General features: G+C 39.8%; 5 protein-coding genes across 12 annotated transcripts; 1 reads left to right on the forward strand and 4 right to left on the reverse strand.

The window, feature by feature from the left end:
* Window positions 1-4,570: 4,570 nt before the first annotated feature.
* Window positions 4,571-13,657, reverse strand: LOC131345652 (flavin-containing monooxygenase 5-like). 5 transcript variants are annotated; one of them, XM_058378642.1, is made up of 9 exons: window positions 13,499-13,643; window positions 12,272-12,432; window positions 8,015-8,203; window positions 7,766-7,931; window positions 7,518-7,660; window positions 6,581-6,780; window positions 6,151-6,503; window positions 5,698-5,770; window positions 4,574-5,595 (listed from the first exon to the last, which is right to left on the reverse strand). In XM_058378642.1, the coding sequence occupies exons 2-9, from the start codon at window positions 12,401-12,403 to the stop codon at window positions 5,220-5,222; spliced, it is 1,632 nt and encodes a 543-aa protein (XP_058234625.1). In that variant the 5' UTR covers window positions 12,404-12,432; window positions 13,499-13,643; the 3' UTR covers window positions 4,574-5,219. The 5 variants fall into 5 exon arrangements, with proteins under 5 accessions (XP_058234621.1, XP_058234625.1, XP_058234623.1 ...); XM_058378640.1 differs by having other exon boundaries at window positions 4,575-5,595; window positions 12,272-12,412; window positions 13,506-13,642; XM_058378639.1 differs by having other exon boundaries at window positions 4,576-5,595; window positions 12,272-12,412; window positions 13,499-13,657.
* A 3,256-nt stretch (window positions 13,658-16,913) lies between these two features.
* Window positions 16,914-24,186, reverse strand: LOC131345931 (flavin-containing monooxygenase 5-like). Of its 2 annotated transcripts, XM_058379134.1 has the most exons (10): window positions 23,887-24,150; window positions 23,723-23,755; window positions 21,877-22,017; window positions 20,346-20,534; window positions 20,095-20,260; window positions 19,847-19,989; window positions 19,387-19,586; window positions 18,954-19,309; window positions 18,449-18,521; window positions 16,914-18,337 (listed from the first exon to the last, which is right to left on the reverse strand). In XM_058379134.1, the coding sequence occupies exons 3-10, from the start codon at window positions 22,006-22,008 to the stop codon at window positions 17,959-17,961; spliced, it is 1,638 nt and encodes a 545-aa protein (XP_058235117.1). In that variant the 5' UTR covers window positions 22,009-22,017; window positions 23,723-23,755; window positions 23,887-24,150; the 3' UTR covers window positions 16,914-17,958. The 2 variants fall into 2 exon arrangements, 1 of the variants encoding a protein (XP_058235117.1); XR_009203550.1 differs by lacking the exon at window positions 16,914-18,337 and having other exon boundaries at window positions 18,954-19,052; window positions 19,141-19,309; window positions 23,723-24,186.
* A 1,707-nt stretch (window positions 24,187-25,893) lies between these two features.
* LOC131345932 (flavin-containing monooxygenase 5-like) lies at window positions 25,894-40,300 on the reverse strand. Of its 3 annotated transcripts, none has more exons than XM_058379135.1 (9): window positions 40,060-40,300; window positions 38,085-38,225; window positions 33,841-34,029; window positions 33,590-33,755; window positions 33,357-33,499; window positions 31,366-31,565; window positions 30,685-31,040; window positions 30,178-30,250; window positions 25,894-30,064 (listed from the first exon to the last, which is right to left on the reverse strand). In XM_058379135.1, the coding sequence occupies exons 2-9, from the start codon at window positions 38,214-38,216 to the stop codon at window positions 29,692-29,694; spliced, it is 1,632 nt and encodes a 543-aa protein (XP_058235118.1). In that variant the 5' UTR covers window positions 38,217-38,225; window positions 40,060-40,300; the 3' UTR covers window positions 25,894-29,691. The 3 variants fall into 3 exon arrangements, 2 of the variants coding, with proteins under 2 accessions (XP_058235118.1, XP_058235119.1); XM_058379136.1 differs by lacking the exon at window positions 40,060-40,300 and adding an exon at window positions 39,356-39,500; XR_009203551.1 differs by lacking the exon at window positions 25,894-30,064 and having other exon boundaries at window positions 30,685-30,783; window positions 30,872-31,040; window positions 40,060-40,299.
* A 1,026-nt stretch (window positions 40,301-41,326) lies between these two features.
* plpp6 (phospholipid phosphatase 6) lies at window positions 41,327-48,422 on the reverse strand. Its single transcript, XM_058378917.1, has 2 exons — window positions 47,386-48,422; window positions 41,327-44,437 (listed from the first exon to the last, which is right to left on the reverse strand). Exons 1-2 carry the CDS (start codon window positions 47,906-47,908, stop codon window positions 44,070-44,072), a joined length of 891 nt encoding a protein of 296 aa, XP_058234900.1. The 5' UTR covers window positions 47,909-48,422; the 3' UTR covers window positions 41,327-44,069.
* An 877-nt stretch (window positions 48,423-49,299) lies between these two features.
* On the forward strand, window positions 49,300-56,667 carry prdx6 (peroxiredoxin 6). The gene is made up of 5 exons (XM_058378918.1): window positions 49,300-49,470; window positions 53,150-53,306; window positions 54,563-54,709; window positions 56,074-56,220; window positions 56,317-56,667. The coding sequence occupies exons 1-5, from the start codon at window positions 49,379-49,381 to the stop codon at window positions 56,443-56,445; spliced, it is 672 nt and encodes a 223-aa protein (XP_058234901.1). The 5' UTR covers window positions 49,300-49,378; the 3' UTR covers window positions 56,446-56,667.
* Window positions 56,668-63,083: the final 6,416 nt, after the last annotated feature.

The following is a 63,083-nucleotide window of genomic DNA, read 5'->3' on the forward strand; positions in this document are numbered from 1 at the left end:
TGGATTTTCTGACGGACCTCCCAGTGTCACAAGGTTTTACCACAATCCTGGTAATCATCGACCGGTTTTCTAAGACCTGTAAGTTGATTCCCCTCAAACTCCTGCCCAAGCTATCTTTAATCACGTTTTCCGTAATTATGGCCTTCCTGAAGACGTCTCAGATCGTAGTACTCAGTTTACTTCCCGAGTGTGGTCTGCTTTTTGTACACAACTAGGGATCAATGTCAGCCTTAGTTCAGGTTACTATCCCCAGTCAAACGGACAAGCTGAACGGCTTAATCAAGAGCTGGGGAGATTTTTGAGGACATATTGTCACCGAGAACAGCACTGATGGAGCGAGTTTCCTTCCCTGGGCCGAATATGCCCAGAACTCGTTGTGCCATTCCTCCACCGGCTTAACACCGTTCCAATGTGTCCTGAGTTATCAACCCCTGCTGTTTCCCTGGTCAGGAGAACCCTCAGAGGTACCCGCCGTCGACGACTGGTCGGGGCATAGCCAAGCTGTATGGGAACGGGCTCATGTGCGTCTCCAGAGAGCTATTCGACGTCAAGAACTACAAGCTAACCGTCACAGACGTCCCCATCCAGCCTACCAAGTGGGACAAAAGTTAGTCCTAACTCTCGTAACCTGAGACTAAAACTTCCCTGCCAAAAGCTCAGCCCCAAGTACATCGGCCCGTTTCAGATTATTCGTCAGGTAAACCCAGTGTCCTTCCGTCTCGAACTACCCGTGTCATATCGCATCTCCCCCATTTTCCATGTATCTCTGCTCAAACCCTTCCACGAACCACAATCATCTAGCTCTGCTGCCAGCACGCCACCCCCTCTGCTAGACATAGATGGCTCCCTCGCCTATCGGGTGCAATCCATCCTCAACTCCCGTCGGCGAGGTGGCCACCTCCAGTACCTGGTGGATTGGGAAGGATATGGCCCTGAGAAGCACTGTTGGGTCAATGCCCAGGAAATTCTTGATCCCTCGCTCACGAAGGAGTTTCACCTCAGATTCCCAAACCGGCCAGCTCCTCGCCCAAGGGGACGCCCACGGCGTAGAACACCTGGAGGTGTTCCTAGAGGGGGGGGTTATGTAGCAGCGTATGCGGAACCCGTACGCCAGAGGGAGCCCTCGCCTGAGTTTTAACATTGTGTGCTTATTTCCGGTGTTTCTAGGCTATTTAAACAGCATGCTGCCTTTGTTCTACGTGAAGTATTGTTTCCTCTTTAGAGTGTGTACCAAGCCTTTATTCTCTGTATTAATGATCCTTGCCTTTCCTAGTTGACTACGAGTTCTGGTTTTCGGTTTTGGTTTTCCCAGTGTGTTTGATTTTCTGGTTCTGATCTATTGCCTGCCTATTTCGTTATGTCTTTTGCCTGCCGTTTTCTAATAAAGATCTGCATTATGGATTCTGATCCTGCTGCCTCGAGTGCATCCTTTCACTTATACACACAAATGATTAATTGATTTGTGCAACATAAATACTGAAACAAGTTTCATGTCTGGAGTATGTCTATTTCCATTCATGCCCGTGGGAAAAAAACACACTTCAATGCTCCAGCGCACATAGGGTGAAAGGCAGGGGTACACCCTGGACAGGTCGCCAGTCCATCGCAGGGCCACATATAGACGAACAACCACACACACACGCACACACACACACACTCATTCCTATGGGCAATTTAGAATTTAGCACATAAATCATATAACTTAATGTGCTTTAACAGTAAACTGTTTTCTGTTAAAGCTGAAACATACATAATTTAATCAGCAGTGTGAGAGCCCAAAACTCAGTGCAAGTTATGATGTCATTAAATCAGTTTATAACACCCACTCACATGTAAACACATGTTTATATTAGTCATTTTCATAGAAATGGTTAAAAAACTATAAATTAAGTGACGTTTCTTATCTTTTACCTGATAATACTTGTGTGTTGTGTTCTGTTAGAGTGAGAGAGAGAGAGAGAGAGAGAGAGAGAGAGAGAGAGAGAGAGAGAATACTATTTGCCTGGCTGATCAGAATTGTTGAATTTCTTTAGCGAATAATATACAAATAACCTTGTAAATTAAAACAATGTTTATACATCAGCATCTTTTTCTTTTCTTTTTTTTATCTAAAATGGAAGAGTAACTGAAAAACTGCTCACATCAAAGCTGCATGGATTGTACAATTTGTATCATCAGTAGTAAAAATATAACTCAAATGCAGTCACTTATCAAGTGAAAGTTAGATTCGAAAAATTAATATGTAACAAATGTTTGTTTATCCAATCTAACCTTTACTCACCCATATTAACAAAGATTTATTTTTAATACCTGTCAATGTATAATGGCATTTTAATACACACAAAATTTGAGATACTGTAATGCAAAATCTCTTAGCTCTTATGTTTAATGCATTTCTACAAGACACACTCTCCTACCCAAAGGCTTATCCATACAAGCCCAAAGCACTTTATCTTAATTTCTCTTTATTATTATTAGCATATCATAACCAAATTTAAAGCTCTGATATGATCATGAGCCCCAGGGTCTCACACACACACACACAGTTTAAGAGACTTAAAGAATAAATAGGTTGCTCTAATGATGGAAACATCATGTATAATCTCAGTATTTTGCTGAATTTGGCCAGAAGTCTATTTAAAAGCTGATTAGGAACAGTGATGCCCATAGTGAAGGCTTCAAATGTATCAGACCATGAACATTTCAAACAGGAAAGAGTTGTTTGCCTTCTCTTCCTGTTATTTGTTTTATATGATACATAGCTACATGACAAGCAAAGCAGACAGTTGTGTAGGACTGCAATCACTAAGAAAGCCTGCAAAAGATTAGACCGGTTACTTGGAAATGTCAAATGTTAAAATACAGAAACATTCAGAAGTGTTAAACGTGGATATTCATTTTAGGAGGTCAAAAATTTTGGTGCTTTCTTGAACCTAAAATGTGGACTGTTATCCCATTTTTGCAAGAAGATATGAAATCTAAACTGATCAGGTATAATATTATGAGCAGGGACAGGTTAAGTGAATAACACCGATTATCTCCTCATCATGGCACCTGTTAGTAGGTGGGATATATTAGGCATCAAGTGAACATTTCCTCAAAGTTGATGTGTTAGGAGCAGCGAGTTTGACAAGGGCCAAATTTTGATGGCTAGTCGACTGGATCATAGCATCTCCAAAACAGCGGCTCTTGTGGGGTGTTCCCGGTCTGCAGTGGTCAGTATCTATCAAACGTGGTCCAAGGAAGGAACAGAGGTGAACCAATGACAGGGTCATGGGCAGCCAAAGCTCATTGATGCATTTGAAGAGCAAAAGTTGGCCCATGTGGTCTGATCTAACAGACGAGCTACTGTTGTTCAAATTGCCGAAGAAGTTAATGCTGGTTCTGATAAAAAGCTGTCAGAGTACACAGTGCATCACAGTTTGTAGCATATGAGGCTGTATAGCCACAGACCAGGCAGAGTGAACCATGCTGACCCCTGTACACCACCGAAAGTGCCAACAGTGGGCATGTGAGTATCAGAACTGGACCATGGAGCAGAGGAAGAAGGTGGCCTCATCTGATGAATCACGTTTTCTTTTACGTAGCACCTGGAGAAATGTTTAATTTCACTATGTACTGCATCAGCTATATGTGGTTGAAGCTTCTTGAATCTTGAAGACCGGGTGCGTTTGGGGAACACATGGCACCAGGATGCACTGTGGGAAAAATGCAAGCTGGTGGAGGCAGTGTCATGTTTTGGGCAATGTTCTGCTGGGAAACCTTGGGTCCTGACATCCATGTGGATGTTACTTTGACACGTACCACCTACCTAAGCATTGTTGCAGACCATGTACACCCTTTCATGAAAACAGTATTCCCTGATGGCTGTGGCCTCATTCCGCAGGATACTCCACCGTGCCACAAAGCAAAAATGGTTCAGGAATGGTTTGATGATCACAACAAGAAGTTTGATTTGTTGACTTGGCCTCCAAATTCCCCAGATCTCAGTCCAGTCGAGCATCTGTGGGATGTGCTGGACAAACAAGTCTGATCCATGGAGGCCCCACCTCGCAACTTACAGGACTTAAAGGATCTGCTGCTCACATCTTGAAACATGAAATTGTTATGGGAGATATATTTCCCTCTACAGAACAGCGAACTATACAGTCAACTACTTTCTGCAGCCATTTTGATTTGATGTCACTTGTTAAATTGTGATTAAGCTTGCACTAGAATCCTAAGTTAGAGTATGCTGAAGAGTCTATGAAGACTAAGAGTCTATGTACACAATGTTTAAATTTAACAGCTGAACTGATGACACTGAATTTTAAACAATCATTTTGTCTTTGGAAGAACAGAAAAAGGCTGACCCAAGACTGTTTTCTGAGTCCCTATACGTACTGCATGTATAACAACAAACTCTGCTCAGGAGACATGGTTATTAATTATAAAACATACCTTGATCTTTCAGTTACCTTTAATATGGTCTGTTTTTAACCCAAGCCCTTATTGCATATTCCTTTCTTCTTTTACTTTTATGTAATTCTTGCTTGTATACTGCCAGAGCGCCCTTTCATTTAGATTTTCTCTGAATCAATGCTTGTCAGATGTCTGATTTTTATAACATGTGCATCTGATAAGTCTGCTGTGATAATGTGCACTTTGTGTAAGAGGGCACTGGTGTACTGTATAGTGACAAGGCCAAAGTGTAAGCTGACCATTTTTCCATTTTACTAGCTTTTCATCAAAAACAACATTAAAATATTTTTTAAATCACTAAAACAGTTCAAATAAAATGTATGGCTCACAATTTTTGGAAACACAACAGTGGATATTTTGTTGTAGTTATGCAGTTGACAGATAATACCTGCCACTTTTGTAGATACATCTACCTTGTTTTTACACTTACTGGTCTTTTTATATAAGATCTGTTAATACAGTAGACCACTTTGTACATATAATATTACTGTAGTCTGTTATGCAGATTTTATCAGTCCAGTCCTTATTTTGGTGATAAACCAATTAACTGTGTTGATATTGGTATAAGACCAGCAATTGGGATGTTTTAAAATGATGAGTCCAAGTCCAGTCCTCAATTCAACATGTGGTCTCGCTACAGCTTACTAAATCATTCACAGGATTTTTATTTGTGGAGAATTACCATTTTCAAGTGACAATTACTGAGTAGAACTCATTGTAGTTAATGCAAATGTCTAGAGCACACTATGCTATGAAGGTCAAACTATATAATGAAAAAAAGATTTATTTCTCTTCTGCAAGTCGATGAGAGCAAAAATCAGCATCACCCCTCCTGCCAGACCCAGCCAGTAGAGTACTGTAGAAATTTTGTTCTCTGGAATGGGGCGTGTCTTGAATGGCTGGGTTACACGGTCCCACTGGGTGAGGATGGCCTGACGAGCTCCATCCCAGCGACCCGGCCCAATCAGCCGAAACTGGTACGGTGTGCAGGGACCGAACAAAACTCTAAACCACAAACCAGGATCAGTCAAGAACAACCACAAGAGATTGGGACGCACACCGATTTCCTGTGCGATGGAATCCAAGTAAGGGATATAGTCCACCTCGAGAGCAGCTTTCTGTGGACAAGAGTATCTATGAAATATTAAAAGGCAGGGAAAAAAGAAAATGAGAAATAGATGAGACAACAAACATCTTAAAATATAGAGATACATGTAGATAAAAACACCAATTCACCTTTTCATATTTGCCTTCCAGTCTTTCTCTGTGATCTTGTGCATTACTGATACAGGAGGAAGTTGGTTTAAACCTTGAGGGAAAAAATTAACATGTTTTAAGATCTTTTGTCTTTTTCCAGACATTCAGGAGTCACAAACATTATGAATATATTACTAATAACTGACTAACAATGTATTAATTAATAAATTAATTTTCTCACTCAAGCTATCAGTCTATCTGCTAAGTACTTATAAACAATTTGGCACTATTACTAGCCAGTGACCTCCATAAGTCATTGTTCTTGTTTCCAAACAGTAAGAAGCAGCTACATGACCACTGCCCCACTATATTCACAGGTAATTATGCTAAAGGCTGAGATGATAAAGCATCTGCATTAATTGAAGTTGATTTTTAAGAATACTGCCATCTTTTGGCAGTGTTTTATTACATTTTCTTCCTGCTCTGTAATACCTGCAAAGACTCGAGTGGCCCATCGTGCCTGCATTTCCATTATAGGCATTATGGGTCCCTGTGCGTAGATTAATCCTATAAAGGCAAGTGTGGGGCGTTCTAGGGACAGAGGGAAGACTCTCTTGTAGAGGCTCACTTTCCCCACAGGGTCGCTGTTCTGTGAGGGGAGTAAGAATGGGAAGCTTGCCTTGTATCCTGTACAGAAAACAACTGCATCTATCCCTTCAACTGCCTCATTATCAAATATAACGGTCGAGCCTCTGAACTCTCGCACATTTGGTTTCACTTGCAGAGCCCCCTGAAGGATGCGTCCTGGTAGGTCATCATTAATGGTGGGATGTTGGCTGAGTATCCTACAAGAGAATAGATGAGCAAGATGCCATTAAAGGAATGCTTTACTTAATTTTTATTTAGTTTTGTTCCACTGCACCTGTGTCTGGGCTGCAGTCCATACAGCCTGTGGTTATATTTCTGATTGTAAGATCTCTCCACTGCCCAGTTGAGCAGAGCTTGAGGAAACACTTTCAGCAGAAGGGCGTTCAGACGTGTAATTAAGTTCATGTCCAAAGGCAGACCACCAGTAGACATACGGCCCACAACCCATGTTCCTTCACGCATGCTCAGAAAAGTCTTTGAGGTAAAAAATATACAGGAAACAAAATGTTAAATTAAATCTGGAATGGTTGCATTTGTAGGTACAATATAAGAAAAGTCCTAACATACTTCTAGAAGTAAACAGATAGGCCAAAACATTAAGAGAAACATGCTGTTGATCACCCACATGATGTCCAGATGAGTGCTTGGACCCAGGGTTTCTCTGATCATATGGGCTCTGCCAGCTTCTTTTCATCTCATAGTGCATCCTGGTGCCATCACTTCCCCAGGTAAATGGGGATGTTTAGATTATGTGAAAGGAAATGGGACTCAGATGAGACCACATTCTTCTATTGCTCCTTCCATTGCTTCTAACTTTCATACACATTCTATCTGCTTTTGACTGAGGACAGAGGGTAGCATGAGCATTCTGTCTGGTCTCTGTGACTAGGCAGCCCCATACGCATGTGACACTAACGCATTAAAACATTGTTGCCCTTTTAACGCTGGCTCCCTGGGCCGTTTGTAGATTGTCCCTCCTTAGATCGCTGTCAGTAGGTACTCACTACTGCTGACCAGAAACATTCTATAAGCCTTGGAATTTAAGAGATGCTCCAGCCCAGCTGTCTGTCCATAATGGTTTGCATTATTATGAGAATGTTCAATGTAACAATCTTTTTTCATCTTAATGTTTTGGCTAATCAAAAAAAAATTTTGTCTGTGGATAGTTTTAACCAGTTTCTTGTAGTGTGTGTTGATCAGAGTGTGCTTACTTTTTCTGCCACTCTGCTGATCTCCACAGCAATGTCTCCACCAGAGTTACCAGTGCCAATAACCACCACCTTCTTCCTATGGAATAAATGTGGATTCTTATATTCCCAGCTGTGAAAGCACTTCCCAGGAAATGTGTCTATTCCTAAAGCAGAAAGAAAGGATAAAGAAGAACAGAAATGGCTCAAAATGAGACTGACTTTGATGTCTATGTGCTTTACAGGTTTGAAGAATGGTAGCATGATTATACCAGGAAATGCTGAGAGGGGTGTAACAGGGTGCGTGAAACTCCCTGAACACACAAGCACCGCATCAAACACCTGTGTTCCTCTGTGTCCATCTCTGTTCTCAGTTACCACCTCCCACTGACCTGCGTCAGAGAAGTCATGCCTCTGTCTCACACTGAGCACTGTTGTCTGAAACATACAAACATTAGGTTCTGCATATGCGTATTAACCTCAAACATATAAAAAAGAAAATGAAGAAATAACTTGATAACCTGGAAACGAATGTACTTGAGCAGGTCAAAGTGCTCGGCATACAGCCGTAAATATTTCAGCATCATGGAGTGGTGCATGTAGTTCGGATAGTGTGCTGGCATGGGGAAATCACTAAAGCACATCATCTCTTTTGAGGTATTTACAACCAGTGACCGGTATATGCTGGAGCGTTCAGCCTCTGGGGTCTCCTGCAAATGCAAAGAAGCACAGCAACTCTAAAATACAAATACAAAAGAATACTTTTTTTTTTTTTTACAGAGGTTATAAGTGTGCCACTTGATGTGTACAACATAAAGGCTGCCGATATTTTCACTTCTAAAGTATGACCACTTCTTAGCATAGATTATATTAGTTAATTCCACTAATCACAATATTTACAGACCCCCAGGACTATATTCTGAAATTAAATGGGCAAAGTCACAAAGAATCTCAAACCTCTGTCATGGTGCCTACAGCCCCGAACCGCCAGAGGGAGCCCTCGCCCGAGTATTGACTGTGTGCAAGCGGTTTCCGGTTTTAGAGCTTTTAACACAGTGTGCTTCAGTCAGTCCAATGCGAAGCATCGTTTCCTAGTGTCTCAGGCCAAGTCTTGATTATATTGCCTGCATGGTTCTTCTGTATATGATCTGTGCCTGTTTACCTGGTTTAGCGTTTTTGGATTTTGTCTTTGTTCTGGTTCTCTCTCTATCGTGTTTGCTTTCCGGTTTTGACCCTTTTTGCCTTCCACTGTGTTTACGATTTTCTGCCTGCCGGATATAATAAACTGCCACATATGGATTCTAATCCTTCCACATCCGGCGAGTCCTTACAACCTCCTTGTGTTTTAGACAAAGCATTAATTACTGTAGACTTTCACTTAGATAATCTGTGAGACCCTCTGAGAACTGTGTGTGCATTCTAGAATCATTAGTCTTACAAACCATCAAATCAAATCTCCACCCCATTCTTGTCATTTTCTGTTTCCCTGAAGTTTCATGCTTAAGCTTCCCTTTTTCAGTTTCATTCTTGATTCATGTACATGTTTAAACCCTTTTGTGTGGTGTGTTGTCCTCATTGCATAGTATATGATCCGTTTAGCAAGCCTGTGAGAGATATTCCAGCATTTGTCCTTTTCCTGTATTCCTGACTTTGACCTAGCCTAGTCTCCGTAACTCTGCACCTTGTACGGACCATAGGCTTTTACCTTTTTTTTTTGCCTGTGCCCTTTTGCCTGCTTCTGTCCCTGTTATTGTCTGACAATAACTCTGGAGTGCAGAGTAACACACTGAACACTTGACTCCAGGAATTCCTGCTTCACTTCTGGAGTGATGAGGACCTGCTCCTTAGGTTCATGCTTCAGGCCCAGTTATATTCCAGAACCACAGGAGACCCCAAGCCCAACAGTCTCCAAGTGGGCTGTTGTCCCACTTAAGGGGATGAGCCGTATAATGGGCAGAGCTCCTCGCTGCCATGGGAAGCCCCTTCTTGCTGAAGGTGAAGTTTGCTTGATATATGACTAGCAAGGTCCAGCCTGATGCAACATGGTGGCCTTTGACTCAGCCAGAGGTCAAACTAGCAGCCCCCCCTCCTGAGTTGTCTGTGAAGGCCAGTAGGGTGGATTCTGGTGCTGATGGGGCACCATGGCCTGTTCCATGACGAGGCCTATGGGGTGACCTCCATCGCTAATCTCCAAGCCCTGTTCCATGATTAGTCCAACAGGGTAGCCTTCAGTGCAGAGCTCTGCCAGGAGGATGACGGGGCAGCCTCCTCCAGCACTGCCCTCTCAGAGGGGCTGACAGGGAGGCCTTTGGTACTGAGCGCCAAGCTCTGTTCCATAATGAGGCCAACAAGCTGGCCTCCAGTGTAGAGCTCTGCACAGAGGCCAATGAAGTGGCCTCCAGCCCACAGCTCCAAGACCCTTCCACAACAAGGCAGATGGGGTGGTTTTCTCCAGTGCTGAGCTCTTAGTGCCACCTCATTGGCCCCTGGTGCTGAACTAAGCCATGCTCCCTGTCAAAGCAGATGTCACAGTCTCCAGTGCCCTGGAGGTCACGCAAGGTCAACGCTGAGGCCAACTCTGGAAAGCAGGCCCCCAAAGACTATGCTTGCTTTGCAGCCATGTATTTGCGGTTTATCAATAGTTTCCTAGAACAACTATACAGTGAAACCTTGACTTACGAGTGACTCAACTTACAAGTTTTCCGAGATACGAGCTGTCGCTCAGTCGATTTTTTGCTTTAAGATACGAGCCGAGATCTGAGTCACGAGCGAGCGAGCTTACGCCACCCGCCACTAGGTCGCCAAGCGAGCGGTCAGTTCACGTGGTTCTCTCTCCAGGTTGTGCGTTGGCACTGTGTAACGACACTTGCCTCACTTATTTTCCAAACATTTTGAAAGGGAGGAAGAAAAACCTCCCTGGACAGGTTTTTATTGAAATGCCCTGCAAGTAAAAGCGAGGAAAGTGTGGCGAAAAAGGCTAAAGTCAGTGAAGATGATTAAGTGAAGTGAAAAAAAAAGAAAAAAAAAGTAGCGATAAAGTGTAGCATAGTGTGTAAGTTAAATTTAGCAATTAATTGTAGTATTAAGTGTGTAGCGAGTAAGTTAAGTGATAGAGCACGAAATGAAAAACTCTGCTACCCTCCTCCACCAATCTCCTCCCACCTCCGCTAGCATCTTCGTCTGATCTTCAACAAATACACTTAAAACCAGTTTATTTCTTTACATTCTCTTTTATTATGTATTATTGTTATACATTGTTATTCATAAAGTACATTTTTCTTATTTAAAAAACATGCAACAAAAAAAATTGGTGTGGTTTTTGGGGGGCTGGAACAGATTAATAGCATTTCAATTCATTTTAATGGAGAAATTTGATTTGATATGAGCAAATTGAGTTATGAGCTCGGTCACAGAACGAATTAAACTCGTAAGTCAAGGTATTACTGTAATTGGATCACCGTCCGACCTCACTGAACTTGATCAGATGACTGAATACTTGAAATCAATGTTCGGCTACAGACTAAATAATGTAAACAAAAAGAATTTAAGAAAAAAAGCTAGTATCCTGACAAAAAGCTTGCACATGTACCTAAACCTAAACCTAAATTTGGTGTTTAAGGCAGTTTCTGGTGCCATCTGGCTACAGCATCTGCTGTGTCAGGAAACAGTCTATGTGGACTCCAGTCCCTGTTACCAAAGATAATACTATATAACTTGAAAATGTAGATCATATACTAGGTTTGCACAAGATGCTCTTCATTAATCATTACTACAGCACTAGCCTTTGCACTATATGATATATTACCACTTTCTTTAAATGTGCCATTTTGACCATCTTATATTTCCATGTTTTAAGGAATTACAGAATGCACATGACAAATTTATTCACCGCTTTATTCCAGTGCAACACAAGAAAAAAAATCTAATTCCCCACCTTAAACCTCCAGAGTCCTCCAATATCATCGCTGCTCTCAAAGCACACTGGCTCCAGACCTTCATCTAAACAGCACTTTATGCTGGTCAATCCAGAGGTTCCTCCTCCAATCACAATCATTTGCCAGAATCCTGAGAAAAATCTTGCCTTCGACATTGAGGAGTGAGATGGTACAGAATTGCTTGATCTCTGTTGAATTTTCTTCTTTAGGAATAAAATATCCCTCAGCAACCAGCCAACTATTAACGAGGAAGTCCTTCTTCCATGCCACTCTCACTAGCTTCCATAGTAATGTCCTTAGCCTTTCATAATATTTATATACCTTGTGTATAAATTTGGTTACTTATCTATGAAGGGGATAGCTGGTTCTGTTGGTTTTATGTGTTGGCTGTTGGCTTCATCTGTTGGCTCCATCTCCTCCAGACTGTCCTCCCTTCTGAAATCGCTGTGGACCTGACGAAGGTGCTCCTCCACCTCCTCCTTTGTTGCTTTCAGCTGCCCTGTTCTTACATTGCCCAGAGGTTTCGAGAGATATTTGAAGGGATTCTTGGTGAAATCTGTCCGCTCCTTCATTCGTTGCTTCCTATCCCTGAGGCGACATTTAGCTCTTCGCAAGGTCTTAATGTGCTCCCTCAGGTTGTTACAAATTTCTGTGAGTACTGGTTCATTAATCATTATTACAGCACTAGCCCTTGCACTATATATGATATATTACCACTTTCTTTAAATGTGCCATTTTGACCATCTTATATTTCCACGTTTTTATGAATTACAGAATGCACATGACATTTATTCACCACTTTATTCCAGTGCAACACAAACAAGAAAAAATCTAATTCCCCACCTTAAACCTCCAGAGTCCTCCAATGTCATCGCTGCTCTCAAAGCAAACTGGCTCAAGACCTTCATCCAAACAGCACTTTATGCTGGTCAATCCAGAGGTTCCTCCTCCAATCACAGCAACACGCCGAGCCATACTGTGGATCTGAAAATCAGGAATATCATCTATACACAGTTAACTGATCTGTGTTACATACAGATAACACAATCACTCATTCCCACAGAAAAACAACTGGCCAATATTCCCGGTCCAACACTGGACATAGTTCAGAAGATACAGGACCAAAGCTGAGTGGCAGGAGGAGGTAAAGAAACTGCACAGGTGTTTTGCAAGGACTTTTCTCTCAATGTGCATCTTATGCACATTATTGCATATGTTTAACAGTTAAACAGTGTACACTATATATCTTATTATAAGACACTTTAGCTCTTTTGTATTAAATACACTCTATAAAAAATTTGACCTGACTTAGACTATTTTAAAATGTTAGGGGGTGTTATGGGATGTTACTTTGTGTGCCTGCCAAGTCTAAAAACATCTACATCTAGTAATAGTATTAGTAAAGTAATAGTATTATTAGTAAAATACATAATTAATAAATAAATTACATAAATACAGTGATGAGACTAAGTTGTTAAGTTTGATTGGCAGGTGACGGCCATACTGTTCATAAATCTCAACATGGAAGGACAAAACTTTTTATTTAACAGTCAACGAGTCATTCAACAACTCTATCGTGAAGATGGGACAATAATCCTAGGACTAGCTCACAAAAAAGGTGTTATATTTTATGATAGAAATAAGCACAAAATAGCACATTGTATTTTCCATTCATTCCCATGGAAAAATGGGAATCGGACCAAAATACTGTATACAAGCACACCTTTCCCGAAAAGACTGAACAATTTGGCATTGCTACAGTTCTCTCTCAGAAACTGCAGGACTAAAAAGTGGAGAAGTTCTGGGAGAAAATAACCACTTGGAGTTAGATAAATTAGCACTCAAGCACTTCGCACATAAAACATGTAACTTAATGTGCTTTAATAGCAAACTGTTTTCTGTTCAAGCTGAAACATACATAATTTAATCAGCAGTGCGAGACCCCAAACTCAGCATGAGGTATGATGTCGTTAAATGAGTTTATAAAACACCATCACACGTAAACACCTGTTTATAAAGTTACCTTTGTAGAAAGGTTTAAAAAACTACAAATTAAGTGACATCTCTTACCTTTTACCTGATAAATCTTTATATCTTCTCTGGTTGATCAGAACTGTTGAATTTTTACACATCAGTATCTTTTTATTGTACAATACACTATGCACTTCTTAAATGGGCAAGCACCTGAAAAACTGCTCACCTCAAGACTGCATACACATATTGCCTAGGTTGTACAAGGTGTATCTTCAGTAGTAAAAGTGTAACTCAAACCTAATCTATCCTATCTAACCTTTCCTCACCCATATTAACAATGATTTATTTTTAATCCCTGTAAATAAATAATAGCATGTATAATGTATAGCTATTAGCTCTTATGTTTTCTGTATTTCAAAAAGACACTCCTATACAAAGGCACAAAAATTAATTGCAGTCATTTCTGTATTTTAGAAATTATGATATAAATTATAAATTTACATTTATGTATAACCAACACGCTATCACGTTTCACTTTTTTTTGCTGCATATTTTTTTGACACCAACAAAAGTATTTTACATTGTACACCCATCAACACTACATATGAGTAGATATTTATAATTCATATCATTTTTGTGAATAGCTGGTGAAGTCAACTGAGATGAAGGCATACCATGAAACATCACAGGACTGGAAGACAGACCTGAGATCACAGACTGAACTGGTCACAGCTACAGTTTGTTTTTGCTCCTACTGGAACATCCAGACAGTAAGGCATTGCAATAATCCAATCTAGAGTTAAACTAGTTTTTCTGCAACATGTTGTGATATAATATTAGCAATATCTCTAAGATGAAAGAAGGCTACCCTAGTGATATTATCTACATGAGCTTCAAATGAAAGAACAGAATTAATAATCACACCAAGATCTTTTACTGCTGCACAAGATGGAACAGAGAGACCATCCAGAGTTACTCTGTAATCAGAAAGTTTACTTCTGGCTGCATGTGGTCCTAGTACAAGCACCTCTGTCTTGTCAGAGTTAAGCAGGAGGAAGTTAGTAAGCATCCACTGTCTAATGTCCTTTACACATTCTTCAACCTTAAGCTGGTGTCTCTCATCTGATGTAGATAGGCCTATAGCTGTGTGTCATCAGGATAATGGTGGAAGCTAAACCAATGTTTACCAAAAATTGCACCAAGGGGTAGCATACAGTACATAAGGAGAAAAGCAGTGGGCCTAAAACAGAACACAACCTCACCTTAGTAGCAGAGTTTGGCTGTTCCTCACCTAGATTTAAGCCCCTACACATCTGTTTTTGTTTCAGTTAATGATTGTGTTTCAACCTACATTTGAAACTGATAACCATTAGCACCTACTTGGTATAATTGGTTGATCATACACCTGACTGATCCTACAAAATCCTTGACTTTTGCAAGTGTACAAAGTGTGACACACACACACACCTTGGCTTTCCATGCCTTTTTGCTCCTCCCTTTGTGTGTTCAATACTTTTTCCCCTGTGTCATTTCACATTACATTTTACATTCTAACTTAATTTATGCACATCTGTGTTCTGGGTATCAGGTCCTACATGCCTACATTTTTTATCTGTCTTTTTAGATTCCACATATATGTATTTATATGTATATAAATGTATACATATATTTTCATTTCTAAAAGGTGCTATTGACATGAAGTTGTAAAGTTGGTTTAGCTTGATGCCTCAGGATACTTGCATGGTTGGCCTCTTCTCACTGAATGTCTGAAATCTTCACGAAATGGAACATGACTGGAACTTGGGTTCAGTCCCAAGTGATGGCCTATAAAAAGGTGTCTTATTACCAAGGTGTCACACAAGAAACATCTCATGATGGGTAAAAGCAAAGAGCTCTCTCAAGACCTTCACAAGCTGATTGTTGCAAAACATACTGATGGCATTGGTTACAGAAGGATTCTAAAACTTCTGAATGTTCCAGTGAGCACTGTTGCGGCCATAATCTGGAATTGGAAAGAACATCATTTCACAGTAAGCCGACCATGACCAGGTACTCTTTGCAAGATTTCTGACAGGAGTGAAAAGAATTACCAGAAGAGTTGTTCAAGAGCCAAGGACCACTTGTGGTGAGCTTCAGAAACACCTGGAATTTAAAGTTTGCTGCAAAACATTTGGACAAGCCTGTGAAATACTGGAAGAATATAGTCTGGTCAGATGAGACCAAAATTGAACTCTTTGGATGCTACAGTGCACACTATTTTTGGAGGACAAATGGCACTGCACATCACCCCAAAAGCACCATACCAACAGTGAAGATTGGAGGTGGGATCATTATGTTGTGGGGCTGTTTTTCAGCATACGGTACTGGCAAACTCCATATAATTGAAGGAAGAATGAATGGAAAAATGTACCAAGACATTCTTGCTAAAAATCTGCTGTCGTCATCTACCAGGATGATGAAAATGAAATGAGGGAGGACATTTCAGCAAGACAATGATCCCATACACACAGCCAAAGAAACTCCCAACTGGTTTCAGAGAAAGAAAATAAAGCTGCTAGAATGGCCCAGCCAATTACCTGACATCCAACTAAAAATCTTTGGAAAGAACTAAAGATCAGAGATCATAGAAGATGCCTGCAAAACCTACAAATACAACCATACAAAATACATTTGCTTTTGATCCGTTAACATACAGACATGAAATTGTTATGAGAGATGTGTATTTCCCTCTACAGAAAAGCGAACTGTATAGTGTCACAGAATGCCAGAAAGGAACACACAAGGAGGTTTAAACCCTAGGAGGGGTATGTTTATTGAGCTAGACCGAGAACAGGTGGAGATAGGAAAGAGGATAATACTCAGCTTCAGAACACTGCAACCACCAGAGCAGGAAGGATGTACCAGGAGATGATAATGCTGAGATTGGAGGTCAGTAGAGCTGGAGGCGTGAGCTGGCGTGAAGGGAAAAAAGGGGGAAGATGACGGCAGTAGGAAAGGAGGTGCAGAAAGAATAGCATTATGGCCAATGCTAACTTTAGCCAAATGGATAGCAAGTCAACATCTACTTGAGACCAGCCAGAGATGGCGTGAAACGGGTAAGCTTAAATAGGGGAGTGGAGGTGATTGCGAAACGAGGTGCAGGTGAACTGAATTGGAATTTGGGTGAGTGAGTGCGCTGGCGTGAGGTCGAGTCCGGCGTGCCTGTGACATATAGACAGTGTTTTAGATTTAAGTGATTTAAGTGAAGTGAATACATCTGCCTCTTGAATGATCTAAATTAAACAATTGTATATACAGTACCGTGTAAATCATTTACACTGTACTGTATGCACAACTACTTTCTGCAGCCAGTCTCTTGTTGATTAAATCTGCACAGGAATCCTACGTACGAGTATGCTGAGTCTATGTGCACAGTGTTTAAATTTAACAGCTGAACTGATGACACTGAATTTAAAACAATCATTTTGTCTTTGGAAGAACAGAAAAAGGCTGAAAATATGTTTTGAAATTTAGGTTTATTGTACATGGCAGTGAATATTCGGAAATAAACGCTTGAGGTAAAAACATCAATTTCAATAGAATTTCATGATCAGGATTGAACAGGGGTCCAGGTTATTGAAGTCCCTATAAATACTGCATGTATAACAAACCAAACCCTGCTCAGGAGATATGGTTCTTAATTATAAAACATGCCTTGATCTTTCAGTTACCTTTGTTCTTTAAGTTACCTTTAATATTTTTAATATGGTCTGTTTTTAACCCAAGCCCTCACTGAATTCATATTCCTTTCTTCTTCATTTAATTTGACATCATTCTTGCTTGTACATCATTCTTGCTCCAGAGCGCCCTTTCATCTAGATTTTCTCTGAATCAATGCTTGTCAGATGGCTGATTTTTATAACGTGTATCTGATAAGATAAGTCTGCTGTGATAATGTGCACTTACTGTGTAAGAGGGCACTGGTGTACTGTATAGTGACTAGGCTAAAGTGTAAGATGACCATTTTATCAGCTTTTCATCAAAAACACAATATTAAAAAAAAAAAACAGTCCTTAAATCACTGTGCAAATAAAATGTATGCTTCACATTTTATAATCAGTGGATATTTTATTGTAATTATGCTGCTGACAGGTAACAATACATGCCATAAAGTGACCACCTAATTGGTAACTACACCCACCTTGTTTCTAAGGCCCATTTTAGATTCGTTACAGTAGTTCACTTTGTACATATGTACAGTATAATATAACTGTAGCCCATCTGTTAGGAACATTTTAAAAGTCCAGGCCTTATTTTGGTGATGTACCCATATCAGCACAGCTAATTGGCTTAAAACCAGCAATTTTAATGGTTTAAAATAATCAGTCACAGTCCAGTCCTCAATCCAACATGTGGCATAACTAAAAAACTTCTTAACCAATGGTCTTGCTACAGATTACTAAATCATTCACATGATTTTATTAGTGCAGAATTACCATTTTCAAGTAACAATTACAGAGCATAACTCATTCTATTTAATGCAAATCTCTAGAGCAGATTCTACTAAGAAGGCCATACTATATACTGAAGAAAGTATATGCTGAAGAAGGACTCTTCTGCAAGACAATAAGAACAAAAATCAGCATCACTCCTCCTGCCAGACCGAGCCAGCAGAGTAGTGTAGAAGTTTTGTCCTCTGGAATGGGGCGTGTCTTGAATGGCTGGGTTACGCGCTCCCACTGAGTGAGGATGGCCTGACGAGCCCCGTCCCAGCGACCCGGCCCTCTCAGCCGAAACTGGTACGGTGTGCAGGGACCAAACAGAACCCTAAAACCCAAACCAGGATCAGTCAAGAACAACCACAAGAGGTTGGGACACACCCCGATTTCCTGTGCGATGGAATCCAAGTAAGGGATATAGTCCACCTCGAGAACAGCTTTCTGTGGATGAGAGTATCTGTGAAATATTAAGAGGCAGGGAAAAAAGAAAATGAGAAATGAGACATAGTTAAGACAACAAACATCTTAAAAAGAAATTATATAAAAATTCATAAAAACATAAATTCACCTTTTCATATTTGCCTTCCAGGCTTTTTCTGTGATCTTTTGCATTACTGATACAGGAGGAAGTTGATTTAAACCTCGAGGAAAAAAATGAACATGTTTTAAGATCTTTCTTCTTTTTCCAGACATTCAGGAGTCACAATCAGGCTACTTCACTTACATAGCTCACATTATAAATATATTAATAATAACTGACTAACAATGTATTAATTAATAGATAAATTTTCTCTCTCAAGCTATCAGTCTATCTGCTAAGTACTCATAAACAACTTGGCACTATTACTAGCCAGTGACCTCCATAAGTCATTGTTCTTGTTTCCAAACAGTAACTAGGAACATTACCAAACAGTAAGAAGCAGCTACATGACCTCTGCGCCAATATATTCACAGGTAACTATGCTAAAGGCTGAGATGATTTATAAAGCATCTGCATTAATTTAAGTTGATTTTGTAAGAATATTGGCATTATTTGGCTGTGTTTTATTACACTTTCTCCTGCTCTGTAATACCTGCAAAGACTCGAGTGGCCCATCGTGCCTGCATTTCCATTATGGGCATTATAGGTCCTCGTGCATAGATTAATCCTATAAAGGCAAGTGTGGGGCGTTCTAGGGACAGAGGGAAGACTTTTTTGTAGAGGCTCACTTTCCCCACAGGGTCACTGTTCTGTGAGGGGAGTAAGAATGGGAAGCTTGCCTTGTATCCTGTACAGAAAACAACTGCATCTATCCCTTCTTCAACTGCCTCATTATCAAATATAACAGTCGAGCCTCTGAACTCTCGCACGTTTGGTTTCACTTGCAGAGCCCCCTGAAGGATGCGTCCTGGTAGGTCATCATTAATGGTGAGATGTTGGCTGAGTATCCTACAAGAGAATAGATGAGCAAGATGGCATTAAAGGAATGCTTTACTTAATTTTTATTTAGTTTTGTTCCACTGCACCTGTGTCTGGGCTGCAGTCCATACAGCCTGTGGTTATATTTCTGATTGTAAGATCTCTCCACTGCCCAGTTGAGCAGAGCTTGAGGAAACACTTTCACCAGAAGGGCGTTCAGACGTGTAAACATGTTCATGTCAAAAGGCAGACCACCAGTAGACATACGGCCCACAACCCATGTTCCTTCACGCATGCTCAGAAAAGTCTTTGAGGTAAAAAATATACAGGAAACAAAATGTATAATATAGAAAAGCCCTGACATACTTCTGAATGTAAACAGATTAGACATTAAGAAAACATGCTGTTGGTCACCCACATGATGTCCAGATGAATCTTGTTTCATCTTTGAGTGCCTTAATGTTTTGGCTAATCAACAAACAAAATTGTTTTGTCTGTGAATAGTTTTAACCAGTTTCTGGAAAAGCAGGAATCTACAGGAGTGTGTGTTGATCAGAGTGTGCTTACTTTCTCTGCCACTCTGCTGATCTCCACAGCAATGTCTCCACTCGAGTCACCAGTGCCAATAACCACCACCTTCTTCCTATGGAATAAATGTGGATTCTTATATTCCCAGCTGTGAAAGCACTTCCCTGGAAATGTGTCTATTCCTAAAACAGAAAGAAAGGATAAAGAAGAATAGAAAAGGATCAAAATGAGACTGAATTTGATGTCTATGTGCTTTTTAAGTATGAAGAGTGGTAGCATGATTATACCAGGAAATGCTGAGAGGGGTGTAACAGGGTGCGTGAAGCTCCCTGAACACACAAGCACTGCATCAAACATCTGTGTTCCTCTGTGTCCATCTCTGTTCTCAGTTACCACCTCCCACTGACCTGTGTCAGAGAAGTCATGCCTCTGTCTCACACTGAGCACTGTTGTCTGAAACATACAAACATTAGCTTCTGCATATGCATGTTAATATCAAAAGTGTAAAAATCAACATGAAGAAATAACTAATGATAACCTGGAAACGAATGTACTTGAGCAGGTCAAAGTGCTCTGCATACAGCCGTAAATATTTCAGCATCATGGAGTGGTGCATGTAGTTCGGATAGTGTGCTGGCATGGGGAAATCACTAAAGCACATCATCTCTTTTGAGGTATTTACAACCAGTGACTGGTATATGCTGGAGCGTTCAGCCTCTGGGGTCTCCTGCAAATGCAAAGAAACAGCAACTCTAAAATACAAATACAAAAGAATACTTTTTTTTTTTTTTACAGAGGTTGTAATTATGCCACTTGATGTAGTGCACAACTTATACTATGACCACTTCTTAGCATAGATTATATTTCGGTTAATTCCACTAATCATTGTTTACAGACCTCCAGGGCTATATTCTGAATTTCAACAATCAAACCTGACCGGACTCTTTCATCCTTGCTGTCTCGCAGCATCATGGCCTGGTGTATCTTTGTTGCTATTTACTCCTCAAGCACTGATGTCACTGAAATCGTGCAACCAGTGACAATGCCCACTGCTAGCCATTCAGTGGTGAAGTCTCCACAGGTGAAGTGCATTTTGAATCTGTCATAGTAGCACTGCACAAGCTTCTGGAAATGCTCTGGAACATAGTAGGTCTTCAATATCAGATCCACCAACTTATGGGGCATCATTCCAGGTCACCAAGAAGGTCCTTCTTCACATCTTTGATGATCTTACTGATTATGCTAGTGTGCTCAAGACAGCCTGCTACCCTCTGGGACTCCCGTTTGGACGAACGTATCCATGTACCCATTATCCATCATAAAGGAGGTCACCCTATTTGCCAGAATCCTGAGAAAAATCTTGCCTTCGACATTGAGGAGTGAGATGGTACAGAATTGCTTGATCTCTGTTGAATTTTCTTCTTTAGGAATAAAATATCCCTCAGCAACCAGCCAACTATTAACGAGGAAGTCCTTCTTCCATGCCACTCTCACTAGCTTCCATAGTAATGTCCTTAGCCTTTCATAATATTTATATACCTTGTGTATAAATTTGGTTACTTATCTATGAAGGGGATAGCTGGTTCTGTTGGTTTTATGTGTTGGCTGTTGGCTTCATCTGTTGGCTCCATCTCCTCCAGACTGTCCTCCCTTCTGAAATCGCTGTGGACCTGACGAAGGTGCTCCTCCACCTCCTCCTTTGTTGCTTTCAGCTGCCCTGTTCTTACATTGCCCAGAGGTTTCGAGAGATATTTGAAGGGATTCTTGGTGAAATCTGTCCGCTCCTTCATTCGTTGCTTCCTATCCCTGAGGCGACATTTAGCTCTTCGCAAGGTCTTAATGTGCTCCCTCAGGTTGTTACAAATTTCTGTGAGTACTGGTTCATTAATCATTATTACAGCACTAGCCCTTGCACTATACATGATATATTACCACTTTCTTTAAATGTGCCATTTTGACCATCTTATATTTCCATGTTTTTATGAATTACAGAATGCACATGACACAACATTATTTATTCACCACTTTATTCCAGTGCAACACAAACAAGAAAAAATCTAATTCCCCACCTTAAACCTCCAGAGTCCTCCAATGTCATCGCTGCTCTCAAAGCAAACTGGCTCAAGACCTTCATCCAAACAGCACTTTGTGCTGGTCAATCCAGAGGTTCCTCCTCCAATCACAGCAACACGCCGAGCCATACTGTGGATCTGAAAATCAGGAATATCATTTATACACAGAATTGATTAACTGATCTGTGTTACATACATACTGAAACCAGGAAGGACACTGTTGTGTGCATATTCCAACACTGAGTTTGTAGATTACACAAAGACTCATTCCCATAGAAGCAACAAAATCTTCTAGGTCCAACACTGGACATAGCTCAGAGGACAATAGGACCAAATCTGAGTGGGAGGAGGGGTTAAAGGAACTACACAGTCAGCAAGATTCAAGATTCAAGAAGCTTTTATTGTCATTTCAACCACATATAGCTGATGCGTAGTGAAATGAAACAACGTTTCTCCAGGACCTGGTGCTACATAAACATACAACAAGAAGTTCAACACAAAACAACAAACAACACCACAGAGCTAGGACAGAAGTTTGTCTTAGCCACGTAAAGTACACAGTGTGCAGCTAGGTGCAAACAGAGCATAGACAAGACAGTGCAAAAAGACAATAAATACAATAAAGACAACACAAAAGAACACAGGACACTTAGCGCAGAAAAGAAATAAAAGAACGTGTACTGGAATGTAAGTGAAATAAAATAGATAAAGTGAAATGATGTAAAAAATAAAAAAAAGTATTGTGCAAAAATATTGTGCAAAAATACACAGCAGCGGTTGAGGTAGTGCAAATAGAAGGTGTTTTGATAGAACTTTTATCTTTATGTGCATCTGTTTAACATTATCTGTTCTAAACTCTTATGTTAAAGAGTACACTATATATCTTATAAAACACTTTAGATCTTTTGTGTTAAATGTGCTCTATAAATACATTTTGATCTGACTTAATACAATTCTTAACAATTAGAATATTGTTAAAATGTCATGGGTGAGATGTTACTTTGTGTGCCTGCCAAGTCTTGACAAGTCTAGGTCTCGTAATCCCTAGTGCATAAAATACAAAATTAACACATAAATGTAAATATATTGATGAGACTAAGGATTTAATAAGTCATTACCAGGTGGTGCCTGTGGTATTGCAGGTGGTTCCTACCATGCTTTAAGAGGCTATCAGAGCATTTAAACTTATCCATATCAGTTTGCATATTATTCAAATTACAAAATCTAATGCAGATAGATAATTTAAAGTCTTTTAAGTCTTAAGTCTTTCTAAGCCTTTTCTGGGTCACTGAAGGAACCAACCCTTCAAGTTTTCATGATTGCTCATTTCTAAACCCATCAAATGCCTGATAAAATCTATTTGGCAGACGACTGGCATGTTTTTGTTTTTTTTGTTAAACAACCAGGTAGAGTTGATTGGCAGGTGACGACCATATTGTTCATAAATCTCAACATGTTTCTGACCAGTATGCAAGGACAAAACCTTTCATTCAACAGCCAACGAGTCATTCAACAACCCTTTACCGTGAAGATAGGACAATAATCCTTGGACTAGTTCCCCAAAAAGGGTTTTATATTTTATTATATAAATAAGCACGAAATAGCAAATTATATTTTCCATTTATTCCCATGGAAAAAAATGCACTTCAACAGCAAACTGTTTTCTGTTCAAGCTGAAACATACATAATATAATCAGCAGTGCGAGACCCCAAAACTCAGCACGAGGTATGTCATTAAATAAGTTTATAATACATCATCACATGTAAACAAAACATATTCATATTAAAGTTACATTTGCAGAAAGTTTTAAAAAACACTAATAAATTAAGTGACATTTCTTACCTTTCACCTGATAAGTCTTGTAATCTTCTCTGGCTGATAAGAATTGTTGATTTTTTTAGCAAATAAGATACAAATATAACCTTGTAAATTAAAACAAGGTTTACACAACAGTATCTTTTCGTTTTTATTCTACAATACAATACTCATCTTAAAATGGCAAGTACCTGAAAACCTGCTCACCGCAAGACTACATACACACACTGCCTGGGTTGTACAATGTGTATCATCAGTAGTAAAACTGTAACTCAAATGCTGTCACTTATCAAATGAAAAGTTAATGAAAAGAAATTGCAAATATGCAATAAATGTGTAATGTTTATCCCATCTAAACTATACTCACCCATATTAACAAAGATTTATTATTAATACCTGTAAATGTATAATGGCATTATAATGTACTTTTAGCTTAGTGCATTTCTACAAGACATACTCTCCTATACAAAGTCACCACACTGACATATCAATTTTATAAGTTAAAAAATTTCACAATTTTTTTGTTGCCTATTTTTTGGACACAAACAAAAGGTTTTTACATTATACACCCATCAACAGTACATATGAGTAGATATTTATAATTCATATCATTTTTGTGAATAGTTGGTGAAGTCACCAGAGATAAAGGCATAACCATGAAACATCACAGGACTGGAAGACAGCCCTGAGATTGAACTGGTCAGAGATTCAGTTTGTTTATGCTCCTACTGGAACATCCAGACATTAAGGCCTTGCAATAAAAAGCATAAACAAGTTTTTTTTGTTTTTACATCATTTAGTGATATAATATTACTTATCTTAGTAATATTTCTGAGATGAAAGAAGGCTACCCTAGTGATATTATCTGCATGAGCTTCAAATGAAAGACCAGAGTCAATAATCACACCAACTTCTTTTACTGCTCAACATGATGAAACAGAAAGACCATCCAACAGATAGTTACTCTGTAATCAGAAAGATTACTTCTGGCTGCCTGCTGTCCTAGTATGTGCACTTCTGTCTGTCAGAGTTAAGCAGGAGGAAAGGGTAGCATATATGAGGAGAAAAGCAGTGGGCCTAAAACAGAACCTTGTGGGACACCAAACATAACCTTGGCATACATAGAGAAGTCACCATTTAGATCTACAAACTGATAACGATCAGACAAATAAGACCTGAGCCAGGAGAGGGCTGTTCCTTTAACACCGACAACATGTTCTAGTCTATCAGTTAGTATAGTGTGGTCGATGGTGTCAAAAACTGCACTAAGATCAAGTAACACTAGCAAGGAGACACATCCCTGATCAGAGGCCAGTAACAGGTCATTTACCACTTTAAACAGTGCTGTCTCTGTGCTATGATGCACAGACTGATACATTTCATGAATGTTATTCCTATGTAGGTTTAAGCATAACTGCTGTGCTAAACCTTTTCTAGGATCTTGGAGATAAAGGGCAGGTTTTATATTGGCCTATAGTTGGACAGCTGACGGGGCAAGGTTAGGTTTTTTAATCAAGGGTTTGCTAACTGCTAACTAAAAAGATTTAGGCACAAAGCCAGTGCTAAGGGAAAAATTTATCATTTTTCGAAGTAGTAGTACTCTTCTGTTATAGATCCTCAGGTTTTGACATGAATGTCCTGAGATGCCTTTCTGCACACTATGGCTGTAAAGAGGGGTTATTTTAGTTACTGCAGCCTTCTTTGCCAGCTTTAACCTGTTTGGCAATTCTCCACTGATTTCTTTCATCAGCAAGTGACAGGACTGCTGTCACTGGAGGTCCTTTGTTTACACCTTTGGATACATTTTTTTCATTCCACTACTGCCATTAATTTGTCTTACTTATTGTGTATTAATGGGCAGTGAAAATAATGCCAAAAAACACATCAATCAATCAAAAACACATTATCTCCTGTGAGGGGTAGATGATCACTGAATGATAAATGCTGGACTCTCCTGGAGATGGAGAAATGTGATGAGAAGGTTTCTATGTTATTCATTTCAGAACATGCATATAAACTTTACAATTAGTCAGTTAATTAATCCTACAATCACATGCAGGTTTTTAAGTTTATGCTCAAATATAAGGCAGGTTTATATATTTATTCAAATATTGAAGCTTCCATGCATTGTGCTGCTTCCACAATTGTCTCATTAGGTGTCAACAAAATGCTGAAAAAATGCTTTTGAAAAATGGAAGTATTAATAGTTTATTTTTATTAGTTAACAAAATGGAAAGTAAATAAGCATGAGAGAAATCCAAATCAAATCAATATTTGGTGTGATTACCCTTTGCCTGCAAAATAGCATCAATTCTTCTACTTGTACATGGTAGGTAGGTTGTTCCAAACATCTTGGAGAACTAACCACAAATCTTTTGTGGATGTAGTCTGCATCAAATCCTTCAGACTCTTAATGTAATCGCAGACAGACTTGATGATTCTGTGATCAGGGCACTTTGGGGGCCAAACTATCACTTCCAGAATTCCTTGTTCTTTTGAAGATAGTTCTTAATGACAGTTGCTGTATGTGTGGGGTTGTTGTCCTGCTGCAGAATAAATTTTGGGGCCAATCAGACACCTCCCAGATGGCAGCCACAAAATTGCAAGGAACCTCCTGTATGCTTCATTGTTGCCATCGTTCTCCAGCCCTTTGACAAATAACCTCCTGCTTAAGCCACATATTTAAAACTTTGATTCATCAGTCCAGAGCACCTGCTGCCATTTTTCTGCACCCCGGTTGAGTCATGTAGCCTTGTTTAAATGTCGGAGCTCTGGCTTTTTGTCCACAATTCTTCCATGAAGACCACTTCTGGCCAGACTTTTCCGGACAGTAGATGTGTACCTGGGTCCCACTGGTTTCCACCACTTCTTTGCTGATGGCACTGATGGACATCTTCCAGTGTTGAAGAGAAGTAAGCATGATGTGTCTTTCATCTGCTGCATTATGTTTCCTTGGCCAACTAGAGGATAAGTCTAGTCTATCAATTGGTATAGTGTGGTCAATGGTGTCAAAAACTGCAGTAAGATCAAGTAACACCAGCAAGGAGACACATGGCCCTGGACGAGACCTTGCTGATGCAGTATAACTACCTTGTGTCTTGTTCCTGTGCTCAGTCTTGCCATTGTGTATGACCTGTGACAAGACTGTATTCCACAACCTCACCTTAGTAGCAGTACTAGTATGTGAGGCTATGTGTAGTAGCCTCAAATAGTTTTAAGCCCTTACACAGCTGTTTGTGTTTCAGTTAATGATTGTGTTTCAACCTACATATGAAACTGATAATCATTAGCATCTGCTTGGTATAATTGGTTGATCATACACCTGACTCTGGTCCTGGTAGTGTACAAAGTGTGCAAGTGAAGAATTTATGCTGGTTTGAGGCCAAAGGTACACACACACACATACAGACATGGTTTTTAATCACAAAACATACCTTGATCTTTCAGTTACCTTTAATATTTTAATATGGTCTTTTTTTTTTAACCCAAGCCCTCACTGCATTCATATCCCTTTCTTCTTCATTTACTTTTATGTAATTCTTGCTTGTATACCTCCAGAGCACCCTTTCATCTAGATTTTCTCTGAATCAATGCTTGTCAGATGTCTGATTTTTATAACGTGAATCTGATAAGATAAATCTGCTGTGATAATGTGCACTTTCTGTGTAAGAGGGCACTGGTGTACTGTATAGTGACTAGGCCAAAGTGTAAGATGACCATTTTCCCATTTTACTACATTTTTCATCAAAAACACAATATTTAAAAAATATGTTTTAATCACTAACAAACAGTTCAAATAAAATATATGGCTCACAATTTTTGTTATTATTTTGTTGTAGTTATGTAGTTGATAACAATACCTGCCACTTTTGTAGCTACATCTACCTTGTTTCTACACTCACTGGTCATTTTATATAAGATCTGTTAATACAGTAGACCATTTTGTACATATAATATTACTGTAGTCTATCTGTTGTTATGCAGATTTTATCTGTTCAGGCCTTATTTTGATTATGTACCAATATCAGCACAGCTAATAGGTTTAAAACCAGCAATTTGGATGTTTTAAAATGATCAGTCAAAGTCCAGTCCTCAATTCAACATTTGGCAAGACTAAAAAAACTTGTTCACCAATGGTCTTGCTACATCTTACTAAATCATTCACATGATTTTTATTTGTGGAGAATTACCATTATCAAGTGACAATGACTGAGTAGAACTCATTCTATCCATCCATCTATCTTGAAGCACTGCGCTGATCAGCTCCAGTATTCACAGACATCTTTAACACCTCGCTGGAGATATGCCATGTGCCAGCCTGCTTTAAGACCTCCATCATCATCCCAGTCCCCAAAAACACAGGATCACGGGACTTAATGACTACAGACCTGTTGCCCTGACATCTGTGGTCATGAAGTCCTTCGAACGCATCATGCTGACCCACCACAAATCCATCACAGACCCACTACTAGACCCCCTGCAGTTTGCCTACAGAGCCAACAGGTCTGTTGATGATGCAATTAACATGGCCCTTCACTTCATCCTCCAGCATCTGGATTTCCCAGGCACCTATGTTAGGATCTTGTGTGTGGCTTCAGGACAAATTCTCCCAGCTTAGTGTTCCTGACTCCACCTGCAGATGGATCACAGACTTCCTGACTGACAGGAGGCGGCAGGTGAGACTAGGAAAATATGTCTCTGAATCTTGGACCATCAGTACTGGCTCCCCCCAAGGCTGTGTTCTTTCTCCTCTACTCTTCTCTCTGTATACGAATAATTGTACCTCCAGTCACCAGTCCGTCAAATTACCGAAGTTTGCAGATGACACCACCCTCATTGGACTCATCTCTGAAGGGGATGAGTCTGCCTACAGGAGGGAGATTGACCGTCTGGTGTCCTGGTGCAACCAGAACAACCTGAAGCTCAACGCTGCGAAAACAGTAGAGATGGTGGTAGACTTCAGGAAGAACCCTGCCCCACTCACCCCTATCATCCTGTGTGACTCACCAGTCAGTACTGTTGACTCCTTCCGCTTCCTGGGAACCATCATCACCCAGGACCTCAAGTGGGAGTTACACATCAACACACTGATTAAAAAATCTCAACAGCGGATGTACTTCCTGAGACAGTTAAAGAAGTTTAACCTTCCAAGGACAATGATGGTGCACTTCTACACCAGCATTATTGAGTCTACACTCACCTCCTCCATCACCATTTGGTATGCTGCTTCCACTGCTAAGGACAAAAGTAGACTGCAGAGGGTCATTCGCTCTGCTGAGAATGTAATTGGCTGCAATCTGCCTCCTCTCCAGGACCTATACACTTCCAGGACCCTGAAGAGGGCAGTTAAGATTGTGGCCGACCCCTCTCACCCTGGACACAATCTTTTTGAGGCACTCCCATCTGGCAGAAGACTGCGGTCCATGAAGACTAAAACTTCACGCCACAAAAACAGTTTCTTTCCATCTGTTACTGGCCTCATTAACAACATCCAGGGCCCTACATGGTCACTTACTCACCACTCTGAACAATAACAAACAACTTCGCTTTTCTGTTGTTACGTTAACGCACACAACTCGCATACAACACAAAATGTTCACAAATACTGTGAACATTTGCAGCTCATACTGTGAACATTTGCACTGGTTCACTCTGTATATCCTACACTATTTTACAGTTATTGTCCCAATTTCATGGTATGTAGCATTTGCACTGGTCTTTTTGCACATCCTGCACTAATATATTGTTAGTGTTGTTATTCTTATTTTAATTTTTCTTGTTTTCTAAACTGTTGCTATACCTCAACGTTTAAACATAGCCTTATAGCTTCTAGTTTGTGTGTAAAATTATTTATTTTTCTTTATTACTTATTTATTTACTATGCACCAGCACACTAAGACAAATTCCTTGTATATGTAAATCCTACAGTACCTGGCAATAAAAATGATTCTGATTCTGATTAATGCAAATCTCTAGAGCAGACTATGCTATGAAGGTCATACTAAACAGAAGAAAGGTTTATTTCTTTTCTGCAAGTCAATGAGAGCAAAAATCAGCATCACCCCTCCTGCCAGACCGAGCCAGTAACGTAGTGTAGAAGTTTTATCCTCTGGAATGGGGCGTGTCTTGAATGGCTGGGTTACGCGCTCCCACTGGGTGAGGATGGCCTGACGAGCCCCATCCCAGCGACCTGGCCCACTCAGCCGAAACTGGTACGGTGTGCAGGGACCGAACAGAACCCTAAAACCCAAACCAGGATCAGTCAAGAACAACCTCAAGAGGTAGGGACGCACCCCGATTTCCTGTGCGATGGAATCCATGTAAGGGATATAGTCCACCTCGAGAGTAGCTTTCTGTGGACAACAATATCTATAAAGTAGACAGAGAAAAAAGAAAATGACAAATGAGACATAGTTAGACAACAAACATCTTAAAAACAGAAATTACATAAAAATTACATATAGATGAAAACATGAATTCACCTTTTCATATTTGCCTTCCAGGCTTTTTCTGTGATCTTTTGCATTACTGATACAGGAGGAAGTTGGTTTAAACCTTCAGGAAAAAAATGAACATGTTTTAAGATCTTTTTTCTTTTTCCAGACATTCAGGAGTCACGATCAGGCTACTTCACTTACATAGCTCACAACATTATAAATATATTAATAATAACTGACTAACAATGTATTAATTAATAAATTAATTTTCTCTCTCAAGTTATCAGTCTATCTGCTAAGTACAGATAAACAACTTGGCACTATTACTAGCCAGTGACCTCCATAAGTCATTGTTCTTGTTTCCAAACAGTAACTAGGAACATTACCAAACAGTAAGAAGCAGCTACATGACTACTGCGCCAATATATTCACAGGTAACTATGCTAAAGGCTGAGATGACTTATATAGCATCTGCATTAATTTAAGTTGATTTTTAAGAATATTGGCATTTTTTGGCTGTGTTTTATTACACTTTCTCCTGCTCTGTAATACCTGCAAAGACTCGAGTGGCCCATCGTGCCTGCATTTCCATTACAGGCATTAGAGGTCCCTTTGCGTTGATTAATCCTATAAAGGCAAGTGTGGGGCGTTCTAGGGACAGAGGGAAGACTTTTTTGTAGAGGCTCACTTTCCCCACAGGGTCACTGTTCTGTGAGGGGAGTAAGAATGGGAAGCTTGCCTTGTATCCTGTACAGAAAACAACTGCATCTATCCCTTCTTCAACTGCCTCATTATCAAATACAACAGTCGAGCCTCTGAACTCTCGCACGTTTGGTTTCACTTGCAGAGCCCCCTGAAGGATGCGTCCTGGTAGGTCATCATTAATGACGGGACGCTGGCTGAGTATCCTGCAAGAGAACAGATGAGCAAGATGCCACTGAAGAAATGCTTTACTTAATCATTTGCTCAAAGTTGCTAGCACAGCTAATAGTTACTAAATGCTGCTTCGTAGCAGAAAACATCATGCATCATTAAATGACAACTACAATAGCCTTTTTTTCCTTTGATGTAGTCCTTTAATAATGTATACTGATGTATTTTATTTGGAGGCAGTGCTTATCCTTGAGACTAAAGCCTTTGTTAAAACTTGGCTGCAAATATAGATGTTCAGAAAAGCATTCTATGTCCTTTTAGGTGTGAGTTGTAGTGACGTGCTGTTTTGTTCCACCGTACCTGTAGCTGGGCTGCAGTCCGTACAGCCTGTGGTTATATTTCTGATTGTAAGATCTCTCCACTGCCCAGTTGAGCAAAGCAGGAGGAAACAGTTGCAGCAGAAGGGCGTTCAGGCGTGTAACTATGTTCATGTCCAAAGGCAGACCACCAGCAGACATACGGCCCACAACCCATGCTCCTTCACGCATGCTCAGAAAAGTCTTTGAGGGGAAAAAATATACCGTAATACCTTGACTTACGAGTTTAATTCGTTCTGTGACCAAGCTTGTAACTCAATTTGCTCATATATCAAATAAAATTTCTCCATTAAAATGAATTGAAACGCTATTAATCCATTCCAGTCCCCCAAAAACCATTTTTTTGTTACGTGTTTTTTAAATAAGAAAAATGTACTTTATAAATAACAAATAATGTATAAAACAATAATAATACATAATAAAAGAGAATGTAAAGAAATAAACTGGTTTTATTAAGTGTATTTGCCTTGAAGATCAGACAAAGATGCAAGCGGAGGGGGAGGAGATTGGTGGAGGAGGGTGGCAGAGTTTTTCATTTCGTGCTCTATCGCTTAACTTAACTTACTCGCTACACACTTCATGCTACAATTAATTGCTAAATTTAACTTACACACTATGCTACACTTTATCGCTAAACTTAATTGCTACTTTTTTAAAAAAAAAATTTTCACTTCACTTAATCATCTTCTTCACTGACTTTTGCCTTTTTCGCCACACTTTCCTCGCATTCACTTGCAAGCCGTTTCAATAAAAACCTGTCCAAGGAGGTTCGTTTCTTCCTCCCTTTCAAAATGTTTGGAAAATGAGTGAGGAAGTGTCGTTACACAGTGCCAACGCACAACCTGGAGAGATAACCACGTGAACTGACCGCTCGCTGGGCTACCAAGTGGCGGGTGGCGTAAGCTCGCTCGCTTGTAACTCAGATCTCAGCTTGTGTCTTAAAGCAAAAAATCGACCGAGCGACGGCTCGTATCTCGGAAAACTCGTAAGTTGAGTCACTCGTAAGTCAAGGTTTCACTGTACAGGAAACAAAATGTTCAATTAGATCTACTATGGTTGCATTTGTAGATATAATATAGAAAAGCCCTAACACACTTCTGAATGTAAACAGATGAGCCAAAACATTAAGATGAACATGCTGTTGATCTGCCACATGACATCCACATGAAGGCCTGGACACAGGTTTCCCATCAGAACAGGTAAATAGGGATGTCCAAGTTTTGTGAAAGAAAATGGGACTCAGATCAGGGCACCTACTTCTTTAGCTCCTTCCATTGCCTTGACTCTTGTAGGATTGCTAGCATTGTATCTGCTTTTGACTGAGAACTAGGGTTAGCATGAGCTCTCTGTCTGGTCTCTGTGGCTTGGCAGCCCCATACACATGTGACACTAACACATTAAAACAAACAGACTGCAGTGCTTTTGTTAGTATGGACCAGAGTGGATAGTGTTTTTTGCCCTTGTGAACTGACAGTGGCTCCCTTGGCCCAGTTTGTTCCTCCTTGGATCACTGTCAGTAGGTACTCACCACTGCTGACCAGAAACACTTGCAATTTCAGAGATGCCACAGCCCATTTGTCTGGCCGTAATGGTTTGAACTTGTATTTATTGTATTTATGCCCATTTATCCCACATCCAACAGGTCGACTATGAGACCCAAATTTTTGCTTTCCATTTAATTTATCCCAGGCCTTTCCATACACAGCTATTATGAAATGATGTTAAGTGTAACTCCAGTGTCTTAATGTTTTGAATCATCAGCTATTACCTAACTTTAGTCATTAACAGAATTAATGCAGGGTATAGTATATTATGAAGGAAAAGATCTTGAAACCCCAAGATCTAGCTGGTTTCTGGGTAGCTGTGCAAATAGAAATTTTATTTAAACAAAATCATTTTGTCTGTGAATAGTTTTAACAAATTTCTGGAATAGCAGAAGTCTACAGTAGTGTGTGTTGATCAGAGTATGCTTACTTTCTCTGCCACTCTGCTGATCTCTACAGCAATGTCTCCACCAGAGTTACCAACGCCAATAACCACCACCTTCTTCCCATGGAATGAATGTGGATCCTTATATTCCCAACTGTGAGAACACTTCCCAGGAAATGTGTCTATTCCTAAAGCAGAAAAAAAGAAATGGATCAAAATGAGACTGCCTTTGACGTCTATCTGCTTTAGAGGTATGAAGAGTGGTAGCATGATTATACCAGGAAATGCTGAGAGGGGTGTAACAGGGTGTGTGAAGCTCCCCGAACACACAAGTACCGCATCAAACACTTGTGTTCCTCTGTGTCCACCTGTGTCCTCAGTTACCACCTCCCACTGACCTTTGTCAGAGAAGTCATGCCTCTGTCTCACACTGAGCACTGTTGTCTGAAACATACAAACATTAGGTTCTGCATATGCGTATTAACATCAAAAATAAAAAAAATGAAATGGAGAAATGACTAATGATAACCTGGAAACGAATGTACTTGAGCAGGTCAAAGTGCTCGGCATACAGCCGTAAATATTTCAGCATCATGGAGTGGTGCATGTAGTTCGGATAGTGTGCTGGCATGGGGAAATCACTAAAGCACATCATCTCTTTTGAGGTATTTACAACCAGTGACCGGTATATGCTGGAGCGTTCAGCCTCTGGGGTCTCCTGCAAATGCAAAGAAACACAGCAACACTAATGTAGAACTAATGGGTAGCAATAAATACAAATAAATACTTATTTTAATACAGATTCTGTAAGTCTGCCACTTGAACAACATGATGAACAACATAAAGGTTGGCGATATTTAAGCTTCTTTTATGACCAGTTCTTAGCAAAGGTGATATTTCAGTTGATTCCACTAATTATTATTTATATTCTGAATTTCTTTATGACTTTGTGCATTTAATCTCAAACCTGGTTGTTTTTTAGACAAAGTATTAATCGCTGTAGACCATTGTGTGTGTTGTCCTCGTTGCACAGTGTATGATCCATGAACCAGTCTGCATTGAACCATTGTCCTTTGGTTAGCAAGCCTGTGAGAAATATTCCAGTGTTTGACATTTTGGCCTGTATTCCTTTATTCAGCATACAGTAGGCTGACTCTTACCTGTCTTTGCCTGTGCCCTTCTGGATTTGTCTCATCCAAAAGGGCTCTCCTATATTTATGTTCTTTGCCTACTTCTGTCCCTGTGATCATCTGAAAAAATACTTCACCTAAACATGAATGCAGCAGGCAGGTGAGAGTACCACGCTGAACGCCTGACTCCTGGAGCAATGAGGACATGCTCAATGTGTTCATACTCCAGGCCCAGTTCTATTTCTAGAGCATAGTAGACCCCACGCCCAAGGAAAAACACTAGCTGGGGTTCATGCTGTCCATCCCTGTGGAGACCAAGCACTGTCCTTTCTCCAGAAGCTGACATGGAGGCCTTGAGTGCAGAGCCCCAAGCCCTGTTCCATGGTGAGGCCAACAGGGTGGCCTTTAGTACAGAGCACTTTGCAGAGGCTGATGAGGTGGTGTCAAGCCCACAGCTCCAAGAACCCATTCCACAACAAAGCAGACAGGGCAGCCTTCTGCAGTGCCGAGCTCACACCATAGGCTGATGAGGTGGCCTCTGGTGCTAAACTAAGCCAAGCTCCCTGTCAAGGCAGATGTCGCAGTCTCCCATGCCTGTACCAAGGTCAATGCTGACGCCAAACCTTAGCAAGCAGGTCCCAACTCCTTGTTTGCTTTCAGACCATAAACCCCATATAAGGGTAAGGTATTTGAGGTATATTAATAATTTCATAGAGTCAACAACTGTGACAGGATCACCATCTGACCCCATTCTACTTGATCAGGTGATGTTCTGAGTCAACCTTCTGATTTACTCTAAATAATGTAGTTCCACTTAAACCAAAAATATTTAAAGAGAAAGAAAGCTAGTACCACAACAGAAGCATGTTTACTAATAAACAGCTGGTTTCTACTAATAAAACTAGATTTCAATATTGCATACTGTATACATGTTTATATATTACAAATGGTTAATACGCTTACCAAAGGCTACGTGACTAATTATTATGCCATTGTATATACTTTTATCAAAACTACATTTCATGTGTGTGCATTTTCACACACTGAGTGAAATGAATAAGCATTTGGGAGAATTAAGCATTGGACGTTTATTTTTCTTCAAACTGGACATAGAAAAACACTAAAGAGCCCTAATTCAGCACTCTGGATGTTCATTCAACACTGCGGGTGGATTTTGCTGTGTAGTTATATGTTTTTTTTTTATAAAATCCCATCTTTATTTGATAGTGATGGAGTTTCTAAACCTACCAACCTACCAACCATGCCCTCCCACATACAAGTTCTAATGGTTGTTTAGCAAAAAGCAGAACTCTTGTTATATTTATACAATCACTCTTTGTGTCATCTACTTGAGGGTGTAGTCTGTTGTCGCAAAATATCTTTTGGGGATTGGCAACATTGTCAAAGGCAGGGTTTTTGTACCAGGTTTGGCCCACTAGCTAGAGAAGATTTGATAGAAAGCCTGCTTTCCCGATTTAGACTTAAGTCCTGTCAGTCCTCCTACTCTATGGGACCCCACAAGGCCATTCTTTCTTTTCCATTCAACTTTTTTGTTGGATTTTCAGTTCTCTACATTGATTTTGGTGTTTCCTGACGCCATCTGGCTACAGTTTCTGCTGTGTCAGCATACCGTCTATGTGGATTTGTTTTCTGCTGTGCTGACTGTAGTGAAGTAGTTCTTCCTGCCTTTGAACTAGCCGCCTATATGTGCTGTCCCATGTGCTGAGCCTGACAGGGAAAGCACTCTGAAGCTCCAGTCCCTGTTACCAAACAAAATACTATATAACATGAAAATGTAGATCATATAACAAGTGTGGACATGAAAAATAGGGGATATAGTTAAGAATATATAGGGAAAAGTAGGGAAAATTAAATGGTAGAAATCGCAAACAAAAATAACTTGAAAGTCAAGTGTCAGATATGCATATGCAAATATATGTCTATGTATGTGTATATATATATATATATATATATATATATATATATATATATATATATATATATATGTATATATAATATGTAGTATCAATATAGCAGTAAATATTATAAATAATGAAAAATAAAATAAAAATAATAATAAAAATAGTAATATAATAATGTATACAAATATAAAACTGCTATTTAAACTAAATATAAAAAAACAAATATAAAAACAAAAATATAATACACTAATATGTTACATAAGAGTTCAATATGCAACTATGTATCCTAACCACTATCTTTAAATATGTCTTATTGTCATATTGACCATGTTATTTTTCCACATGTGAGTTTTTGGGGATGTTTTAATGAATTATAGATTACATGTGACATATAAAATTATTTATTCACCACTTTCATGTGATCAGGGCAGAATCTTACAGGCTGTAATACACCCAGAATGGGATTTCAGACCATTGCAGGGCACCATATAATTATACCATGAGCCTCTGGCTCAGTTCTGTTTGCAGACAGTAGTAACTTATTGTTTTTTTTAAAAAACTTATTTATTATCTAGTGTGATCTAGTTCCAGTTTCTGAACTGAACTGTGCTGGACACGGACACACACACACACAACACACGCACGAAAAAAGAACTGTACTGTGCTGGACATAGTCAGACACACACACACACTAAATTGTCCTGTTTGCACGTACATGTCACTTTACATTTATATATATTTATATTAATCCTGTTTACATGTGTCACTTTAATATCTGCAATCACTGTATACACTGTTCTTTGCACATTGTCTTGTTCATTGCACAAAGTCGGCCTATATGTTGTTTGTCTGCACGGTCTTGTCTTGTCTTGTCTTCCTGTGCACTTCTGTTGTATGTCTAGTTCTTAAAGACTGCACCTTAAGTATAGTTTAATTTTTTAGTTTAATTTTAATTTTTAAATTATAGTTTAATTTTTTATCTCTATGTTTAGCTCTATGTTTGTCTGCGTCACTGTACTTTGTCTGTTATGTGTAGCACCTCTGGTCTAGGAGGAACGTTGTTTCACTTCACTGTGTACTGCATCTGCTATATATGGTTGAAGTGACAATAAAGCTTCTTTGACTTTGACTTTGCCTATTCCAGTGTCTGTCCTAGGACCTGACTCTGTCAGTGGCCTGACTTGTTGTTTCAATCTGGTGGGATCAGACCTGATTGGCTAGCCTTCACTCCCTATGTGCACCCATGACCCTGTAATTGGTTGTCCATCTTTGGACCATTTTTGGTAGGTACTAACCACTGCAATATGGGAACACGATAAAAGTTTAATGTTATGGTGGGTTTATGTCCTTTATTCCAAAACCTAGCTTTGCTCTTGACTTTTTTATTCCCATGTTTATGGTCTTACTCTCTTCCTGGGACATTTATTTATTTATTTTCTGAAAAAAACGCCTCAAGTCTTGATAATTCTGGGAAGACATTGTGTAATGTGTTCATGCTTGAGTGCCATACATACCTATTTACTCAAGTGGTCCTATTATTTCAGCAATTGCCTTTACTGTGAGGTATTAATAAAACCTAATCATAAATCTATTGCCTCATTGCCTCTGTTGTTTCTGACTTTTTTTTGCTTGATGTGATCTATATTTTTTTCGGTTAGTCCTATCAATCAGTCTAATGTTAATCCATTGCAAAAAAAACAAACAAAAATCTAATTTCCCACCTTAAACCTCCAAAGTCCTCCAATGTCATCACTGCTCTCATAGCACACTGGCTCCAGACCTTCATCCAAACAGCACTTTATGCAGGTCAAGCCAGAGGTTCCTCCTCCAATCACAGCAACAAGCCGAGCCATAGTGTGGTCCTAAAAATCAGGAATATCATTTATACACACTGATTAACTGATTTGTTACATACATACTGGAAGCAGGCATGACATTATTATGTGCATATTCCTACACTAAGTTTGTAGATAACACAAAGATTCATTCCCACAGAAGCAAGCAAATGGCCAATCTTCCAGGTCCAGCACTGGACATAGCTCAGAGGATATAGGACTGAAGCTGAGTGTCAGGAGGGGGTAAAGGAACTGCACAGTCAGCAGGAAGGTGTTTTGATAGAACTTTTATCTTTATGTGCATCTGTTTAACATTTCTAAACTCTTATGTTAAGCAGTGTACACTATATATCTTATTATAAAGCACTTTAGATAAACTTCTTTTGTACAAATGTGCTCTATAAATAAATTTTGACCTGACTTAATACATCCATCCATCCATTTTCTATACCCGCTTTATTCCTAATTAGGGTCACGGGGGTCTGCTGGAGCCTATCCCAGCGCACATTGAGCAAAAGGCAGGGGTACACCCTGGACAGGTCGCAAGTCCCCCAGACACACTCACACTTACTCCTATGGGCAATTTAGAATTACCCATCAACCTAATGTACATGTTTTTGGACTGTGGGAGGAAACCGGAGTACCTGGAGTAAACCCACGCAGGCAAGGGGAGAACATGCAAACTCCACACAGAAAGACCCTTTGACTTAATTCAGTTATAAACAATTAGAATATTATTAAAATATTATGGGATGGTGTGAGCATAATTAATGCATAATTAACAAATAAATGATATAAATACAGTGATGAGACTAAGGAGTTAATAGGTCATTACCAGGTGGTGCCTGTGGTATTGCAGGTGGTTCCTACCATGTTTGTCAGAGTGTTTCAGCTCAATCAGACATATGGTATATGAGAAACATGCATATGAACTTATCCATATCAGTTTGCATATTATTGAAATTACAACAAATCTGAGCGATAATGCAGCAGTCATTACCAACCCGCTGCTCATTTTTAAACCCAATACCCACTTTTAAATCAAATGCCTGCAGAAACCTAATTGGCAGACAACAGGCATGTTTTATTTTTTGTTACACAGTTCAACATTAACAATACACCTATCAACTAGGATTAAAAAATGTGCAGAATACAACCTTTCAGCTCAATCAGACCCACGTTCCACAAGAACCACTCGTTAGCCCCGCCCCTATTGATGACCACGCCCAAAACTCGCTGGCCTTATCAGGAGTAGGTGATAGAGATGCCTTTCAAGTTTCATTTATTCTCACACACACACACACACACCTGTTACAAATCCGCTGTTTGCAAGAACTAGACTCCGCCCCCATTAGAGTTGATTGGCAGGCGACGACTATATTGTTCAAAAATCTCAACATCTTTCTGACTAGTATGGACTTTTCTGAGTCGGTTAACATCTCTTTTTATCGTGAACACTGGACAATAATCCTAGGACTAGTTTCCAAGAGTAGGTTTTATATTTTATTATAAATATTAGCACGGAATTATAACTGAGAAACGAGAACGCTGGCCAAGTTTCATACCAATGGGGGAAAAAAACACGGAAACGGAATCGGATCAAAACTCTGTATACCAGCACACATCTCCCGAAAAGACCGAACAGTTTTGCCATTGCATACACACGACTAAAAAAGTTTTGGGAGGAAAAAAAACAAGTCAGCATTTAAGCACTTGGCACATAAATAATGTAAGCTCGAGGTCTGATGTCATTAAACCAGTTTATAACACACCCTCACATGTAAACACAACATGTTTACATTAAAGTAAACATTCGGGGAAAGGTTTAAAAAAAAACTGTAAATGAAGTGACATCCCTTACCTTTTAGCTGATAACTCTTGCGTGTTGTGTTGTGTCCAAGTTACATAAAGTCCATGTAAGAAACTTTTGCCCAAAGCAACCGCGGGAACTTTGCTCTCAATTCGCGATTGATTAGAGGAGAGAGAGACAGGCAGAGAGACAGCCAGGGAGAGAGAGAGAGAGAGACAGAAAGAGACAGCCAGGGAGAGAGAGAGAGAGAGAGACAGAAAGAGACAGCCAGGGAGAGAGAGAGAGAGAGAGAGAGAGAGAGAGAGAGAGAGAGAGAGAGAGAGACAGCCAGGGAGAGAGAGAGAGGGAGAGAGAGACAGAGAGAGACAGCCAGGGAGAGGGAGAGAGAGAGAGAGAGAGAGAGAGAGAGAGAGAGAGAGAGAGAGACAGAAAGAGACAGCCAGGGAGAGAGAGAGAGAGAGAGAGACAGAGAGAGACAGCCAGGGAGAGAGAGAGACAGAAAGAGACAGCCAGGGAGAGAGAGAGAGAGAGAGAGAGACAGAGAGAGAGAGAGAGACAGCCAGGGAGAGAGAGAGAGAGAGACAGAGAGAGACAGCCAGGGAGAGGGAGAGAGAGAGAGAGAGAGAGACAGAAAGAGACAGCCAGGGAGAGGGAGAGAGAGAGAGAGAGAGAGAGACAGAGAGACAGCCAGGGAGAGAGAGAGAGAGAGAGAGAGACAGAAAGAGACAGCCAGGGAGAGAGAGAGAGAGAGACAGAGAGAGAGAGAGAGACAGCCAGGGAGAGAGAGAGAGAGAGAGACAGAGAGAGACAGCCAGGGAGAGGGAGAGAGAGAGAGAGAGAGAGAGACTGCCTGGCTGATCAGAATTGTATTTTTCTTTTTTGTAATTTTCTTTTAGCAAATAAGATAAAACTATAACCTTGTAAATTATAGAAAGGTTTCCACCTAGTATTTCTTCGTTTTCATGTAAAATGGGACAGTAACTGATAAACTGCTCACCTCCAAGCTGCATAAACACACTGCCTGTATTTTATCAGTTTGTAGCATCAGTAGAAAAATGTAACTAGAAATGCCATGAGTTTTCAAAATAAAAGTTAAGTTTGAAAAACAAATACACATGCGCAATTGTTTATCCCATCTAACCTTTACTCAGCCATATTAACGTGCAAAATAGATTTGTTTTATAATGTCTAATGCCATTACAATACACACAGGGTTTGAGATACTGTAATGCAAAAACACTGACCTAAAGCTCTTAGCTCTTACGTTTAGTGCATTTCTACAAGACATACTCTCCTATACAAAGACACTAATATTAACTGCAGTAATTTCTGTATTTATTTTTAGAAAATACACAGTATCATTTCACATGTATAACCAACACATCGATATCACTTTTACATTTTTTTTTTTTGCTGCATATTTTTTCTGACACCGACAAAAGATTTTTTACGTTATACACCCATCAACAGTGCATATGAGTAGATATTTATAATTCATATCATTTTTGTGAATAGCTGGTGAAGTCACCGGAGATGAAGGCATACCATGAAACATCGCAGGACTGGAAGACAGACCTGAGATCACAGACTGAACTGGTCACGGCTACAGAAATGGAACCAGCGTGAACCAGATACATGTGAATACAGGCCATGAACCTTCAGCACCCAGCCTTGCACTCCTGAAAGATGGTCCCTGGTAAACAAACCCAACTTGGAAAAAAAATTATTGCGGTTCATACATGACAAAGTGCCTTTGGTGAGCCTGTGTTCCGCTTTCTCGAAGGCCGCAGACCCGAAGATACACAGAGTGAAGAAAACAACAGCTGTTATTGCCAAAAAAAAGTTACAACAGTCAAAAGCACCACACAAACAGTAACAAAACTGGCTTCCCCCCAGTTCTTTTGGCATGCAACATCACAGTAAGCAATGCATTACCTCTCGTAAGGTAAACTAGTTAGAATAATATACTCGTCAGTGTTGAGCTACAGAGGTTTCTCACATCAGGAATATATTGAGAGTGCATCTGTAAATCAGTTAACTCCAGCATCTTATGAGTTACATCAGCAGGTAAACTGAAAAGCACAAACAAAGCACAAAAACAGAGGGAAAAGAGACTAATAATACAAGATGATAAGTGACTGAGAGTCACAAATCTGGTTATATTGTTCCTTTATAAGGAAATACATCTTCTATGTTCATGGTGCTGTAATGAACTCCTCATTTAAATCACTGCTGTAGCAGAAGGTGTGGAGGAAAGTGTCTGAAGCGTACAACATGCATAACTACAACACATAAAGCACCTGCTTAAAACAGACTACTTTGTTGGCTTTATGAAAATCCTTTAACCAATAAAACCTTTAACCAAACTGCCCAAGGAGGTTTTAAATAAAAACCCTGTTTTGTGTACATTTCTGTTTATCATCAGCCCAGTTATTAAATGCTTAAACTGCCAGTGTTAGTGAAGGACACTTCAATGTTATTGTAACATGAAAACACTGAATGTAACCATTCCTTATTCATGCAATTATCCAATAAAACATTTGGCTGCAGTGCAATCTATAAACTTATACAGATACACAAGCTTCGGAATGGGAGAAATGTGATCACAGTGACTCACTCTGTGCAAACGTGGTGAGCAGAAAAGCACAACTCATCACAGGAACAGGACTGTGAGGCTACATTGGGGACAATCTCACTGAAACTGGCCTTTTTTCAATCTTCATCTGTCCAGTTTCAATAAGCCTTTGTCCTCTGCAGCCTCAGCAGAGGACTACATCAGGATGCACTCTTGTCAGACAAGAATAGGATGCTGCTATAGCTTCTCAAAGTTCGACATGTGTGTTCTGAGATGCCTTTCTGCGCCCCACGATTCTTAAAGCATGGTTATTTGAGTTGGCGTAGCCTTCCTGTCAGCTTAAACCAGTCTAATAATTCTCCACTTATCTCTGTCATTAACAAGTTGCCACTCACAGGGTTAAATTTTGGGCCTGTAGCTACAGAAGGTATGGAGTCTTACTGGACAATTGCATGAATATGGATGTGGGGTGTACAGGCATTCCTAATAAAGTAGGCAGTGAATATAATTCCAATATAAAGAAACAGTACAGTATACTAAAGGCATCAGACATCAGCAAAAAAAAAAAAAACACATCAGTTTCTATAAAAGAACAAAAATGATGTCAATTAAATAAAACAGCCTGCTTCAGAAGTCATCAGTGGTCTAAAATGACATCATGTGATTAAAGAAGATTAACTCTCTGCATTAACCAAAATCCTTCGTTAAAGTGACAAAAATAAATAAATAAAAGTAAACACATAAACAATGTCTGCATTATGACAATATAAGTGAGGTTCACCATAATCCACATGCTTATTAGAGATGCATAGATTTAGAAGAGTACACGAAAACGGAATTGGATTTTTTTTCACTCTAGTTTCTAATCTGATCCCACTGATGGACCTTATTTTTACACATTCTTCATACATGGGACGCATACTTCTTTCACCTTCTAGCGAGTGGCAGCCACTCAGAGTATTGAAAATATAAGCTGATTACACCTTATTGATTAGTATGAGCATAATCTCATATTACCCATTCACACAGAAACATTGGAAATACATCGGAAAATTTTGTGATTTCCAGGTACTACTAAGTTACTTATGATACACTGAAGATTGCTTTTGAGAAGACTTAAAGTCATTTGTGATTATGAAAGTGATTGTAGAATACAGTAATTACACAGTGGCAGAGCAGCATTGGGCTGGAGAGGTCAGAGGTCGTCCTTTCTCAACATAAGCCAATTTTTCCCCGGGACTTATACAATCACATTGACCCAGGACACACCTCTTAAACCCATATCTGTAGAAGAGTGGATACACCTTAAATTTAGCTTCCAAATATTTAGTAGACATACACGGTTCAAAACTGTGATCAATACACACACACAAAATATTAGTGATGATATGGAATTATTACTATCACAGTGCCAACAGTTCAAGTCAGTTGTATGGAATCTTTTTTCAGTGTTCGATCTCAGTGTCTCTACTGCTTGCTTTTCGCTTCACTCCAGCTGACCCATCATGCTTTGCAGTGTCGCTGGTGACAACCACAGCGCCTCCACCAGGTTGTACTGGCAGTAGCCCATGAAGAAACCGAAGGCCACATCTGTGACGTTGTGACGCCCAAGAAGGACCCGGGAGAGACCAACAAAAACTGCCCAGAGCATGACGAGCACGCGTAGTGGAGCAGCGAGAACCAGGTGAGCCAGCAGGAAACGGGCACACATAGCAGCCCGAGTGGCATGGCCTGATGGGAAGGAGTATCTGTCCACAGAGAATGTGGCAAACATGTCCATTCGGTTATGAGCAGGACGTCGGCGACGCACCACCGCTTTAACTATGGCTACTAGCACCAGGTCCAACACCAAAGCTGAAAGAAAGAGAGACAGAGTGTCAGTACACCAACATACGAACACAACACCAACTGCTATTCCTTTAGCATCAGATGTAAACACAGTTAAATTCATGACCCAGTCTAGTTTTATCAGAAATCACAGATAACAAATACAGCAAAGATTTTAAAATGAATCTCACTGATTTAATTTTGTTAGGACTCTTTTAGTAAAGCAAAGCAACACAGGTGTTTTAGCAACCAGATGGTGCAGTCTGAGAAACAGCTAGATTTCAGAGACAAACTTGCTAAAAATATACTAACGTGGGTTTTTCCAGCACACAGAGACTTGCTGTGGGGAATTATACAATTTAACCCCTACACATACTGGGCTCTGCGGTATGCTGTTCCTGGCTATATGCCTAGTATTTTAATCACATAAGCAGAGCAGAAGACAACTTTCACCACTCTGGGAGTGATTCTTTATATTGATTTAATCCTCTCAGCCCTCCATGAGAAAGAGACAAGCAAGAAGAGACAAGCAAAAGCAGAGACAACTGTACTGACGCTCAATCACTCACTGTTCTTCTTCTCTCCTTTACTTTTCTCCTATTCATGTTAACTTATAACCTCATTTTCTACATTCCCTCACCTGTTTACTACCTTCTAATATTGCCTTGCAAGATCCTGTATGTCCTAGAAATGTGAGTTCACCTTGCCCATTCATTTTACCCCAGGTTAGCCCCGCCCATTTCTTTGCAGCAGGATAGCCCTGCCCACGTTGATTACAAGCAGTTAACCCCACCCATTTAATTTATAGCAGTTTAGCCCCGCTCATTTTATTTACAGCAGCTTAGCCCCACCCATTTCATTTACAGCAGTTTAGCTCCACCCATTTCATTTACAGCAGTTTAGCCCCACTCATTTCATTTATAGCAGTTTAGCCCTGCCCATTTCATTTACAGCAGTGTAGCCCTGCCCATTTCATTTACAGCAGTTTAGCCCCACCCATTTCATTTACAGCAGGATAGCCACCCCCATTTAATTTACAGCAGTTTAGCCCTGCCTATTTCATATACAGCAGTTCAGCCCCACCCATTTCATTTACAGCAGCTTAGCCCCACCCATTTCATTTACAGCATGATAGCCACACCCATTTAGTCTGAGATAATGGAGTTAAAAATCACAGCAAGCAGTTGAACATTCCTGGCCTTCAGCATTTAAAACAGTCTTCTTTACATAATCTCCCAAAATAAACCAAATATTCCAAAGGAGTGTCTGATGTTTATTTTTTTCTGACTTCCCAGAATATTTCAGCCTAAATTTAAAAATATTTTCGAGACTGCATGTCCTGCTAAGTGTCTATGATTGATTTATACCAAGAAGGTTACTCATTTCAACACCAGTAGCAGCATCAACAAGTATAAAAACATATAATCAAACTCGTGTATAAATGGCTTAGAACTATGCAAGAAATTCAAGTGGTAAAATTCACTTTTAGTTTCAGAGCTTTTTGCCATAGAGTAAAATTAAATAAAATCTTTTAATTGACTCATTTCAAAGTGATTACTTATTACCCATAGTTGTCCATCAATATTAGTTTAACAGTTATTTATCATAGCTAGCTACATAACTATGTTTGCTAATGCAGTTCTACAGGTAGGAGTCCCGGGAGTGATGCAGCACTCACTTGTGAGAATCAGAAATGAGGTCCATTACATATTGCAGACACTGTAATAAAAACAGCCTGGTTAAGTTTGAGGGATGTAGAGAGGTTGGAAATTGTTGTTGTTTTCCTTTAGCATGTCACCCACCTGTATATACGGTCAGTGAAAAGGTTTTGAACCAATTCAAATTCTATTAAAATAGGTATAGATGAACTGAGAAATGTTTGTGACTATAAGAGCTAGTTTTTGATAAAGTCTAGTCATCTAGTTCAGGGGTGTCCAATCTTATCCAGAAAGGGCCAGTGTGGGTGCAGGCTTTCATTCCAACCAAGCAGAAGCTACACCTTCCAACTGGCTAATCAGTAGATCTTGGCTTTCAGTGGACTCAGGTGTGGCTTCTGCTTGGTTGCAATGAAAACCTGCACCCACACCGGCCTTTGCGGATAAGATTGGACACCCCTGATCTAGTTCAGCCATGTCCAATCTTATCCTCAAAGAGCCGGTCTGGGTGCAGGTTTTCATTCCAATCAAGCAGGAGCTACACCTGATTCCAGCTGTTTAATCAGGTGATCCTGTTTGTTTTCAGTAGACTCTGGTGTGGCTTCTGCTTGGTTGCAATGAAAACCTGCATCCACACAGACCCTTTGCGGATGAGATTGGACATGACTGACTGGACAGGGAACGAATGTTGATGCAACACATCCAAAATTATGCGATAACAAACATATCAGAATATATATTTTTTGTTGCATTTTTCATTGATGCACTAAGCTTACACTATATGGCCAAAGGTTTGTGTACATCTGACCATCACACCCATATGTGGATCTTCCCCAAACTGTTGAAGTCTGAAGCACATGAGGCTCAAACCTGTTCCAGCAAGATGATGCACAAAGCAAGCTTGGTGTGTTAATGTGATGTAAGTGGAAGAACTGGAGTGTCCTGCACTGAGCCCTGATTTTGACTCAACCCCACTGAACACCTTTGGGATGAGCAGGAACACAGACTGAACCCCAGACCTCCTCACTCTTACAACATCAGTGTCTGATCTCACTAATGCTCTTGTAGCTGAATGATCACTAATCCTCACAGACACACTCCCACATCTAGTGGAAAGACTTCCCAGCAGTGTGGAGCACATAATAAGAGCAAAGTGGGAATACATCTAGAAATCTGAGCTGTTCACCTTTCAAACCTTTGGACTGTTATATGGTGGTGAAAGTAACTGCGTTATAAAATAGCATTTGAGTGTCTGGGACAGTGGAACCTCTCATGTTTCCTCAGGTTTCTGATGGGAAGAAGTCAGGTTACATTACTCACCCATGAGCAGGTTCAGCATGACCTCCTGCCCCGCGGCGCTGTCGCTTTTGTACATGCAGTACGCGGCGCCGATGAGCCACGGTATACCGTGACCGGAAATCTCCACCAGCTTCATGAGGGGGCGCGCGCTGCCCCATGACGCCTCCTCACACGCGCACACACCGAGCCGCTTGGACAGCCACAGGTCCACGGCGAGCAGAGAGCTGAGCGCCACGCTGATGATGGAGGGGTTGAGGTGCATGCAGTCCTCTTCCGGTAACTGTTGCCCGCCGCCGGTCGATGACGTGGAGGCGTTAGAGGAAGCGGAGCCCCTGCGCCGTCGGTTCGGGCTCTCGGAGGCACGGAGCCGCGCTGTTGTAGGGTCCGAGCCCTGCCTTTGTAGAAGGTGCGAAGCAGGGGAAGGAGAAAGTGGAGGCGTCCGTGTCAGCGACATGAACTCGTACCTACCGCTGCTACCACTGCCTACTCCTGAAACACTGCTACTGCGCGCGCTGCTGGCTCTGACAGGTTTCGGGGACGGCATCGTTGACAAATATATCGCTCTAATTCGCTGTTGTTGTTGTTGTTGTTATTATTGTTATTTTAAAAACACCCACAAAGGTTTCAGTTCATCGTTTTACAGGAAACACCTGTGCTCGCATCCATCCCGACCGTACAGGACCGCCATCTTTGACTACTTCTTGAACGATGTACAGTACGCAGCAGAGCAGCGCGAGAGTGTCAAATCCGAACCACGTGACCAAAATTGAGGCTGTATTCTAAACCATTTACGCAATCACCACAGAGTGTGCACTACAGTAACTAACAGTGGTGTACTGGGTTTTGAAGTAGTGTTTAGGAGACGAGCGTGCGGTTTGGGACGTAGATAAAAACTATAGTCTGAAAAGATTATGCGAAAAGATTGAATCTAGACAGTTTCTAATTTTATTTTAATAAATATTGTCTACTTTTATCCGTGCTCTGTTAACAATATTTTAGACTTATCCTTATATGACACTTTGATGATACTGTCATCTATAAAATAAAATAAAATAAACTCATGTAAAGGTAGAAACCTAAAAACAATGATTAGCTGGAAACATGAGGAGGCAATTAAAACTAACCTGAACATGTCTGGTTTTTGCTGAAGGCTAAAGAAATATCACTAATATTCAGGATCATGAATATCCTGTAGCTCCCTTCCAAAATTCATATTCTTTAAAATAAAACCTGATGACCATAAACACTGGTTTTGTTTAAGCAACTCTAATTTTTGCACAGTGATTACTGAATATTTCCAAGTTCTCGTGTTATTTACAACGCCACACTCTCTCAGGAATATGAGAGATGTAGCATAACATTTGACATTTTTTAGCTCTGTAACTTGAAGAATGAAAAGTAGTGCTGGTACCAAGGTCCTGTTTTTATTCCGGTTTGAAGCTGTGTTTTGAAAAACTGAAAGTGTCTGTCTGTGAACCTATTATGTCTAAAGCACTCACTGTAATCCCTAAAAGCTAGACTAGAAGCTCTAAGACTCCTAAACAGGTCCTCCTTTTGTGTCTGTGTGCTTATAGAAAGTAAACATGCACTGAAATTGATTAATATGCTTACTTCACACAAAACAACAACAACAATTATTATTATTATTATTATTATTATTATCATCATTATTATTATTAGTAGTAGTAGTAGTAGTAGTAATAGTTATGCATTTTTATCTCATATTATATTTGGCTAATTACTAAGCTTTTATTTTGTTTATCCCAAACAAATTTAATATACAGTGCCTTATCTGTTAAGCATCCCCATGAAACTGTTCCAAGAAACGAATGAGAACACTCTCTGCAGGTTACGCAAATATTTATGCGCAAATCCGACGCAGTATTGATCGGATCAAGTCACGAAACGCATTTTAACCCTATTGGAGATTTACTTAAAGCGGAAGTAGAAAGCTTTAATTCTCGGAGACAGCGTGCTTTTTTTCTGCAGAGAGATACGGGGTGAGAGTGTCATCATGCCTGGGGTCTTGCTAGGAGACGTCTTTCCTAACTTTGAAGCGGACACGACTATCGGCAAGATCAAATTTCACGATTTTTTGGGCGACTCGTAAGTAGCCACTTTTATGGACAGGTTATTTGGCTGTAGCTTTGTGATCAGACGACACACACACACACACACACACACACCTTGATCTAGTGAGCGGTCACGTGTAATGGGACGCTTCCATGATATTTGCATGCACAAATCTAATATAGCTTTTATGCCACAAAGAATCGTAAACTACGATTAAATCAGATCAGACGTACTCTTTATACACGTATCATAATGTTTGTGGCTTTTTTGTGTGTGCAGAAGATACAAATAGCTGTGTGTGTGTTAGTTGTTTTGTCACGCGCAGTAAATCCATGGGGGATATCAGGTACGTGTTTGTTGCAGACTGGTGAATCATCACGGGGTTATTATGGAGGGGAATTCTTGCAGAGTCACGGTGAATAGACTGAAGGGGAAAAAAAACAGGCCCAGGGATGTTTCTCCTTTAATGCAATCATCATTTTCTCTTTAAACAAGGTTTACACAAGGGGATTTCTTCAGGAATTTAGGCCAGCTCTTGTGCAACATGAAATCAGATGGGCAAATGTGTTGCTTTAAGAATAAATAAATAAATGGACTTCATCCAAGTGACTTGTGGTCGTGCGCGAGCTCACACACACACACACACACACACACACAGAGTTTCTTTTGTTCAGGTTATGTTTAGTCTTACACAGAACTCTTTTCCATGGGAGAAGACAGTGAATAGATTACAATAGAAGTCAATGTAGTTTTACAAAGATTAGTCAATATCACATGAGCAAGTGTGCTGCTCTACTGAATATCTATCTGCTTTCTTATGTAGCTAACATTTTGGACACACTATGAATAAATGTTTTGTTTATTTCTGCTTCATCAAGAAAATTGATGTGATACACTCAAAGAAACGTCCCAGTGCTGTTATACTAAATATCAACACTCCTGGAGCACTGCTGGTCCAATCAAATCAGTGGACTGGAACCAAATATTGTATAATGGAAAATAGATTATTTATTTACAAGATACTATAACGTCTGTGGTAGTAAGGAGGGAACAAGACATGATGGAAATAGTTGTGGAACACTTGGAACATAACATTGATCATAACCATACTTTAACCATATTTTGTCCATTTATTAATGCCTCTGCTAGATTTAACATCGCCATTTGAGCATGACAAAATAGCACGTTGTCTTGTATCTTCCTTGTTCTTGAATCCTATTAGTTTTTCTTGCATCAGATTCAGACACGATGTAAATGAAACCTGAGAACAAACCATGCCTTCTAATATCTGTCTTTCAAAAAGTTATTTTCCCCCATTTTGAGGAAAGAAAAATAAGGAAAGGACCCATTTATTAAGGAAATAAATGCCATAAGAAAAAATCCCTGGCCTTTGGTGGTGTCCTTTGAGCATTTAGACAGATAGAAAACAAATGTATCTTTGTTTGTCAAGTGTCTAAAGACTCGGGATAAATTTACATTTCTAGAAATTAATTCTTCAATATTGCATCCCATACAGGACGTGTTCAAATACAAATTTAATTTTAGTTCACAAACAGCAACAACAAAAAAGACCAGTTGAAGCACCCATATGATATGGAGTGTCCTAGTGATTGGTTAATGCGAACCTTGGTGGTTAGTGGTTAGTTGGTTTAATCAGCGGCGGTGATTTGCTCTGGACCGTCGTATTGAGTACAGGAAAGTTGCCAAATGCAACTTAGCTACAAGAATTGTAGCTAGGCTCTCCTTTTTTTTCCTCTTCTTAAACTAAAGTGCTGTTAAAATCTGACCAAATTCAGCGTCCAAGTCTCTAATTTGGCATTACAGTTTTTGATAGATGTAGAAGAAAGGGTTGTTAAACTAGAGGAACTTTAACTAACTACACAGATTCTATAGACACAGAGAACATCTCTGATGTAACAGCAATTGTTTACTTTTTCACAAAGTCTGTCATCAAGGTCTAAGATGACAAAGTATTTCCAAAAGTTTGCTCAGCAAGCCACATGGTAATGTGTATGCAGCAGGCTTGTATTCGCAGATATAAATAAGCATGAGATTGATGCATCACAGGTGATTTCCACTTTCAGATTGTCAGTTTTGAGTTGAGTTGACTTCAATTCAGAGTGTTGATGAGGACTTTTTCAGGAAAATTCTGGCATTTTGTGCAGCTCGATTCTAACTTGTCTCATTTCAGATCATTTCTGTCTCACTAAACAGTTACAATACTTTACATTCCCTAACTTTGCCCACATTTTTAGCAGTCAGGCTTAGATTATTGATGGTGCACATATTTGTATAACCTGCTATAAGTTAAAATGGGAGAAATTAAGCAGATTAAAAAAAAAAAAAAGACATATGAGCAGTTGTTAATGTAGTGTGGACATGGGTAAAGTAGTCAGTGGTCCTGTATCGTTATTTGTTTTTTCCGTCACTGGGTGTTGCCTAGTCAACCAATCACAATGCTGACTGTTACACATGACTACATGGATCATAAGAATCAACAGAGTCAGAAAAGGCCAGTTGAGCTCAGAGCGTTGTAGAATATCTTTAGTATAACTAAAGAAAGTATAGCTTATGAGAATAGTTTTCTTTGAAATATAGCACATTGGAATGGTTATCGAAACCAGAAGTGATGGGGGAAATTGTGGTTTCAAGCACTTCCCTCTATTGTGTAAAAAGCAACAGTTAACATGAAGCCTAAAATTGGTGTCACTGGTAACTACTGAAGAGAAAATCATGTTAAAGTCAGTGCTAAGCCAGGATACTGCTTCCACAAAGAATGAAATGAATATTAAAATGTGTTTAACACTGAACATATCTCTGCCTTGTAATGATGCAGCTCTTAAAATCCAGGGAGATGAAAGAAAACGTACCTTCCCGATTTCTGCTGCATTGTGCAGTAGTATGTGCATCAAATTGCAGAGAAAGGGATGATGGGTACATGTACTGTTCATCACAGAAACTTCAAAGGAGGCAATGTCTCCTTTGCATTGTAGTGTGTGTGTGTGTGTGTGTGAGTGTGTGAGTGCTTCCCCTCAGACCTGCATTGAACTTTGATTCAGGTTTCTTCCTGATTTATGAACACTTAAAATAAGGCAGATGATTTTTCTGGCAACAAGCTACTCACAAATTTTATTGCCAAATAAAAACCCCAAGAGCTTCTAGCAATGATTGATCTTCGTTTTTGTTAAACGTTAACCACACATTCATGAGCCTCTGAATTTAACAGAATGGCAATACTAAACCATGTAAACTATACTTTCTGGTTTGTTAAATATGACACTGCATCCTAGCACACGTGTGTGTAAGTGTTTCATGCCAACTGCAGATATGAAGATGCAGAAGTCTAAATGATGCATGAAAATGTTGAGCAATGTCTGGAGTTGCACTTCTTAACTAAAATGTATACATCATTAAGCAATTCTGGGGTCTTCTGGAGAGCCGTTTTATTAACCATCAATTTCCTAGGTTTTATGAGTCTTATGGGAGGGGTGTTTTTTCTTTAAAAAAGGATGCTTGCTGCAATATTTCATCTGGTGATAGTCCACTGGGTAATGGATTCCTAGCCAGAGTCTCCAGATGAAGCTGTTGTGAAAGTTAAATGCAAGAGTCTCTCTCCAAGTTTGTGAACAAATCCATGTAGTGATGTACCAACCGGAATCATTTAACCTATTTAAATGAACCACATTTTTTTTTTATCTCCTTTCCTTCATAGATGGGGAATCCTGTTCTCTCACCCACGTGACTTCACCCCTGTGTGCACAACCGAGCTGGCCTGTGCTGCTAGGCTCAGCGACGAGTTTAATAAGCGCGGTGTGAAGATGATTGCCCTGTCTATAGACAGCGTGGCGGACCACAGTGCATGGAGCAAGGTGTGGATTGGGATTATTGAGCTGATCGTGTACAAATAAATAGTGCACTGGGTTATTCATTGTTACTGTAGTTTAACATTAACTCTGTTTTACTGCCCAAATGCTCTGTTTGTTTGCTTTGAATCACCAGGTCATATGATGCAGGTCATAGTTTCACCACTAAGCCACTCCGGAACTTAGTTCAATATAAAATCAAAGGGAAAAAAAGTAATCTAAATAACTGTAATCAGAGATCAGGCTCCTTCATTTTGGGCCCCTAGAACTGCCTCTGAATGGTGGACACAGCTCCTCCTAGTCTCAAAGGACAAAAAAAAAAAAAAACCTGGCTGACAAAATGACATTTAATAATGTAGCTATAGTTATGAAGCCACTTTGGTTCCAAAACTTTTTAGCAAATGTCCCCAAATGGACAAAATTTGGGCAAAATTTTCAGCCTTGACCACCTTAATTAATTATTATTTTTTTTTTTATATATATTTAATTCCCATTTTTATTATTTAGAATAAAGTAATATATTTATAATATTTATTGTATTAGGTCAGGTGTAGGTGTAGTAACATGCGTAATATATAACATGAGCAAACATCACCCATAGTAATGTCCCTTACACTGGTGTATCAGTCTAGTGGGGAAGCTTTGTGAAGGTTTGAAAGAGCACATCTCTTTCCATGGTGTCAGACAAACAAATAAGGAATAAAACACGATGGGGCATGTTATCGGAAGAAAATCCATCCAGGCTGGCAAGTTACAACCGGAAGGTATATAATTCACCTCATCCTGGTCCTGTGGTTATTGAATAGGTGCTGAATTGGAGCTCTTTGGTAAGGAAAGGGTTTTGTAGCTTTGTTTAATTCCCGTTAAATATAGGAATGTAAGTTGAGTATCCGGCATTGCCCTGTTTTCACACCCACATCCACATCCACAGACACAGACCTTTGGCTGAACTTCTGTGAACAGCAAAAGCTCATCTTTCCCACAGTATAATATTATGTTTGTCTTTGGTCCAGTAGCTGATAAAGACTATTAGTGCCTTTTAAAAACAGCAACTCACTCACTTTAGCCGTTTATACTTACAATCACATTTTCTGCTTCATTTAAAACCATTTTAGATAGAAAAGTGATTATTGGGTAAAGTTTATATACTCCATATTGTCACTTTTTTCCACTTATTCATTGTAGGTTAACTGAATCTCTCTCACTCTCGCTCTCGCTCGCTCTCTCTCTCTCTCTCTCTCCCCTTGTTTGTGTTTTTGTAGGATGTGGTGGCACTTCACTCAGAAACAGCAGCCAATCCTCTGCCATTCCCCATTATTGCCGATGACAAGCGGGAACTCTCAGTTCTCCTGGGAATGCTGGACCCTGATGAGAGGGACAAAGATGGCATGCCTCTAACTGCCCGCTGTGTGAGTTTCCCTCTTGATTCCTAATGACCTAGATCTCCTCTTTATCTATGTGTAATTAGACCAAGTTCACACAGAAGCCCTAAGGAGTAAATTCTACACCAGTGGTGTTCAGTCTTATTCTCATAGGGCTGCAGCTGAGCAGGAGCACACCTGTCTGACCTGATTCCACCTCTTAACCGGTTGAAGAGTAACTGCTGTTGATTATACCTGCTTGTGTGCTGCATTATCAGTTAGAATAACAGCCACACCACTCCTCTGGGTATAGGATTTCCTACCTGGTGTTTCTAACTTTTACAGATTATCTATATTTATATCAACACTATTGGAGATGAGCACAAATGTTTTTGAACCCCATTCTCCCAATTTGGTCATTTGCCACTTTTCTCTCACTAGCTAGATTCAGCCTATCATGCAGTAGCTACTGGTAATGGCTACAAGAACATTTTTCCTGTAAGAAGACTAAAGCCAGCCACAGTATCAATGACTAAACATGAACAGCCTTCTGATCACTGGCCCAGAGCCTTCAGCACAGGACCACATTTTACCATGTTGTACTCTCTCCACAGATAAACAAGCAAAAAAAAAAATCCCCTGTAGGCATAGTGCAAAATCCCACCCTCTGAACCCTTAATCAACCGATATAAAGATTAGATTATTACAAATAGCAAGGAATGAAATAAAAAATTATAAAAAAAAAAAATCATTGTATTAAAATAACTTTAAATATTTTATAATTGAATAAAATATTATTATACCGTGAAAAATATCCATCTACTCTTGACAAACGTTTTTGCGCTGGCCTATGTTTAATATTCTATATCTTTATCAGGACAGATTTTATCTTGTAAGGTTTCTAGGAAAGCCTTTACCCATTTCTAAATAGTAAATTTATAAAGGTGTCATTGTACAGAATTTAGACTTTTTATCTAAGCTGAACTTTATTAAATGTTGATTAATATCTATTTTGCATTGAAATTCTATGACGCATCACAGGGAAGTGAACTTTTGATCTCCTGGACACTTTTCCGTTGCACAATTTGATAGCTTGATATAAGCTAGTCGATAATGAAAGAAAGGTCTACCATCATGGTTTTATATTACTGCTTTACTTACCGTAAAGATATGCCTGTTGTGATTTGCCTGACTAAATCTTCTCAAACGACTGGAATGTTCACTGTTCAGGTTCAGTGTTTAAAAGCAGAAACCAGAAACACTAACAGTTTTTTGGGTGTGAAGAAAAAAAGACAACCAGCAGCGATTTTTACAGCTGCTTCGACTAGAGGACCTTTTGACTACATGTAGACCATCAAAATGTTCAACACTGTGAACAACTGTCTGTCTATAAACTTTTCATCATTTTGCAGGTGTTTGTTGTTGGGCCTGATAAGAGGCTGAAGCTGTCCATCCTTTATCCTGCCACCACAGGGCGCAATTTCACCGAAATCCTTCGAGTCATCGACTCTCTGCAGCTGACGGCGAACAAAAAGGTGGCTACACCCGTGGACTGGAAGGTAACACTAACTCTTATTATTATCATTATATTATTATCATTATCATCATTATGAATATCTTTCATGGTTGTCTGTCACTTTGTCTTCGTTCATAAGCCTGGAGAGGAAGTGATGGTCATCCCCTCTCTCTCAGACGAAGAGGCCAAGAAGCTTTTCCCTGCTGGATTCACCACCAAGGAATTGCCTTCTGGGAAAAAATACCTGCGCTATACCCCACAGCCATAAACAAACCGCCAAGATCTGAGAAATGAATAAATAAAGCACTTATTTTCAAATGAACTTTGTTAATTTAGTCAGCTCAACATTTTAGAGCCTGTATCTGTCTGACACTAATCAAGTGGGGTGAAGGAAGGCATTAATCAGCAGACATTACATTCAGTTAAAGTGCAGAATGTACCTTACTAAAATATAGTGCCTTACATATAATAAAGAAATCTTTTGCCAAAATGACTCCTGTGTAATTCTTTACACATTTAAGATACTGATGTATGTGCTTAACTAGATTCAATTGTCCTGTGATTGTGCTGGTCATCTGCTTCTGTCACACAGCTGGCCATAGAGGTGAATAAAGATATAATATGACCTGAAGTAGGAACAGATGAGTGAGTACATAGAACCTGAATCTAAGTTATTTTTAATTTTACTCCTGATGTGGTCCCATGCAGTTTATACAAAACAGGCACACACACACGATCTTATTGATTGAGCCATCACCTTACTTTGATTTCTGATTACTGCATGCATGTTATGTGCTGGGTTTTACTTTGTATACAGAAAGGAAGCTGAAACATGAGCACTTATCCGGTTAAGGTGCTTATGACCCATTTTAAATGGAATATAATTTGGAATGAATTTTAATTAAAAGCTTTAGCAATGTGTTGCTGTATTTGTATGAATGTGTGAAGTGGAGCCTGAGGTCCCCGAATATATTGTCATAATGGAAATGTGCATCATTTCAGACACAGTTGTTAGCAATTTTAGTGTGCATTGTCATTTTTATTCTAAACTTTAACTGCCTTGTTTGCATAATTTGTTTCACGATACAGGATTTAAAGGTGGCTAGATAGCATAGCCAGTAGGTGGCAGTATTAATCCACTAGATATACAATTATTACAGAACTATAAATACAACTATTTATACAACTGGTGTAACGATCAACTTTATTTAACCTTTCAAGCCATCAGCTTCGACTGTCAGTAAATGAATCTTATTTCCCCCGTGGATGTCTTTATACTCTGCTATTGGAAGGGTGAAGATGGTACAAACCAAATCATTAACACGTGGCCGGTCAGTGAGGTGTTCAGGAAGGTGTCTTAATCACAAGCATTCCATCTGTCCAGTTAAAAACTAAAGAATGCCCCTAGGCTGACACTTGGCTGAGTAAATCTTTGACACACAATCTTCAGTCGTCCTGTAAGTGCAGGAAGCGCTGGCTGCCTCTGGCTCTTAGCCCTCAGAAGCAGGTGATCGGAACAGTGTTCGGAGTGCTGGGTATGGGTTACCAGAGCTGAACAACCCACATAGCTATGTCTCATATAACACTCTAAAGGTCCTAGAAGCTATGTGGCTCAGTGGTTTTGGGCCAGATGCTCTGCTGCAGTGTAATTTCCAGCTCTAGTTGCTCTCTCCCTATCTCTCTCTCTCTCTCTCTCTCTCTGTTTCAGAAGGTCATGGACACAAGGCAGGGATTCCCCTCTTTGTCCACAAGCTTTTAGTATCTAGCTGGAATGTCTTTCGTTCTTGAAAAAACACTCCCACATACTCCATTTGTACAAATATGACTGGCCAGAGGAAGCACACTTTCATTGGCGGACACGTCTCAGCCGAGAACCTAACCTTTGTAGTCGGTAATCACAGAAAGTTGTGGCATGTGAGATGTTTCAGGTTTGCCACAGGAAACCTCATACCCACTAGATGTCAGTGGTGCTTCGTTGCACATGAAGAACTATTTCACGTCTACACAGACTTAGCAAGCCTGACCTTTTCTGTAGTACATTTAGAGCTACTCTTCATTTGCACCCGCTTTTCACTATTAATACATTAATCAAAGCTTTAATTTTTCCAACACGACTAACTAAAACAACTAAGCTGAACTTTAACTTGACTTGAATTTGATGTATAATTTAATTTGGGTTTACTACATACCTCAGAAAGATGCATTTGAAGCCCAACTCCTGGCACAATAACATATAATCACTGGACATCAAAACAACGGCCTGTGCACGAACTAATGACAGCCATCAAGACAGGAATTCACTGTCCAACATGCCTGGTCAGGTTTATTTTTATGACATCAGTCTATATTGTTTTTTTGAGACTGAGCTAATAGTATGTTTGATATCAGAAAGGAAACACAATAGTTCCTAATTCTAAGGTAATCCAACTTTTTTTTGGATTTGATTATCAGTAATGCTTGAGTCAAAGTTGATTTATGAGGTGTGAAGCAAATGTGCGACCTCTAAAGTTGGCACCCTACTGAAAAAGAAATTGGATAAAGCCTATATTTTTGTGTCGTGTTTCTTTTTGTGTGTGCTGCAACCATTGTTTGTGCTGGTCTGGTTTCTGAGATATTATCACAGCTGTATTTCTATGGTTGAATAAGGTTAAATATGTTTATAAGTCTGTGGTTAAAACTGATATCACACTGCATTAAACCATGCTCAATAATAAACCACAACAAAAATCTAACCAATGCACTGTCAGGTGTGGCATCACTTTAATATTTACAGCAGCAGCAACAGCAACAGCAACAAACAACAACAACAACAACAACAACAACAAAATTCTTTCCCTGAGTGTGTACTTGAAGTTAAGGACTATTTAGTGAACACTTCATGGAGTACACATGGTATTTGTAAAAGGCAAAGTCCTCAGATTTCATCCAGTTGCCTCAAGAACAGCCTGCATTTACAGAAACTGGGTCCATTGGTTGCCATTCCTAATGAAGTTTATAAGTCTGTGCATGGCATTTACGTTTATAGGGTTCACACAAAGGCAACATTAAGAAGTTGTAGACTTCCTGACTAAGCAGTACTTGTATATTTACACCCTGTGCTCTAGTTTATATTCCCTGAGTTAAAGATGTGACACCTGGCTGAAAAATAAGACATTATTCTACAAACATCCTTAAAACTAATTAAATAGTGGTTGAAAATTCCTGGGATTTTGTGTTGAAGCATCCATGTGACCCCTGATTTATGAGTGTAGGGGTGTGTGTGTGTGTGCTCTGTAAGAGGAAGAGGGCTGGCAGGAGCACTTCACAGGATAAGCAGCCACACAGAAGGAGTGACAGATGAGAAAGGCTTTATGAGGGCCGAGATTAAATACAGCCGCACACATGTCACACACACACACACACTGCATCACGGCATAGCTATCATGCAACTGAATCTACGGATCAAATACATTTCTCAAATACCAGACTACAACGATGGCTGTCAAAAGTTTATTAGTGACAGACACTGACTCCTATCTGTAAACCCTGCCACATAGAGAAACATCCTCGGGAGAATCAGACTGTTCGTCTCCCACTACTATTTACTACTACTGTGTCTCCCTGAGTAATCTATGTCTGGCCTGGAATTGGTCTCAGGGTCTGGGATTAAGTGTTTTGAGTGTGTGTGCATGTCTGTGTGTTTCTATACATATGTTTACTATACGTATTTATATATGTCAGTGGTTTCTGTGGCTTCTCATACACCACATGTCCTCAGGGGACTGTATACATACATACATACATACATACATACATACATACATACATATATACATACATACATACACATACACAAATCAGCCATAACATTAAAACCACTGACATGTAACATGAATAAAATTGATTATCTTGCTACAGTGGCACCTGTCAAGAGGTGGGATATAATAGGAGGCAAATGAACAGTCAGTTCTCGATGTGGTGGAAGATAAACGGTAAGGATCTGAGTGATTTATACAGTCATGTGGATGGCTGGGTAGATGTGCCTTGCTTATGTCCTGGCATTCATGCGGATGTTACTTTAAACATGTACCACCTATCTAAACATTGTTTCAGAGCAAGTACACCCCTTCATGGCAATGGCTTCTATTAGGATAATGCACCCTGCCTCACTGCAAACAATTGTTCAGGAATGGTTTGAGGACCATGACAATAAGTTCAAGGTGTTGACTTGGCCCCCTAAATTCTCCATATCTCAGATCTCAAGAGTATGTGGGACATGCTGGACAAAGAAGTCCAATCCATGGAGGCTCCACCTCACAACTTATAGGACATTAAGCATCTGCTGCTAACGTCTTGGTGTCAGATACCACAGCACACCTTCAGGGGTCTTGTGGTGTCCATGATTCAACGGCTCAGACCTGGTTTGGTGGCAGGAGGGGAACCTACACAATATTAGGCAGGTGGTTTCAATGTTTTGTGTGTGTGTGTGTGTGTGTGTGTGTATGCACACATAACCCACATGTACAAAATGTGTTCCATTACTCCAGGGGTCTGATTGGGTTCCACATGTCAACTGGTATCACATATCAGCCCTATCTTTCTCTGTACAAAACACACTCTGCACACTGCGCACAACCAACAAAGAGCAACCAGAGACACAGGGCAAGAAGCACCGCTACTTTTGATCAGCGCTACACCTAATGAAAAACGAGAACAGCTATGGCTAGAAGATGTGATGCTATCCAACCCATTTTGGGCTTATTTTTAAACTGCAGCGTTCTTGTATTAATGTGGTTGCTTTGATCACGTCTTGTTTTTCTGGCAGCCTACTTATTGTGTTTTAGAGCACGTAATTGGACAGTAATCACAAGGCAGCGCTGATATTTTCAAAGAGTTTATGGAACTTCATTGCATGCCTTCTATTTTGGCCTGACACAGAGAGAAAGGGCCAATCCAGCTGATAAAGAGCCTGGGAAAGCTACAAGTCTTAGTTATATGTGGGTTATAAGCATTCCCCATATGCCACAGGTCTTTAAGCCTGTGAATCTGAATGCTACTAAAATTACTGTAACAAATCACTACATCTGCTTGTCGCGAGGAGTTTCATTTCATTAGCCATATGGTTTTTCCATCCAGCATTCACAATTTATGGCTTTTGGTTCTGAGAAAGAAAGAAAGAAAGAAAGAAAGAAAGAAAGAAAGAAAGAAAGAACGAAAGAAAGAAAGAAAGAAAGAAAGAAAGAAAGAAAGAAAGAAAGAAAGAAAGAAAGAAAGAAAGAAAGAAGTCATATTAGGCCACATGACCTTCTAGATTCAGTGTGAAACCCTCTGAGATCATGAGCAGGGTTAAGTGGGAACAACATAGATACATCAGATTCACCTCCATTGTACAACACACTGGTCATGAGTTAAACAGGTCTGTATACAACATGTTTGTGTGTGTGTGTGTGTGTGTGTGTGTCTAATTGGATATACAGTGGATATAAAAAGTCTACACACCCCTATTAAAATGATAGGTTTTTGTGATGTCAAATGAACCAGTACACAAGGGTGTGCACCAAATTATTGTTTTTTTGTTTGTTTATTTTTTGTTTTCTTTACTTTTTTAAAAAATGTGTCTCTATTTCTAGCTTTTTTAACCCGGAATTTGGATGCTGCATCAAAGAAAAGGTAGAAAAAAAAGCCCTGAAATTTAAACAAGGCTGTGACTTTTATATCCACTGCAGCAGAGCAAGAGTTTAAGTGTTTAGTCGCTGGAAATGTGAACTGGCTGATAAACAATACAGGGTCAATGTTATTGATATTATTTTGTTTGACACAGATAAGGGGGGAATTAGAGTTGCTTCTAAAACCACATATTAACACTTCTCACATCTCAATTTGGAAGTGTGCTGTTTTTTGGCATGGAAGCTATCAAAACTAATCTGTAGCCTCCACAGCCATGGTATTAACCAGACACACACACACACACACACTCTCTCTCTTTTGCCCTTTTTTTTCTTTTACTTGCCCTTGATCTGCCTCCTACATGCTTACTAGCCCACATTCTCACACCCTTTTACAGAAAAACATGCACCGACTCCCTCCTTCTCCAGGGGTCTGGAATGAGTCTTGAGTGTTGTCACTGAGAGAACTTAAAAGGTTAAAGCAGTATGAGTGGTCGAGCTCTGCTGCAGTATTTTCAGGTTTATCTCAACAGAGCAGGACCTTCAGAACAAGGGCCTCTTTAAAGCAGAACCTATGTGCCTGATCTATTGGGATCTGTACGCAAGTCTCTCCTCCTCCACTCTCATATATTAGCTGCCATGACCTTTCAGCACTGCAGCTACACACACACACACACACACACATATATTCCCAACCCAAAAGCTCATAAACACAGCCAGAACTATTATAGGGATCTGCATTAAGAGAGAGATAGATCACAGAGAGTAATGCTTCAGACTCCTCTGGGACGACTGGCTGCTCCAGGTATAATAATACACTTTAGAGGCATGAAGCTACAGCTAATGCTGCTTTCATACAAGTGAGCAGAGGTGCAAAGCTTACGTGTTAACTGTACTTAAGTCTCTTTTTTAAATCTTTCGCCTGATATGTTTCATTTCACTTTTAAACCTCACTAGTTTTTTCTCAAACTATACATTTCTTAATCATTTATGTCAGAAAAAATAAGTAGAAAATAATAATAGAAGTAAAACCTCATTCTCATCACTGTTACTAAGTCAACACTTTGTATTGTATCGCAATAGCTAGCTATTAGCATTCAACTAGCTTTGTATTACCAGATTTATTAGCATGCTAGCTAACACTTGAGAGAGAAAAGCTGTTATTAGCTGCTTTAGCTAATGTTTTTCCACCTTTGGTGAAAGGGCAACTAACTTACCCTCATTAATTAAAACCAGTGTGTGATTTGAGGCAGAAACTGTA

This window comes from Hemibagrus wyckioides, linkage group LG25 (assembly GCF_019097595.1).
Source record: "Hemibagrus wyckioides isolate EC202008001 linkage group LG25, SWU_Hwy_1.0, whole genome shotgun sequence".
In the NCBI taxonomy this organism is placed as follows: Eukaryota; Metazoa; Chordata; class Actinopteri; order Siluriformes; family Bagridae; genus Hemibagrus; species Hemibagrus wyckioides.

Bases quoted from the DNA above. Each gene is read 5' to 3' on its own strand.
- plpp6 (XM_058378917.1), bottom strand. From the start codon at position 47,908: ATGCCGTCCCCGAAACCTGTCAGAGCCAGCAGCGCGCGCAGTAGCAGT. The intron at 44,438-47,385 runs GTGAGTAATGTA...TCTTTCTTTCAG, and splicing joins CATGCTGAACCTGCTCATGG to CTTTGGTGTTGGACCTGGTG.
- LOC131345932 (XM_058379135.1), bottom strand. From the start codon at position 38,216: ATGGCTCGGCTTGTTGCTGTGATTGGAGGAGGAACCTCTGGCTTGACC. The intron at 31,566-33,356 runs GTAAGCATACTC...TTCCCCTCAAAG, and splicing joins TCAGCAGAGTGGCAGAGAAA to ACTTTTCTGAGCATGCGTGA. The intron at 31,041-31,365 runs GTACGGTGGAAC...GTTCTCTTGCAG, and splicing joins GGACTGCAGCCCAGCTACAG to GATACTCAGCCAGCGTCCCG.
- LOC131345652 (XM_058378638.1), bottom strand. From the start codon at position 11,583: ATGTCGAAGGCAAGATTTTTCTCAGGATTCTGGCAAATGATTGTGATT. The intron at 6,504-6,580 runs GTGCAGTGGAAC...ATTCTCTTGTAG, and splicing joins GGACTGCAGCCCAGACACAG to GATACTCAGCCAACATCCCA. The intron at 5,771-6,150 runs GTATTACAGAGC...TTTTCCCTCAAG, and splicing joins GGCCACTCGAGTCTTTGCAG to GTTTAAACCAACTTCCTCCT.
- LOC131345931 (XM_058379134.1), bottom strand. From the start codon at position 22,008: ATGGCTCGGCGTGTTGCTGTGATTGGAGGAGGAACCTCTGGATTGACC. The intron at 20,261-20,345 runs GTTATCATTAGT...TGTATGTTTCAG, and splicing joins TCAAGTACATTCGTTTCCAG to ACAACAGTGCTCAGTGTGAG. The intron at 18,338-18,448 runs GTGAATTTATGT...AATATTTCACAG, and splicing joins TGGAAGGCAAATATGAAAAG to ATACTCTCATCCACAGAAAG.
- prdx6 (XM_058378918.1), top strand. From the start codon at position 49,379: ATGCCTGGGGTCTTGCTAGGAGACGTCTTTCCTAACTTTGAAGCGGAC. The intron at 49,471-53,149 runs GTAAGTAGCCAC...TTTCCTTCATAG, and splicing joins CACGATTTTTTGGGCGACTC to ATGGGGAATCCTGTTCTCTC. The intron at 53,307-54,562 runs GTGTGGATTGGG...GTGTTTTTGTAG, and splicing joins ACCACAGTGCATGGAGCAAG to GATGTGGTGGCACTTCACTC.